The 60,948-nt window shown below is 43.4% G+C and overlaps 2 protein-coding genes across 2 annotated transcripts; one reads left to right on the top strand and one right to left on the bottom strand.

Moving 5' to 3' along the window:
• Positions 1-11,769: 11,769 nt before the first annotated feature.
• Positions 11,770-16,806, top strand: LOC134405675 (olfactory receptor 10A4-like). Its single transcript, XM_063136919.1, has 3 exons — positions 11,770-12,615; positions 15,713-15,757; positions 16,777-16,806. Exons 1-3 carry the CDS (start codon positions 11,770-11,772, stop codon positions 16,804-16,806), a joined length of 921 nt encoding a protein of 306 aa, XP_062992989.1.
• An 8,934-nt stretch (positions 16,807-25,740) lies between these two features.
• LOC134405674 (vomeronasal type-2 receptor 26-like) lies at positions 25,741-33,307 on the bottom strand. Its single transcript, XM_063136918.1, has 3 exons — positions 33,017-33,307; positions 26,795-26,921; positions 25,741-26,645 (listed from the first exon to the last, which is right to left on the bottom strand). Exons 1-3 carry the CDS (start codon positions 33,305-33,307, stop codon positions 25,741-25,743), a joined length of 1,323 nt encoding a protein of 440 aa, XP_062992988.1.
• Between the last annotated feature and the right edge of the window lie 27,641 nt (positions 33,308-60,948).

Here is a 60,948-nt window from a genome sequence, read left to right as displayed (position 1 = left end):
GACCTACCTGCTATCCCACAACAGAGGAGGGAAGATCTCGTGTTGTGTTTAATGTGAGATCCCTCCTCTGTTTACATGCGACACGCGACGACCTCAGAAGGAGAGGCGTCGCACCCGCCATTTTTTTCCTTAAAGGACCAGCAGCGCACAAACACTCATGCACAAAAGGTAAGTCGTTTTTAAATTTAAATTACTTCCCCTGCTCCCCCCACCCTACCCCCGATGGGCACAGCACTCCTGAGTAGTACTGCGCCCCGTGCAGGGCTCACGGCTCCATGCGAGGAATCGTGCAGTGCCAGGTCAATTTGCGGCAACTGGCCACACGTTCCGCGGTCTCGAGCTCAGCCCGGGACCGCAGAAAAACTGGGGCCAAAGGGGAGGGCTATATCCTGGGATCAGGGAGGGATCATCCCTCCCTGATCCCAGGATCCCCTGTGCATCGTGTGGACACACCGGGTCGATCCCGGGGTTCATCCTGGGATAAAGCTCTGTCTAGCTATGGCCTCTCTCTCTCTCTGGCCAGATCTACACCAAGCAGAATATGACACTTCGCAAATGGTTTGAAAAATGTATATGGAGTGTGTCCTGGGCCCCAACAGTTGTCATTACTGTTATAAACCATTTTAAAGCAATAGTGTAGATGCTGCCTCTCTCTCTTTCTCTCTCTCTCTCTCTCTTTCTCACACACACACATACACACACACTTCATGATTCCATGTTATCTTATGATCTAGGAGTGGTTGTGACAACTACCTGCCAAGGCTGAGCATTCTGGGAGTTCCATTTGTCTCCATCTCCTCTTGATTGATGCCTGGCTCTTGATAAATACATGGCATAGAGAGCATGGGCAACAACATAGACAGCATTGTAGATACCATAGCTCTGGCCAGACATTCCCATTTCAAAGATAAATCCAGGAAGTCTCCCCAACTTCTCCTCCAGGGTGCAGTTTTCCTTCCTTAGGATATAAAGTTTATATTGTGGGAGTGAACACCGAAATGCAGTGAACCAAAAATAGTGAATGAAATAAATGTTTGACTGATGTGGATTTATGCTCTCGAGAAAGTCCTGAAATCCAGGCACCACATTTGTATGGAGATTGAATGACAAGCTGCCATTGAAGGTTTTTGCGGTGAATTTGTTTTCACCTATTACAGCAGTGTAATCCCATTCAGTAGTAGTGATCCACACCCTTTGCATGGGCTTCTTTAAAAAAAATTCATTTGAGTACAAAATCATTTGTAAACCGTCCAGAGATTGGCGGTCTCCATGGACAAGTGTCACGTTGATTTCATTCAATGAGAGAGTCAAATGAATTCGTAACAGTTTTTTTCGAAGTATTTTTATTGGTAAAAGGGCTGACACTATTGGTATCATCTGTGTCCAAGCAATGCAGACATCATTCCGCAAGAGCCTTGGACTCAAGGTTCGAAGGAAGGTTTCTCCACTTTCATCATCGGAAACCATTACACCAATCCAGTTCCATCCAAAATGCTTGAGGAGCTGAACAATCCCAACATACTGAGGATCTTCATTCGGGACCATCCGATAGAAAGAAGGGAATGGAGTTTTGTCCCTTAACACTGGATCAAAAGAGCCATAGCTGAGCTAACAGGAAATATATGATTTTTCTTTAAAATCTGAGAAAAACTGGCTTTCTCAAGGTTTACATTTCTCATATGCACCATTCACAGCTTTGATTCGTCAACTGCCATCCTATCCCAACTTACATGAGAGTAAGCTTACTTATTACTATATAGAAGAACATAAGTGTTGTGCTGGATCAGAACAAGGTCCATTCTGGTCACACAGTGGCCAGACAGCTGCCCACAGGAAACCTGCAAGCAGGACATGAGTACAACAGCATTCTCCAACCCATGTTCCTCAGCAAGTGGCACACCCAGGCATATTGTCTCCAATACTGGAGATAGCATATAGCAATCAAGATTAGTACACATTGAGAGCCTACATATATAGGATAATACTCTAAGAGCTGGGGTTCTTTTTTCCAAGAATCAACATCAATTTTAAACACATACCTGTGGTATCTTGTATATATTAAAGACATTGGTCATCTGGATGGAGTTTGGAGAGGTAAGACCGCCAATAACAGCCATTATTTTATCTTCTCTGACACAGTTGTAATTGAGAGGATTCCCTTGTCTCATAAAGAGAAGATTCAGAGTGTTTTCACAGGCTTCCTTTGAATTAAATGCATTGTCATAAATCACGGGTCCTAGTGTGGTATTGGGTAACAATTCAGCATCCATGGTAATCTCATGAATAGCAAACAGAAAGGCAAGGACATGCTGGTAGTTTTTAAACAGTATGCTGCAATGAGATTGTTACACCATCTTAAATCTTGACATCAGAGATGCAACTGCATTACAACTTGCATTGTGATTTTCCAGTCTAAGTAAGTTGGATGTTGCCAGATATATTATAGAAAAACATTGCTCAACCTAAATATATGACAGTTGTCTCATAAGACAATAGAATCATAGAATCATAGAATAGCAGAGTTGGAAGGGGCCTACAAGGCCATCGAGTCCAACCCCCTGCTCAATGCAGGAATCCACCCTAAAGCATCCCTGACAGATGCTTGTCCAGCTGCCTCTTGAATGCCTCTAGTGTGGGAGAGCCCACAACCTCCCTAGGTAACTGATTCCACCGTCGCACTGCTCTAACAGTCAGGAAGTTTTTCCTGATGTCCAGCCGGAATCTGGCTTCCTTTAACTTGAGCCCGTTATTCCGTGTCCTGCACTCTGGGAGGATCGAGAAGAGATCCTGGCCCTCCTCTGTGTGACAACCTTTTAAGTATTTGAAGAGTGCTATCATGTCTCCCCTCAATCTTCTCTTCTCCAGGCTAAACAAGCCCAATATGAGTAGAAGACTCCATGGCCTCATGTACACCAAGCAGGATATTGCACTATGAAAGCAGCATGAAAGCAGTATATAAAAGGCAGGAGCCACACGACTGCTTTATAGCAGTATTGAAGTGCACTGACAACTGTTGGGGCCCATTCACATATACCATATACCACTTTCATACTGGTATATCCTGCTTGGTGTGGCTCCTGCCTTTTATATACTGCTTTCATAGTGCAATATCCTGCATGGTGTAGATAAGGCCTAAATAGTACAATAAATGTTGTCCTGTGGCTAAAGTGATGGATTTGGATATGGAAAACTCCAACCCAAATCCCTGTTCACCTGTGAAGCGAACTGAAGATGCAATTCTGTTCCCATTGATTTTGGGGTCAACTCTGTTGAACACGGTGGGACATACTTCTAAATAAGTGTGAAGATTGTGCCCTGTACCTATTCTTATGAGCGGTACTATCCCAATAACCCACCTTCTTGGGTTACTGTGAAGATATGGTGTCTTTGCTAGCACAGCAGAACACACACGGAATGAAAGGAAGGAAGGAAGGTCTGCAGGCATAGAATTATTGATGGTGGGTAGATTTCAATGCACCTCTTCCTGCTTCCTCTGTCCCATGGAACAATCCCACCACATCTTCTTTCCATCTTCTAGCCCTATTCAGGAAGTCTATAATGTAGAAACATGAGATGCTGGAACCCTCTATTCCCACCCCCTTGCTTATCATGTTCATAAAAACAATATATCAAATTGGTATAACTATGCTTATCGCAATAAAATCATATTATTAGTAGAAAATATTTTCTAAGAATAATATGATTTTATTGTAATAAGCATAGTTATACCAATTTGATATGTTGTTTTTATCAGTTTCCTTAAACTTAATTTGTTTTCAGGTTTGGTTTTGGTTTAAGACAACACTTTTTCACATTTCGGTTATCATGTTCATAACCCTCAACTCATGGAGGGTGATGGTATGAAAAGAGGGCTTCCTTTATCGATGGAGGCTGTCCATGCAATGGGAAACACTGTGTTCTCAAATGCATGGGTAACCTTCATGGATACAGGAGGCTCTCCTCTTCAGACAGGCACTCTCCACAAATAAGGGTTTTGGAAATGCACAACTTAATTTTAACCATGTTCGGAATGCCTGGATGTTCTATTTTAGAGGTGTACACAATTATGCATGGTGTGGAGAATGTGGGCAGGGAGACATTTTTCTCCCTTTCCCATAATACTAGAACCCATGAAGCTGATTGGGGGGAGGGAGATTCAGGACAGATAAAAGGAAGTACTTACTCACACAGCACATGGTTAAACTATAGAATTCACTACCACAAGATGTGGGGATGGCTACCCATTTGGATGGCTTTAAAAGCGTGTTGGATAAATTCCTGGAGAAAAAGGATATGAATGGCTACTAGCTGAAAATTCTGTTTGTATTTTGTGAAGTGACATGCTCGTGGGTGCTTAGATGGATAGGGATAAAATCAGCTTGGCGTCTTTGTGTTTGTAACAACTTGCACACAGGAAGCTTCCTTACACGAACTCAGAGTATTGGTCCATTGATCTCAATATTGGCCTCATCTACACCAAGCAGGATATTTCACTATGAAAATGGTATATAAGAGGTAGGAGCCACACCAGGCAGGATATAGCAGTATGAAAGTGGTATATGGTACATTTCAATGGGCCCAAACAGTAGTCAGTGCACTTCAGTACCGCTATAAAGCAGTTGTGTGGCTCCTGCCTTTCATAGCAGTTTCATAGCACAATATCCTGCTTGGTGTAGATGAGGCCTAAGTGTAATCAGAGGCATAAAGCCTGTATATTCTAGTTTTTTGGGAACATGCCTCTTGCTTGTGGTTCCCTGGCCAAGAGCTGGGTGAACATAGTGCTGGACTAGATGGACCCTTGGTCTGATTGATCATGGCTATTCTTATGTTCTTACCTTGTGCACATCATATTCTCTCCCATCTCCCTCCCTTCCAATAATCTGTGTCTATCACAACACCTTCCTGCCCATCTCTCCCTCTCCTGCCCCACCATGTCAAATGCACAGTTTGGAGACAGGACATGGTACACACGATGATGACAAGAAATGAAATTTCAGCCCGAGGACCCAATTCCATTTCAGAGAAACTCTTGGGGGCTGCATTGCAGAAGTGGGCAAGGCCAGAGGCAAGGGAGGCATCATCAAAATGCCAAGAAGACAAGCACATTTTAGCTCTTAGTGTCCGTTATTAAGCCTTTGGAGAGACATCTCAACCATTTAGAATTGGGAGAACACTGCACAAGCTCTTGGGAAACACCAAAAGATGAGTGATCTGGCAAAAAGAGGAAAAGGCAGGAGACGGGAGATGTCATCAGGGAAATGACTTACGCAAATTTTAGTGCAGAGGAATATGGGTGTTCCGTAAACTCCGGCACAGTGAAATTGGCAAGTTTAATAGATACAAATTCACCAATGATAATCTCATTGGAAGGAGGATATGAATGAGTCCCAACTGTTGTCGCCCAACTCAAAAGAAGGAGTTCAAACTTTTGCTGGAGGAATAATGAAGCAATAGCAGAAGCAAAGTCAGACAGAACGATGAAAAATCTAGGATCAAACCCCGAGCAGACCCTTTCACGATCACCAGTGCCCACCATCAGGAGTATCAGTTCTGGCAGAAGATGCAGGGAAACGTGGACTGGCAGAGCAGTGCCTGCCTCAGAATAACCTCCCAGGTTGGGATGGACAAGATGTTTGGATGGGAGTCTGTCTAGACTCAGCATAAAATATCATGCTTAAGATGCTGTTTTTGGTTATGTCATTTCACAGGGCCTGTGATCCCCCATGGGGTTGTGGAAAATACCACTCCTGATTACAGTAATTTTAATAATTCCAGGGCAGGTCATCTGTTTTCACAAAGTCCTCAAGTCTCAGAAGGAGCCAAGAAAATGTGTCCCTGAGATCCCACTCTAGGGCATCTGGGAAAATTACAACTTCCTAGGAAACGATGGGGCTAAATCTTCTGGAAGCCCCGAGATGGCTCCTCAGTGGTGCTTCATCAATTATATGATGAAGCAGACAACTTGAAACCATCACAGGGCTTTCCACCGAAAGCTTTTTAAAGTTGGGTCCTTAGCCCAACTTTTCAGGATGGAGCGAAGTGAACATTGCCCTTCTGCCATCTAACCTCACTCTATCCCCGATGCAGAGGGGTGAATGGGTGGGTGACAAGACCTGATTGTTCACCGTCCACCCAGGCAGAGGGCAGGGCTATATGTTTATGATATGGTGAACTCCTAACTCGTTACTGGCAAAGGTGGAAACAGTGTATACAGAATCATTGTTTAATACAATATTTATACGTTTTCTTTTGTTTATAATCTCTCAAGTTCATGACATGTTCTTGTACTTGTTTAATCACTGACAACAAAGGTCCGCATAGTTAAAGCAATGGTATTCCCCGTAGTAACCTATGGCTGCGAGAGCTGGACCATAAGGAAAGCTGAGCGAAGGAAGAGAGATGCTTTTGAACTGTGGTGTTGGAGGAAAATTCTGAGAGTGCCGTGGACTGCAAGAAGGTCAGACCAGTCCATACTCCAGAAAATAAAGCCAGACTGCTCACTTGAGGGAATGGTATTAAAGGCAAGACTGAAGTACTTTGGCCACATAATGAGAAGACGGGATACCCTGGAGAAGATGCTGATGCTAGGGAAAGTGGAAGGCAAAAGGAAGAGGGGCCGTCCAAGGGCAAGATGGATGGATGATATTCTGAAGGTGACAGACTTGACCTTGGGGGAGCTAGGGGTGACAATGGCAGACAGAAAGCTCTGGCGTGGGCTGGCCCATGAAGTCACGAAGAGTCGGAAGCGACTGAACGAATAAACAACAACAAATTCTCTAAACTTTAGTCCTTAGCTAGACCTAAGGTTTATCCCGGGATCGTCCTGGGGTCATCCCCATTCATGTAAATGACACACAGGATATCCTGGGAGCAGGCAGGGATGACCCCGGGACGATCCCGGGATAAACCTTAGGTCTAGCTAAGGCCTTATTCATGCATGTATATTATGGTTGTCAATTATGTGGTGATGTACACTTCTGTGGCTTAGAGATTGGAGGTTATGCTCCCACAGCTGTGAGATATTTGTATCTAAGCACATATGTCATTCGTGCATATTGTTCATTAAATGTTTGTTAAGTGTTTGCCAAATGTTTATTAAATGTTTATTAAATGTTTATTATATGATTGTTAACTTTTCTAGTTTAGATAAATTATATTGAGGCTTTTGGAATTTATGCAACACACTGGGCTTCCTAATCATACTGCACCTAACTTTAACAGCACCAGGATTAGCTGCCACCACCCTGAAGCAGCAAAGTTGCAGGAATATAGTTAGTTCTCCTGCTGAAATTCCCTTTTCTATTCAGCTGTTAAAGGTACAGGAGCCCTGTCCTCCTTTCCATATGGTCGCCTTACCATATGAAGATACACATTTTGGTCTATACAAGTGTAGAGATTTGCCAAAATCAGAGTCTATTTTTTTTTTCTTAAATTAGCTCTAGAGAAATATAGTCACAGCCTGGGGCCTTGCCTGGTTTTAGTTGATTTACCAAGTCAGTAACGGTAACCTCAGAGGTTGAAACAGGCATGAGGGAGGGGCAATCAGGTAGTGATCTAGTAGCATATTGCAGATGAAGAGTAGGTATCTCCTCAGCTGCATACAGGGCATGAAAATAAGCTTCCCAGGCCTTAACAGGAATATGACAGGCCTGGAGCCAAGCAAAATTGCTGTTAAGTGCCAAAAGGAGGCCGAATCCTTGGACCGAACTGCTTGGATAAACTGATCCCATGCTGCTGTTCGTATACTCTTCTTTTTTTGCCTTAAATAAAGTTTTATATTGCTTTCTTAAGAAGGACTAGATCATCCAGAGGCACTGCTGAAAGGTTTTTCTAATAGGTCCTAAATTTAGCAGTGAAGGCATTTTTGCCATGATGCATTCACGGTCAAATCAGCCCTCAGATCTAAACTGATTGATCCAAGACCAGTAGGTTGTAATAGTCTAGAATGCCATGGATCTGACCCACTGTAAGAATGAAGGAGCGAATTGACTGAAAGTGGTCTGCATTCAACAACACCGTGAGGGATCCTTCGTTTCCACTAAGCGACCATCCTTTCTAAATATAGTTTTATGTTATTCATTAATAATGCTGTTTCCCTACATGGCAACTGACCATTTTCCCTCTTGGCAACATTGATTTTCTTTTTTAACTACCTCCCCGTGGAATTTCCTCCTGGGAACAAAGTCATACAGAGCATACAGTGGATTCCCAGAAGGACCCATCAGATTTACAAGCAAGTTCTTTACAACACTTCATCTAATTTCTCCAGAGGTTAATCAAAGCTTTCTGTTCTCTTCACTAGGACAGTACTCAATTGATCACTTTGGAGGACCTCATCACTCAGAATTCAGTTTAGATCAATGGTCCTTAGGAAACAAGGAGTTCTAAAGGCAATCAACCTCAGAGGACTCCTACTTCATTAACTCTAGGTAGTATACTCCCACCAACACCAACACCTCCGTGCAACTAATTGTAGATGCTTCATTTTAAAATGACTCTTCTCTTTGAAATGATTAGTTATTGAAGCAGAATTCAACTTTAAGTAACAGTTATATCATAAGCCAGCTGTTGGTATGAATCGCCTGCATGTTCCATAGCCCATGGGCTATGTGAACCATCTGGGAAGGATTACTGATTGACTCTGATGTCACAGTGAGCCGGCTAGGGCAGGGGTGTCATGGCCTTTCTGGCTGCCACTGGCTGAGCTGCCCTGATGTCACAGAAGGATGCGGCAACCTTGCACAAGGCAGTTGAGTGCTAATGGTGGTGAGGCTGTAATAATACTAAAATAAGAATAATGAAGTCAATGAACAACTTTTGTTAAATAATACAATATGTGTGTTCCTACAAAACAATCTTTCCCATTCTAGTGTTCTCCAGATGTTTTGGCATAGAGCTCCCAGAATTCCTGACCACGGGCCATGCAGATTGGGTCTGATGGGAGTTAAAGTCCAAAATATCTGGATAGGGCTGTCAGAGGAATTTTGTTGGGGGGATGGAGGTCAATGAGCTTTCAGCGGCTCAGACCCTGAGACTCCATTATGTCTTCCACCTGCTTACCCAACTCAGTACATAACAAGTTAGATCAGCTGATGGAATTCCCATAGTGTGTGTGTGTGTGTGTAAAGTCTGCACGAATTTTGACAGTAAATTGCATACAATTGCACAAATTACAGCAAAGATTTGTGCAAATTGTGCAAATTGATGCATTTTTACAGCCAAAATTCACAGAAATCACAAAGATTTGCACAATTTCCAGCTATCAAATGTTGTGGGCAAGTGACAATACTGAGAAAACAGTGGAGAAAATGAGACCAGCCAAAATTTGAATAGAATGTTTCTAGCTCAGGAGAGGGGAAACATTTTAAACTGGAACTCTGTAAATAGATTTCACACAATTTGTTTTCGCTCAGGGCAGTGTCTTCCCCAGACATTTGTTTACCAAACCCCATTACAATTAATAATGGCTCTGTCATGTGGCTTTTGTAAGGGGAAAGAAACCATCCAATCTCTTAAGAATTTCTTATCCCTTAGACCTAAAGTGGTTTTTAACATGCCTTTTTTTATCCATCCTGATTAGTATAATGTAGGCAGCCAAGAAGGCAGATCAGGACGTTTTCAGAAGTTGGAATAAATGAAGTGGCATCTGCAGCAGAAGTATCTCCTTTGCTTGAACAGTCTAATGAACATTACAGAATTGTCAGTTTTTATTCAGTAGACATTTGGCATATTTCAGAAAATTATCAGAAAAGTAAGTTCTATATAACATAGTTTACATAAGGCTGTAGCTGGTTGGTTGGTTTCCTCCTTTAATAAAAGGGCAGATTGTTTTTCAGTGATTCTGACATAGATAATTGGGGAGGGGGTTGGCTCTTGTTTATGTTGTATAGGGCTTCTACATGTTTTAATTGTTTGGAGGGAAATCGTTGCAGGTGATGCCTGAAATGTCTACACATTCACAGAGGCTCACATTGGGCCAGTTCATGCAATGCACCCTAATCATTGTGAGTTATCTAATGCACAATGAGCCATGGAGCATGCCATCTGTGTGTGGCCACCGTTGTTAATATGCAGCCCTCAACTGGAGGTTGTAGCATATTGTCCAAACCCAGGCACCAGGGGTTATTCAAGGGTTAAACAATCCTTGCATAACCCTTCCACTAACAAAGTGGAATAAACTCAGTGTCTGAGTTTGGACAACATGCCACAACCCATCTGTGGTTGTAAATTCATAATGACAAACACAAGTACCAATGCAAACATGGGTCCTGGATGTGTTGGGTGAATGGAAAAGAATATTCTTCCAAAGAGGACAATGGCCTGATCATTGATGAGAAACTATGGAAACTCATTGCCAACTAGGCTGTTGTAGTCTAAACTCACCTTGGAATAGACTTTGAGATTCAACTAACCACAGGGGAATTGGTTCAAAGAGAGTTGTTCATTTGAAAGGGAGAGAAATAAAAGTGTGTTGGAACAAGCAATGCTGCTATAGTTTGGGTTCCTTCTTATTATTAACAGAATTCCTGGAACAACCTATAAAAACTATAAATGGCTGACAAAAGCAAAGTGAGCATGTACCCAGATCACAAGACTAAGGGTGGGAGACAATTTTGTTTGCTTTGAATTTTAATGACCTGTTCAGACAACATGCTAAGCCACTTTAGTTAAGCATTTTGGCTAAACATTATGGCTTAGTATGTCATGTGAACCATGACTTAGCATGTTGTGTGAACCATTCCTAACCATGGTGGCTACACAAGGATGGTTGAAACTTTCTCACTAACTATTTGCTGCAAAAGAGTTAGTGGCCTAACCATGGCTTAACGTGTTGTCTGAACAGGCCCAATATGAATTTACCTAATACACACTTTTTCAGCTAGTACATGAACCAGAGTGCAATTATCCTTCCATTTTGGACTTATCTAAAAACAAGCATGCAAAAATGTGTGCATTAGGGAACATTTTATACCCAAATGTGTACACTAGGGAAAATAGAGTACAAAATACATGTATTAGGACAAACTGTTTGCAAAAAAAAAAAAGTTATACGAGGTGGAAATGAGTACAAAATCCTTCCAAAAAATTTGTGCCTACAAAATTGCATTCAGATATTCATAGCTTTAAAAAAAAAAAAAAGTAAAACGATGCAGAAACAGGATGGAAAATGAAGTTGTGCATGAAAAAAATTGGAATATTATAGAAACAGATGGATTAATCCATCCCAACTCAGAACAAGCCACATTTAAATCAGGTGAGAAATTTTAATAAATGAGCCCAGACAATTGATCCCAGGTTGCCTGCATGATTCAGCAACCTGTTTAGTCATACAGAGCTGCAATCTCCATAGCGATTTCAAAGGAGTGAGACACCCTGAACTCAGAAAGATTTATTTCAGAGCAGACATGATAGGATTGGAATGTAAATCTTCAGATCTAAAAAAAAACAGCCTAAAACATAAATTAATAATAAGTAATCCAATTATTTCAATTGGATTTTGGTGACAACTCTGTTGATCACAGTGGGACATACTTCTGAAAAAGTGCATATTCTTATGTATGATGTTATCCCAATAACCCACCTTAATGGGTTATTGTGGAGATATGATGCCCCTTCTAGGACATTTGAATTATGTTGAATTGGCTGTAACTTCCTTTGTTTGAAGCTCCTGCTATGACTCCAGGAACCCATCCAGATGATACAGTGAAACAAGGCAACCAGTCCTGCTTGACTGGTATCACACTTTTAGGCTTCTCGGATTTCCAGAATATGCAGGCCCTTCTGTTTTGGCTGGTCCTAACATTCTACTTGGTGGCCTTGGCTGGCAACAGCATGATATTGATCCTAACCATTACCGATTTGACCCTTCACACACCAATGTACTTCTTCCTCCAGAACTTGTCCTTCTTGGAAATTGGCTACACGTCATCTGTCATCCCTAAGATGCTAGAGCATTTACTGTCAGAGAATCTCACCATGTCCTTTGTGGGCTGCGGCATTCAGATGTATTTCTTCATTGTCTGTGGCATCACAGAGTGTTGCCTTCTCTGTGTCATGGCGTACGATCGCTACATCGCCATATGTAAACCCCTGCGATATTCATGCATCATGAGCCCCGCAGAATGCATCCAGTTGGCTGCCATCTCATGGACCATTGGTATTTTGGTGGCTTTGGGGCAGTCTGTTTCAATATTTACTCTTCCTTTCTGCGGGCCTGGTAGAATCAGCCATTTCTTCTGCGACGTTTTACCAGTTTTGAGACTGGCCACTACAGACACCTTCAAGAATGAAGTGGCAGTTGCCACAGTAACCGTAGTTTTTGTCCTGGTGCCTTTTTTTCTCATCCTCCTGTCCTATGTCCTCATCATCTCCACCATCCTAAGGATGCCTGTGGCCAAGAACAGGCACAAAGCATTCTCCACCTGTTCCTCACATCTCATTGTTGTCTCACTGTTCTATGGAACCATCACTTTCATCTACATTAGACCTAAATCAACCTATTCCCTTGATAGTGACAGGATCCTTTCCCTCCTATACACAGTAGTGACACCAACATTTAACCCAATCATTTACAGTCTGAGGAATAAAGAAATAAGAACTGCTTTCAAGAAATCAGTTGGAAGGATACATTTTTTTCTTAGATAACAGTCTAGCTATATCAAACTAGCTTCATCCCTTTATTATAATACAGAATGATCCAGATTCACATGCTGTGCAGATACAGGCAAGTTTGAGCATTACTGATGTTTATAGGACAAAGTGCAGCTTGGAAGGTAGCAGTGGAAGAGGAGGCGTAACCAGACTATGGAGCCACCAAGAGCAGGGACTTTTTAGGCAGAAGAAACAGGGGAAGGAAGCATCACTTCCAAACCAAAAGAAAGAGCTAATTATTATTTTACTTAAATCATTTATCCTCTCTTTCCTGATAAAAGAGATCAAAGCAGCATGCATTAAAAACAGTAAAACAACGGACCAAGCAATACAAAGCCACAAAACTCACACCAGCCAACATACCATGACTTTAAAAAGAAGTCTTAGCTGACCTCCTAAACTCAAGCATTAAAGGTGCCATACAGATCTTCTTGGTGTGGGGTGGAGGTAGGGTTTCCGGAGGCAGCGGGACATGGTAGGAAGGGCTCTCACACCTATTGTCACCATATGAATACCTGGACAGACAAGTGGAAGAACGTAGGTGTCATACTTGACCTTGACATATCTCAGGATGGCTCATTGGATGAAGTGCCTGACATGGCAGAGCATATAAACCCTGGGGGATTCCTGACTCTAGCAAGACCCCTGGCATCTCTGGCATCAGTGGAGAAGAATGAGTGGCTACAAAGTTAAGGAAATAATGAAACAACAAACTTATAACAAAAACAATCTTTTATATATATAAAAAAGAATAAAATGTGGAACACTTTTTTAGAGGCATACACACAAAGATAATAAGCATACAGACAACAGTAATACAATAATAAAGCTGCTCCATAATGTCTGTGAGTGAAGACCAAATGCGTTTCGACTTGCTATCTTCTTCAGTGGCCTGATAGCTAAAATAAAAAAAGATAATATACACAAAGCAATAATAATAATAATGAGTGTTTCGGAGGTAACGATGGGATTGATAATTTTAGCAGTTTTGAAAGTACATACAGTCAAGGGGACATACCATAGCTCATTAAAAATTTAAGTTCAGGTACGTTTTTTTGGGGAAAGAAAATATACACAGGCTGATTCAGTTGATCGCAAATTCAGGAAATATATAAAGTTGTCACTCCCTATAGCGTGGTGAGTGGTGCCTTCTGGAATGAGATAAAGTTGTAGCTAATACATTTTTCTTAAAAAAACCCAAAAAGGCCCAGAAGGCGTCTCATTGTCACAAACAAGATCCTAGCATTCCTTCCTACTTTTTAAGGGGCTGTTTTATGACCAATTATTATTATTATTATTATTATTATTATTATTATTATTATTATTATTATGATTTTATATAGCACCATCAATGTACATGGTGCTGTACAGAGTAAAACAGTAAATAGCAAGACCCTGCCGCATAGGCTTACATTCTAATAAAATCATAATAAAACAATAAGGAGGGCAAGGGAATGCAAACAGGCACAGGGTAGGGTAAACAGGCACTGGGTAGGGTAAAACTAACAGTATAAAGTCAGAACAAAATCAAGTTTTAAAAGCTTTAGGAAAAAGAAAAGGTTTTAGCTGAGCTTTAAAAGCTGTGGTTGAACTTGTAGTTCTCAAATGTTCTGGAAGAGCGTTCCAGGCATAAGGGGCAGCAGAAGAAAATGGACGAAGCCGAGCAAGGGAAGGAGAGACCCGTGGGCAGGCGAGAAACATGGCATCAGAGGACGTGTTAGTTTTAGTGATTGCAATAAAGTTGCTTTGGTCTCTAAATGTGTGTCTGTGGTTTATTCCCGTGAACATCTGGCTTGTCCCAGTTGTGGGCAGGGCAGGGAGGTGGGTAACTGGGGAGTTCAGAACGTTTGGTCCAGGAGCCTACCTTGCAGGTTTGTCAGGTGAATCCTGACTTCCATGTAAATCAGGAGATCAGGTGAATCCTGACTTCCTAATACACCAATGCTGCTGCTGTGTTTCTGAGCTGCTCTGTTTATCCAGTTATTCTGACAATGTCGGCCAATAAGGTGCATAATCCAGAGCAGCCTTCACCAACATAGCACCCTCCAGATATGCTGGACTACAACTCCCAGAATCCCGCAGCCAGATATGGCTGGGGAATTATTGGAGCTTTCTTTGAGTATAAAAGCATTGGACATTTATCCTGAGTTGTAAAATCAAGTTCCATTCCATGACTGTAGGTGAAATTGCCATGGTTGCTTACATTGCTTTGTCCACACATGAACTTATTCTAAGGAAAATATAACCAAGACAAAGCCGTTTATTTTGCTTGCAGAAATAAACATTATAAATTAGATCGGTGTCTCCATATCCCATTATGTATAAATCCCATTATAAAGAACATAATCTGAAGATATTTGGGAGTTCTGTTATGCAACATTTTCTAGACTTTTTTTTCTTCAAATGAAATCATTTTCTCATTGGACATCAAATCTTAATATTGCATCCATTTTGTGAATGATTCACGGTGTTTCCAGATAATTAGCTGCTAATGCTACCAACCAAGAGACATTGTGCTGCTTTCCTTCTCTAACATATTTTATTCCCTAAATGATTTTCTGTGATAAAATTAAAAAATAAAATAAAAAAGATGGAAGGAATGGTGAAAAAACACTGGAAGGTTATAAATCATGTCTGGATCCCACCTTAAAATTCTGTGAATGAGGCAGGGTGATTGCAGAATAAAAACCCTTATCTGGAGGAATCCCAGGGCTCATCTACACCAAGCAGGATATTCCACTATAAAAGTGGTATGAAAGCAGTATATCAAAGGCAGGAGCCACACTACTGCTTTACAGTGGTATTAAAGTACACTGACAATTGTTGGGGCCCATTGACACATACCATATGCCACTTTCATACCACTTTCATAGTGTTATATCGTGCTTGGGGCAGATGTGTCATGGGCCCCAACAGTTGTCAGTCCACTTCAGTACCAGTATTAAGCAGTAGTGTAGATCCTGCATTGCACTTCAATACTGCTATAAAGCAGTAGTGTGGCTACTTCTTTTATATACCACTTTCATACCACTTTGATAGTGGAATATCCTGCTGGATGTAGATGAGCCCCCAGATATTTAATTACTCATCCCTGGTCATTGGAAAAGTGAACAGCACACACAACACTTCAATTCCCCTATTGATCTTAATATCCAGATTCACAGGTACATAGACAAACACTTTAACTCATGCTCACTACTGCCAACTTACGGGTATGTACACGTCCTTTAGATTATGTCCACACACCTCCTTCCACTTGTTTTTCTGTAGCAAAATATACCTGTTTTAATCTGACTTTTTTTTAATGGTGTGTGCAGGAAAAGTAGTGCCATAAAATCAGCTTCTGAATGGGCCATGTGGTCTTTGTTTACTTCCTCTTTCCCATCCAGGAAGAATGAGGAAGTGCAGAGAAGCGACGGTAAGGGAACGCGATTTTCCCCTTGTGATGATGCTCTCGGATTTGTCATTAAAAACAAATCCATACAATTTTGAGAAATTGCTTTACAAATAAAACAGAGGATTTAAACAAATTAGATCATGGGGAAATAAAGGAAAGACTAGGGTGACCATATGAAAAGGAGGACAGGGCTCCTGTATCTTTAACAGTTGTATAAAGCAGGGAATTTCAGCAGGTGTCATTTGTATGCATGCCACACCTGGTGAAATTCCCTCTTCATCACAATAGTTAAAGCTGCCAGAGCCCTGCCCTCTTTTGTATCTGGTCAAGAAGACCGGGCTCCTGCAGCTTTAACTGTTGTGATGAAGGGGGAATTTCACCAGGTGCTGCATGCCTACAAATGACACCTGCTGAAATCCCCTTTTCTATGCACCTGTTAAAGATACAGGAGCCTGGTCCTCCTTTTCATATGGTCACCCTAAGCTGGACAAATGGACAACTTTGAAATGATCATGATTTGGAAGAATCAGCCCAATCAAAATGAACACTCCCCCTGAAATAAATGTTATGTTGCAAACAATTTCAAGTTACACTTAAGAAAGCATTTTAAACAAATAGCAACATTATATATCAACTTAGGGAGCAATCATAGGCTCCCATGGAGAGCAGCAGAGAAGGCACTGAAAGTTGCATATTTGCTTTCTGTTCATGGAGGGTCCTCTCTGCAGGCTCAGAAGATCTCCTCTTCACATCTGTGAGAAGCTCTGTCACTATCACTGGCAGTAGAGGATTAAAAAAAAAAGGATGTTTGAGGGGTAGATCAGGGAGGCCTTGAATCAACTGGATCTAAAACCTCTTCATTCCCCCAGCACACCACCAGAAAGGATGAAAAGGCACACCCTAATCATGACAAAGGGACTCATCATTATAAAGATTAAAGATAGGCAGGTCAAATCAAATAATCACCTCCATGATTAATTGGAGAAAGTACATCTAATGTTATTCCAAGATACACATTTCTCTGTCTTCTTCATTATGCAGTTGGTGATGAGAATGATTTGTTAAAACCTTTTGTGGTATTTTTAAATGGTGTGAATTTTGAAACCATTAAACAAGGTCACTTGGGGACCAAACTGACCAGTTATTTATTAATCTAATCCAACATCTGGACCTAACGTGTAACAACAATTATTGTTCTTTGTGGAAACAATTGATGAACAATTGTTACATAAACAACAGGGGGTTGTGCGGGGGCGGGGGGAATGACTTTTGTTATTTCCGGATGATTACATACTTTGAAAACATACTTTGGAAAACTGGATATATACCACTAAGAAACACAGAACTTGGACATACTGTTGCAGACTAGAAAACCACATGGTTCAAAGAGGTTTTGCTTCACAGCAGTATGGTTGAGTCACTTAACCTCTTTTTTTTTTCACATGTAGCAGTTTCTGACTGATTAAATTAAAGAAGCTAAATGTTTCTTCAGTGTTTCTATTGCTAACAAAAAGTGGTCAGTGGATTGCATGCATTTTCAAACTTGAAATGTAGAATTCTGTCCTGAATGTGCACACCCAGTTTCATTGCTGTATTTCAAAGGTTTTAGACTAATAACTGTTAATTAAAAAAAAAAAACCAGAGAAGGTTGAGATGTTGGTTTTGGGTTTTATTGTAGTTTTAAACTCTAGTCAGATCTCCACCGAGTAGGTATAACACTTCAAAAACTCTGTATGGCGTGTGTCCTGGGTCCAAACAGCTGTCACTACTGTTATAAACCATTTTAAAACAGTAGTGTAGATCCTGCCTTTGTTTTTTTAAAAAAATGTGTTGCATATTATGGTTTCAATTATTGCAAACCGCCCAGAGGGTTTCATCTATTGGACGATACAGCCATATAATATTAAATGAAAAAAAATTAAAAACATGTTAAAGTATAGTTCTGTAGGCAAAGAACTTAAGGACTTTCTTCAAGGCATTCTTTACTTCCCTGTTTCTCAGACTGTAGATGAGGGGGTTTAGCAGTGGAGTCAGGACTATGTAGAAGAGAGAGAAAACCTTGTTCACATCTTGCAAAGCCGCTGTTCTTGGTAAGAGATAGACAATCATTATGGTGCCATAGAAAATGGACACCACTGTGAGGTGAGAGGAGCAGGTCAAGAAGGCCTTTTGCCTCCCGACAGTAGATGGGATTCTCAGTATGGCCAATATGATAAAAATATAGGATGCCAGAGTTAAAACAAAGGGTGGCAGAGAGCAGAGGCCTGCCAAAAGGGTCGTTATCTGCTCCATCGTGTGGGTGTCACTGCATGACAACTTCAGCAATGGCCTGTAGTCACAAAAGAAGTGGTCGATTTTATTGGGACCACAGAAGGTCAGTTGCTGCATCAAATAGATTGTTACATTGATCACCAGCAAGCTGCTTATCCAGGACCCAGCTGCCAGCTGCAAGCAAACCTTGCTATCCATAAGAGTGGCATAGAGCAATGGCTTGCATATTGCTACATACCTATCATAAGACATGGCTGCCAGGAGATAACACTCAGCTACAGCCAGGAAACCAAAAAAAGAGTATTGTGCCATACAGCCTGCAACAGAAATGATTGCCCCATGGTGGAAGAGGCCAGCAAGCATCTTGGGTACAATGCTGGAACTGTAGCAGATCTCCAAGCAGGACAAATTCCCCAGGAAGAAGTACATGGGAGTATGAAGGCTATGATCTGACACCAACAGCACAATGATGAGCATGTTCCCAACCATGGTCACAATGTAGATGACTAGGAAGAGCAGAAAGAGGAGAAAATCCAGATCTCCCAGGTCCCCGAATCCCAGCAGGAGGAATTCAGTGACAGCTGTATAGTTTTCCAGGTCTCCATTTGTGAGATGCATGCCAATGGCTTGGACCTACAAAGATCACAGAAATATGTCAATGTGTTGTCTCTCTATCTCAGAATGATTGACTCTGAATGGGGGCTTTGCTAGACCTACCTTGGAATCCGTGCAGGAGGAGGGGTGAGCCCATGCTACAAGTAGTGCGGGCCCTCACCCCTGTCTACACATAAGACGCGACAGGCTGCAGGAAGGACCCATCATGTCTGCCATATTATTATTATTTTAATTTTAAAGGGCCAAGTGCGCAGGAGTACACCAACGATAAAGGTAAGGGTTGTGTTTTTTTAAAGGGTTCCTCACTCCCGCCTGGCTCCAATGTCCCCCCGCTCTGGCTCCGACGTCCCCCCTCTCCCCATGGCTCTGTTTCCCCCATCTCCTCCTGGCTCCATTTCCCCCACCCACCCACGATCTCTGATTCCCCCCCACCTGCGATCTCCGATTCCCCCCCAACTGTGATCTCCGATTCCCCCCATCCCCCCCTTGCTCCGTTTCCCCCCCATCCCTCCTGGCTCCGATTCCCCCCATCTCCCCACCCTGCCCTGATGGCCACATTGCTCCTGCAGAGTACTGTGCACCATCCACCACTTCTCCCAGCTACTCGCGAGTAAATGCGGTAACCTGGAAAAGGAGGGAACTGGTCTACATGCCCGTGGTCTCAGGCTCAGCCCGAGACCTTGGGAAATACTGGGCCACAAGTGGTGCTGGTTACCCTGAGGCCAGGGAGGTTTGACCCCTGCCTGAGCCCAGGATCCCCTGTGCGTCATCTGGATGCACAGGGATGAGCCCGGGCCTCGCACCAGGCTAACCCCTCATCTAGCAAAGGCCTGGGAGTGGATCTCCAAGGTTCCAAGCAGAGGCCATTCCCAGCCCTGAGTGTTGCTAGGTCTGGGCCTATGGGACCCCAGCCATGAATCTACTTCCAAGGGGCCCAGATCTATTCCAGAAAGGCCCACGCATGCATTGCTGCAAGGGGAAGGTTATTTTCTCAGCTTAATTGTTATGCAGGAGGCAATTTTTATGAGGAAGGAAGGGTCAACACTCCTCTTCCCACATGCCACCATGCACCATCACCACCCCAACCCAAATATTTCCCTGCAAGACAATAAAGATGCTTTAAAAACATCTTTTTCCATTGGTTCAGGTGATCTGAGTCAGGATGCAAATGAATTGAAGAATTAATTTTATTTGAGATGGTTTGAAATGGGAAAGTAAGCTGCTGGCTTTGCTTCCTGTGAAACGCTATTGAATGTGGGCCTTCTTCATGCAAAGCATAGATCATACATGGACTTTGCGTGCAAAACCACTACCCCTCCATGGGCACCTTTGATGATTTCAGGTTGGATCCAGAATCTGCCTTCTGCAAGGGGATAGCCTCTTCTTGTGTCAGGTCCCTCTTGCCAGTTTTGGGGGGATCCCTCCATTCAGCAGGGTCTCCAGCCTCACTATGTAGCATTTTAGGGGGGAAGGAGGAGCTCTTCTGGGAATGGGTTGAGAGGAAGTCCAGTTACTCCAACACAGTCTCAACATACATCTGGATCCAACCCTATGAGGCAGCAGGATGCACGAAATCTGTTTCTCCCCCCCCCCCTTACTGTGCAATGGGACTTATTCTTAGGTAATTGCATACCAGACTCAGATGTTGTAACCTTTCATCATATGGGAGTTGATCATCTTAGTTGGCCTTTTCTGCATTTTTTTTCTAATTCTACAATATCCCTTTTTTTAGGTGCAGTGATTAGAACCGTACACATTCCAACAGTTCACTTCCCCTTATAACTACCAGTACAACAAGACATTACGCCAAATACTCAAAGTAAATTCAAATGTACTTGACTGGCACAAAATGCAGAATTTAACTTTATTAATAGGGTGACCACCTGTCAGGATTTGCCCAGATTTTTCCAGGTTATTGTTCTATACTTCGTATTAGGGGAGGATCTTCTGTAATTTCCTATAATGTCTAGGAATGACACACTTTCCTCTTTATTAGATTGTAAGCCTATGCGGCAGGGTCTTGCAATTTACTGTTTTACTCTGTACAGCACCATGTACACTGATGGTGCTATATAAATAAATAATAATAATAATAATAATAAGGCCACAGTTAGTGTGGCAGGGGGTAATGACTTCTGGAAAGTGTGTCATTCCCGCCACACACACACTGCTCCAATCAGGGCCTTAAAGGGGAAAGTGTGTCATTCCCGGACATTATAGAAAAGGTCCCAGTTGGAGCAATGGGGCAGGGGGGAAGGAATGACATGCTTTCCCCTCCTCTGTTCCAATCGGGGCCTTTATGGCCCTGATTGGAGCAGAGGACCGGAAAGTGTGCTTTCCAGGGCCTCCAGAAAGAATGTCATTCCCCCACTACAAGTTAATGTGAGGTGCCATTAGCATGGCAGGGGGAATGACATGTTTCCAAAGGTCAAAGAACATGTGCTTTCTACACACACACACACACACACACACACACACACACACACCGGGTGTCCTCTTTTTTGGTTTCCAAAATATGGTCACCCTAGTGTAGAATAACCTTGGAATATGCCCAGATCAGAAAACAAGACTGAAAGCAAAAGGCTTCACAGGTTGATCTCCATGCTGCAAGACAAGATCACCCAAGCATCGGCTTGCACAGTCTAGTGTGTTGTAGATCACAATTTGCTCATTTTACCAGCATAATCTTTCACCATAGATTCCAATCAACCACTTTGTTTTCTTCTTTCTTTCTTCACCCTCCCCCCCATCCTTCCTTCCTTCCTCTTTTTAAACAAAATCTAAAGACTGAGACCAGATCTACACCTTGTGCCAAATCATTAGGAATGTGGAATTAAAAAGCAGGCAATCATACAATGAAAGCCGTACATGGAACGTGTCTTCTGCCCCAACAGTTATCAGTGCACTTCAATAATGATATAAAGCAGTAGTGTAGATCTAGTCTAAGTCCTTCCCAATATTGAGTCCCAACTACTTCATCATCTCCTTGAACCAACTTTTTTTTTTCTGGCCATACAATATCCCATGTATCATATAAATTTGGTGTTTACTTAGCAATATGAATATATGAAGCCTTCACTATGGATTGTGGCTTCCATATGGATTGGATATGGAAGTGAAGAGAAAACTAACCCACCAAGTGTCCCCACAAATAAATGTTATTCTTCCATACCTTTGCCTGATGTACTTTAGCTCATACCTCAGGCTCGTCAGCATCACGCTACACTAGCTCTGAAACAAGAAATGCAAAGACCTTTCCGCTGCTGCTACTGCTGCTCAGATTCAAGGTGGGGGGAACAATCAGGAGGAACAGCGTCAGCAGTCACAAGCAAGAGCTCCCTTAGACTCTAAGGCTTTAAAGGCTTAAGGAGATGATCCCTTGTGATTCATTATTATTATTCCTTTCCACCTGGGATATGAAAGGACTGAGGACAGTTCTGTAATGGCTTTCTATCATCCAAGCTCTCCATAAATACTTTGTAGGAAATTCTTAGCAGCAATTTTGGTTTCCGGGGTCATTCACAGCAAAGCTGGCTCCAGAGAGTGGCATGGATGGGCATTTGCCGGGGGCCCAACATCAGCAGAGGGCCCATTGGCCTAGCAGACTTCTCATTTCCACTGTACATGGAGCATTCAAGAAGATCAAATGCAGTTTAAGAGAGTTCTCTGTTTGCCTGTATAAACTCTTTCAGGCTAGGGGGGCCCATTGAGGGTGATGGTGGGTCTGAACCCCCTCTGCCGCCACCCCCCAAAAAATATCTTGGGACCAGCATTGATTCAGAAGTTGCCTGAACCTCAGACGATCTACCAACAACCCATTTGTATACTGACAATCTATCAGGGCTCAGCCACGAACAGCAAACAGGTGAGCCAGAATCCTGGAGCTGTGGGGCAAGCCAAAAGTCTGGACCAAAGGCAAGTCAGAACAAATAAGGAGGCAGGACTGAGGAGCCAACCATAAGTCAAGACTGAAGAACAAGCAAGGAGACAAGAACATGCTTAAGCTAAAGAAAACTTTGTTACTCAAGCAAGGGTTCACAGGAACAGGAAGCCCTTTTATAGCCATTTGCTCTCCAGGAGGATTCAATGGCCAGCTTGGGAAGGTGGAGTCGATCCAAGGTCTAACAAATGTTCACTGAGAAGTTGCTTCTTGCAGTTCAGTGGCTCAATACATTAGGCAGCTGACCACAGATCCCAGCAGCTTCGTACACAACCCCACAACCTAAGACCTTTTCTTCCATTGTGGTCTATAGCTCTTAACAGCTGTCCCCAACCTGCTATCCTCCAGATGTGTTGCATTACAAATTTGATGATGCTGATAGCTGTTATCCAACACATCTTGTGGTGGTCTGGGGAACCAGTTTGGGGTGGGGGAATTCATGGCCTGCCACCACTTGAAAAAACTTCAAAGTAACCAGCTTACAGCATAATTATTCTACTCTTTGTATGAGTGAGGGTGTGTAAAGATGTACCCCTGAACAGTAGTGGCTTCAGGCTTTTAGACTATGTAGTTAGTTGTGATCCTAGCCCACCAACATCTGCCTTCCTTTCCATAAAGATACATGCATATCCCGTGGATCAAATCCTGATTGCTGCTTCCCATTGACCCCTTCATTCTTCAGAAAGGGAAGAACTTTTGCTATTTATTGCTATTGCTATTATCATTACCGTCACCATTAGTACCTGGCATGATTAGCTGATCAAAATTCACAGTTCTTCCATATTTTGTTATTTTTTAAAAAAGAAACTTTTTTAAAAAAAGTTTTCAATGGGGGAATGACTTGACTTTGTGACTTATTCAAGGGCAGACTGATCTACACCAATGCTTTCTAGCGATATTGAAGTGCACTGATAAATGTTGGGGAACGTTACAAATTCCCAATATTGTTTTCATAGGCCTTATCTACACCAATCAGGATATTGCACTATGAAAGTGGTATGAAAGTGGTATATAAAAGGCAGTAGCCACACCATTGCTTTATAGCGGTGTTGAAGCACACTGTTGGGGCCCATTGACACATACCAGATACCACTTTCATACCGCTATATGCTGCTTGGTGTGGCTCCTGCCTTTTAGATACCACTTTCATACCACTTTCATAGTGCAATATCCTGCATGGTGTAGATGAGCCCATAGAGTTATTTCCTGCTTTTTATTTCACATTATCCAAAATACCGCAAGAAATGTCACTGTGTGTCCTGTGAGGTATAAATATGAAAGGGGGACATAATGTTACTATGATGGAATCGTAATAATGTGACATAAGGTGTAGATTTGGCCTGAGTAGCACTCTACAAAGCCCGGTTCTAAAAAAACAGGGAGGTAACACAGGCCCTTTCTACACCTAAGGGTTATTCCAGGAAAATGGAGGGATCGTCCCTGCCTCTCCTGGGATCCACTGTGTGGTATTTGGATGCACAGGAATGATCCTAGGATGATCCCAGGATATAGGGCTGGTGTAGACGTGCCCTAAGTAATCAAAACAAAGGATAGCCAATATAATTTGTACAAATCTACCTTCACTGAATATCAGAAAAACATGTGTCACATACACCCCTCCAAGCCTCATCTGGGCAAGAAGATTGCCCATGTGTCTGAACAGGAATAAATGAATGAATTTTCACAGCACAGATGAAATCTATCTCTGTGCACACAGTCTAAGGTAGCCATTTGAACCATTTAAACAATTCCTTCGATAATAGCAGTATTTCCTAAACATATTATATCCAAGACACAATTCTGAATTAATATTGGAGATATCCTTCCAATGTACACCCACAAAGTTTACTTTATGTAACAATGATGGAATCCTAGAGTTGGAAGGGAAATCAAAGGTCATCTGCCTGATGATGCAATTAATCTACTGCACCATCATCCCTGATGGGTATCTGTCCTGCCTCTCCTTAAGCACCTCTAACGAAGAAGAGTTCGCCGCCTTCCCAAGCACTCTGCTTCACTGTAGAACAAATTTCATCAAAATCCCCTTTCTTATAATTTGAATCTATACATTTGGAGAAACATTTGATTTATGATCTATATGAATCAAATCAGACATTTGAAGATAGCTATTACATTGCCTTTAAATTGCTTCCTCTGTAGGTTAAACATACCAAATTCCTTCAAGCATTCCTTACAGGATTTGGCACTTCAAGACCTTCTTTGTCACCCTTCTCTGGGCATTTCTGTCACTATCCCCATCCTTAAATGTCAGAGTCCAGAACTGTATGTTTCTTCATAAATCACTGTCCTGTTTCTGCCTTCTCTGGGGACAAGTAGTACTTTGGTGCCTCTGCCTTGGATGGAATTGAATAATCTAATCCAAGCTCCGTGCAGTAGAGGCTGAGTAGGGGCTCATCTACACCAAGCAGGATATTCCGCCATGAAAGTGGTCTGAAAGCAGTATATAAAAGGCAGGAACCACACAACTGCTTTATAATGGTATTGAAGTGCACTGACAACTGTTGGGGCCCATGACACATGCCATATACTGCTTTCTTACCACTTTCATAGTGTTATATCCTGCTTGGTGTAGATGTGTCATGGGCCCCAACAGTTGTCAGTGCTCTACAGTACAGCTATAAAGCAGTAGTGTGGCTCCTGCCTTTTTATATACAGCTGTCTTAATGGAATAACCTGCTTAATGGAATAACCTTCCCCTACGAGGAAGGAAGCCCAGATCATTGCAACTGTTCCCTTCTTCAATCCTTGGTATCTCCAGTTAAGAAAAGGATAAAATTGCACCTTATGGGAAAGATCTCTGCCTGAGGCCCTTGATGCCAATTTGACATCACTTCCGTTCTCAGTTCTAACCATTCTTTTTCCTTACTAACTGGTCTCTGGTGTTTAGCTCAGGCCTCAGCATAATCATGTAAAACTTAGGGAGAAAGATAAAACCCAACAAGCCAGAGCCAGAGGCCAAGATGGAGAAGACCTCCACAGCCACCATGTATTTCCCTTTGGTGCTCAGGTAGGTGGGCACAAAGGACACCCAAACACTGCAGAAGACCAACATGCTGAAAGTGATCAGCTTGGCTTCATTGAAAGTATCAGGCAATTTCCTGGCAAAGAAAGCAACAATGAAGCTGATGGTGGCCAAAAAGCCCATGTAGCCCAGGACAAGGTAGAACATAAAGGCAGAGCCTTCATTACATTGGACTAGGATTGCATCAACTTCGGTGTGCATGTCAAACTCTGAGAATGGAGGACAAGTTGACAGCCACACAGCACAGATGACAATTTGAATGAGAGAGAGAGAAAATATCACTGATATAGCAAGTTTCTTTCCAACCCATTTCCTCATCCTGTTTCCAGGCTTCGTAGCCATGAAAGCCAAAACCACAGTGATGGTTTTCGCTAACACAGAAGCCACAGCGATGGAGAAGACGATGCCAAACACTGCTTGCCTCAGAAGGCAGGTCACTTTCCCAGGCCACCCAATGAACAAGAAGGAGCAGAGGAAGCAGAGCAGCAGAGAGGAGAGCAAGGTACACGTGATGCTCCAGTTGTTGGCTTTGACGATGGGAGTGTTCCAGTGCAAACCAAAGCTCCCAATCACAATAACTGTGATCATTGAAAGGAAAAGAGTTAAGGATGCCAGAACTACTCCCAAGGGCTCCTCATAAGATAGGTAGGTTATTTCTTTGGAGATACATTGGTCCTTGTTCTTATTTGGATACTGATCTTCTGGGCACATCTCACATTGGTCTGAATCTGGAAGTACAAAAAAACCCCTCTCACTATTTACAGAATACACCAATACTTTAACCTCCAGCTGATTAAGAAAACAAAATATATTACACAGATTCTTCTTTTTTAGCTCAACATCCATGATAATTAAATAACCATAAAAATTTACTTACCCATCTGGATTGAAATCCTCCCTTCGGGGCACTCAAAACAATCATAGCAACACATTTGCTTCCCCTGCTGGACGAACATGCTCTGTCCAGGGTGGCAGCTCTCAACACAGGTGGAAATGGGCAGCACCTAAAGGTAACCAAAGGGAAGGACATTTGAGATGGAAATGGCTGTAACTACAGGGTCATCCAGCCCAACAGTCCTGCTTACACACCAGAGGCCCATTTGAGTGAAGGGGTCTTTGCCTGCCGGCAGACCAAAGGCAGAAAAGGAGTGGACCTAATCCTTTGGCAGGGAGTTCCACACCCAATGTACAGCCAGCAAGAAGGCCCTCATTCTCATTGCCACCAAACATGCCTCTAAAGGTGGTGGTCTCAAAAGAAAGGCCTCTCCAGAAGATCTTAAGAACTGGGCAGGCTCATATATAAGAAGGAGATCTTTCGGATAGCTTTGTCCTAAGCCTTATAAGTCTTTATATGTCATAATCAGCTCTTCAAATTCTGCCTAGAAATGGACCAGTAGCCAGTGAAGGGAGTCATGTGCTCCCTGTAACCAACCTCAGTCAACAATCTGGCCACAGTACTCTGGACTAGCAAAGGTTTCTGAGCAATGTTGGAAGGCAGCACAACGTAGAGCATGTTATATTGCTCCAAGTGGAATGTAACTAAGGCATGGTTGAGCATGAGCAGATGTCTCTGGGAAAGAGTGCAGTTGTCACACTATCCTCAGCTATGCAAATGCATGCCTGGCCACCAACGAAATCTAAGCATCCAGGTTCAAGGGCTGTGTCTAGAAGTACACCCAAACTGCAAGTCTTCAAGGGGAGTGTAACTCCATCCACCACAAGTTGAATCCCAATTCCTGTTATCCCTTTTGACTAAGCAGGTGTGCCTCTGTCTCACCTGGGGCTTATCTACACTAAGCAAGATATTCCACTACGAAAGTGGTATAAAAGTGGTATATAAAAGGCAGGAGCCACACTACTGCTTTATACTGGTATTGAAGTCCATTGCAGGATCTACATTACTATTTTATAGTGGTACTGAAGTGCACTGCCAACGGTTGGGGCCCATGACACAACTACACTAAGCAGGATATAACACAATGAAAGTGATATATGGTATGTGTCAATGGGCCCCAGCAGTTGTCAGCGCACTTCAATACCACTATAAAGCATTAGTGTAGATCCATCAATGGACTTCAATACTACTATAAAGCAGTAGTGTGGCTCCTGCCTTTTTATACCGCTTTCATACCACTTTCATAGTGGAATATCCTGCTTTGTGTAGATGAGCCCCTGGATTAAGCTTCCAATCCAATACTGATATCAGACACTAATTAAGAACTATAATAACTTCCTTGGATTTGCATGGAAAGAAGGGACAGAGTTAGGGATCATCAGCATACTGGTGGCACTGAACCCCCAAACTCTGGACAATCACTCTCAGCGGTATATGTTAAATAGCATTGGAGATAAGGTGGAACGGACACCTCAGGCCCATAACCATAGTGTCAATGAGGAATCCCCCAGCACTACCTTCTGAGATCACCCCCACCAAGAACAACAGCCACCATATCATATAATGAAATGGAGCATATAGGTTGATGTGCAAGAAAGCAGATTAAAATATTACGGATGGAAATTCAAAAACCAGGAAAACTCAATGATTAAAAATCTGCCAGGTTAAAAACACAGTTAAGGCCACTTCATGTTGGCTTATCCTACACAAAGGCAGGAAAGAGGAAGTTAAAGCTCATGTCTTAACTAATGTGTCCCTTGATCCATTATTACGTTGTGATGATACTGAGGAGGATGAAAATGAAATAATGATTCCCACCTGATTGAACTTCTGATTCCACACAATGGCACTTCCATTAATGGTGAACCCATCCTCTAGAGTTGCTTCAGGGTCCACCCATCCTACTCGGACTCTCTGAAACGATCCATTGGGGAAGGTGACCAAGTTCATGAGATCATATCCTCCTGCCAGGTCCCCATTGTGATCAAAGAATATTTCTTCCCCAGCACTATTATTGAAGCAAACGTTTCTAAGAAAAGAGTGAAGCTGGATTGGAAGACAAAGAAGTGTACAATAGATTGTTCATTTGTTTATTTATTCATTCATTCATTACACTTATATATCGCCCCCATAGCTAGAGCTCTCTAAAAACTGCTCTTTATTGTTACACAAATCAGGGTGGTCATAAGTCGAAATGGCTCATTTATTATTATTTATTATTTATTTTATTTTATTTATTACATTTTTATACCACCCAATAGCCGAAGCTCATGCCATGTGGGGGAGGGGGGATTTGCCCAGTTTTGACATTTACGATGCTTCAAGACAAAGCAGTGTCTTTGATCGGGTAGGGCTATGAACCCCCTACCTGAACCGCTTCGGATCCCTAACAGGACCTTCCGGATTGAGCCCGAACCAGTTCAGGTTTAACTGGACCTCCCCCAATCCACTCTGGAACTGGATCCAGAGCGAGGTCCGGAGAGATATTCAGCAACCATTTTGCCATCCCCTTTCCCCACTTACTTGCCTCTGCGGCGGGCGGCGGAGACAGGGAAGGGGAGAAGGGGGGACAAAATGGGGGCCAAATAAGCCCCCCTCTCCCCTTACCTGGCTCCGCCATCCACCACCGCATGAACTGCAGTGACAGCAGACGGCAGAGCCAGGTAAGCCCCCTTCCCCCCTCCCCCACTTACCTGGCTCCGTCGCCGCTTCGGTCCTGGAGGCTGCTTCAACTGTGGCCCAGGCCTAAGGCTGCAGCCCATTTCTGTCCTAAGGCCTGGGCCACAGTGGAAGCCGCCGCCAGGACCGTGGCAGACACAGGTAAGCCCCCCTCCCCAATTACCTGGCTCTGCCACCATCACCACATGGACTGCGGCAGCAGCGGACAGGGGAGCTGGACTGTTCCAAACCACTTCGGGCCGATCCAGACCTCCCCTGATCCACTCTGGAACTGGGCTTCAGAGGTAAGGATCAGCCCACTCCGCTTTAGATCCGGGGATCCCACACACCCCTAATTATTAGTGATTGGTGTCCTTGGAGGACCCATCTAGTCCCAGCTGCCCATGGGAAATCCAGAAGCAGGACATGAGTGCAACAGCCCACTTCCACCCATGTTCCCCAGCAACTGGTGTACATAGGCATGATGGGCTCATCTACACCAAGCAGGATATTCCATTATGAATGTAGTATGAAAGCAGTATATAAAAGGCAGGAGCCACACTACTGCTTTATAGTGGGACTGAAGTGCATTGACAACTGTTGGGGCCCATGACACATCTACACCAAGTAGGATATAATGCTATGAAAGTGGTATGAAAGCAGTATATGGCATAGCAGAATATTATGCTTGGTGTAGGTGAGCTTCTTGTCTCTGATATTGGAGGAAGTATATAGTCATCATGAGTAGCAGCCATTATTAGCCTCATCGTCCTTGAATTTGTCCAATCCCCTTTTCAAGCCATCCGTGGCATCCACTACCTCTTGTGGAAGTGAATTCCATAGTTTAATGTTGGCCTCATCTACACTATGCAGGATATTGCACCATGAAAGTGGTATATAAAGTGGAGGTCATGATTCAGTAGTGATGTCCTCATACTTAGATGGCTTTAGAAAGGGGTTAAGGTGAATTTGTACGTGGGATGTTAAGCCGTTACTGTTCCAAGGCGAGATCTTCCTTTTCAGTAGAGCTTTGGAAGTTGGGTCTGCTAAGATGCATTTTTCTCTCCAGTAGTTCATTTATTTATAACTTTGCTTTGCTTCTATTATTTATTTTAATGCTTCCATGTGAGGCACCAGGTCAAGACTTTTCTCTTCTCCCAGGCATTTAACAGCTTTTAATAGCATATGCTGAATTTTGTAACTGACCCCAGAATAGGGGGGGATCCGCACGTCACTCCCAGAATGATTCTATACGGTCCCAGTGCACCCCGAAAACTATAGTGTGACTTCCCTGTAAAAGAAACGACGAAGAGCCGTCCATGTCGCCGCTGCCACCGCCACCAAGGAGAGCTCTCCACCGGCGAGGAGAGCTCAGCAAAAGAAGGAGGGGTGGAGAGCTTCTTCGGCTTTTCACCCCGCCTTCTTTTGCCGAGCTCTCCTCGCCAGCGGAGAGCTCTCCTCAGTGGCGGCGGCATCGGCGACATGGACAGCTCTTTGTTGTTTCTTTTACAGGGAAGTCACACTATAGTTTTCGGGGTGCACTGGGACCGCATAGAATCGCTCTGGGAGCAACGTGCGGATCCCCCCTAGTTGTTTTACATGGATATTGTCTGTATTTAATGCTTTTTGTTGTTTTAAATTTTGTATATTTGTTTTTAATGTTCACTGTTTTTAACTTTTGTAAACCGCACAGACAGCTTTTGCTATGGGGTGGTATATAAATTTTAATAATAATAATAATGATAATGCTAATGATAATAATGTCATCTTATGATCGATCTGTAGCTGTGACTACCTGCCAGGGCTGAACTTGCTGGAGGTCCCAACTGTCCCCATGTCCTCTTGATTTCTGATTGGCTCTCTCTGAATTCATGGCGTGGAGACTGTGTGCGACAGCATAGACAGCATTGTAGATATTGTAACTCTGGCCAGACATTCCCAATTCAAACACAGATCCGGGCAGGCTTCCCAACCTCTCCTTCCCAGAGCAGATCTCATTACTCGATGCATAGATGTGATATAGTGGGAGTGAACAGGCAAATGATATTTTCCAGAATTCCTTGGTGAAAGGAATATTTGACTGATATGGATTTATGCTGTTGAGAAAATCCAGAAATCCTGGCACTACATTTGTATGGAGACTGAATAATAAGGTGCCATTGAAGGATTTTGCGGGGAATTTGGTCCTACCCGTTACAGCAGTGTTATCCCATTCAGCTGTCGTGATCCACACCCTCTGTATAGGATTCTTATACAACATTTCGTTAACATACAAAATAAACTTTAAACCCTCTAGAGACTGAAAGTCTCCATACACAAGAATCACATTCATTTCATTCATAGAGAGAATGGATTCAATTGGTCTCACTTTTGCTTCAAATATTTCAAATGGTAGTAATATTGTCACAATTGGCATCATCAGTGTCCAGGCAAGGCAAATCTTACTCTGCATGAGCCTTGGTCTCAGGGTTTGAAGGAAGGTTTTGCCACTGTCATCCTCTGAGACCATGAGGCCGATCCAGTTCCATCCAAAATGTTTGAGGAGCCGAACAATCCCAACATACTGAGGATCTTCATTTGGGACCATCCGGTAGAAAGAAGGGAACTGAGTTTTGTCTCTCAACACTGGATCAAAGGCACCATAGCTGAGCTAATGGAAATATATGATTGTTTTTAATCTGCGAAAAAGTTTCCTCTCTTCTCAAACGTCACCTGATTATATATTAATGTCAGCCAAGATAGCGTCATGGTCCCATGGTCCCTTATAACAGTTGCTGTGTTTTCTAACAGATCATCTTGAACATCCCTCTGAATTTACCTGGTATCATCAGTATTTTGGTTATATAACCCACACACCACTCACAGCTTAGTTTCTTAAGATGCAATCCTATAACAACTTACATTCTCAGTAGCTATATCTAGGATTACAGCTTGTTGTGAATGCTTGCTTCCAGGAATCTTCATGACTTCCAAAATGGACATGCAGCCAATTAATAGCCCAGAGGACTGACAGAGACTTTTGCTCTTAGCAGTTCTGAAGTGGGACACAAATAGATGCACAAGCACCCTATTTATTTATTTATTTATTTATTTATTTATTTATTTCATTTATATCCCTCCTTTTTCCTTTTTAAGAAACCCAAGGGAGCATACACAATTCTTCTCCTCCTTTCCATTTTTATCCTCACAACCACAACCCTGTGATGAAGATTGGCCTGAGAGTCTGTGACTGGCCCTAAGTCACCCAGTGAGCTTTCATGGCCGAGTGGGGACTAGAACCCAGATCCCGGGACACCCAGTCCAACACTCTAGTCACTACACCACACTGGCTCACTGTAGTTGCCTCTGTACAATTCTAATTCATATATAAGATTGTGTTCTAAGTGCTGCAGATTCTTGTTTCCAGGGATCACCATTTCAAAATGGCAGTGCTGTCAACTAAGAGTTTGGTGGGCTTGGCAGAAACCAATAGCCTTGCCAATGTTGATGTTGGACACAAATAAGAACACTCTTGGTGGTTGCCTCTGTCAAATTCTAAGCACATACCTGTGGTAACTTGTATGTATGAAAGACATTGGCCATCTGGATGGAGGTTTGAGAGACAAGACCACCAATAACAGCCATTAATTTATCTTTCCTGGCACAGTTGTAATTGGGGGGATCCTGATCTTTCTTAAAGAGAAGATTCATAATGTTCTTAATCGTTTGCCATGAGTTAAACGCATTCTCATAAATCTCGTATCCCAGCGTGGTGTTGGGTAACATTTCAGGGTCCTTGTTGATCTCATCAATGGCAAAAACAAAGGCCAGGACATGCTGGTAGTTCTTAGGGATCATGCTGCAATGAGATCGTCATATCATCTTAAATCTTGACATCAGACATCAAACTGAATTACAGCTTGCATTGTGATTTCCCTGTCTAACTTAGTTGCATGTTGGCACACCAGCCAGTGCTGTACCAAAACCTGCCCCATTTTGGGGGGATTCTTTTTTTTATTTCCCTGCAGAAGAGGCGTTTTTTTCTGCCTCTTTTGGGAGGACGGAGAGAATTTCAGAGACTAGGTTGCTACATACCTTGTTGGAGTTTAGGAGGTGTTTGGAAGATCTTCCTTCTATTTATTGATTTATTTTATTTGAAAAATGGCCCCAGCAGGAGATTCTTCTCTAGACCAGGAGCACCTCTTGAACTCCCAAGAGACTACATCACCTCGCCCTATCCAATAGACATTCGCGAAGAATTCCCAAATTGCAGAAAATCCTTTGCGAAGAACAAACGTGACTTCTGGAGCTCTAGAAAAGCACGTATCTATCTTTCTCTTTGTTGTTCCAAGGAAGAACAATAATTTTCTAAAACTCTAAATGCCCTGATTTCTCATGCTTTGCAAAGAATCTTCCGCAGGCCCAGAGCCTTTCTGGAATGCCTGTTCAGCCCAGTACTAACACAAACATTAGAAAACATTTGCCCAAACTATGGATATGAAGATTGTCTCTGAAGGCAACATGACTAGAGGTCTGTAAGTAGCTCGGCAGAGGAGATGCAATGCTGTGCAGTGGCTAAAGTGTTGGAGTGGGATGTGGGAAACCCCAAACCAAGTCCTTGTTCACCTGTGAACCTCCCTCAGGCTGCAAACCTGTTCCCACTTAACGAGTGCTGAACCCCTTTGAACACAGTGGGACTTACTTTTGTGTAAACATGAATTGATACCCCTGTAATAAGTTGCGAGCCCTTTTCCTGACTCACCTTACTATGCTGATCAGAAGATATGATGTCCCTCTGAGCTTTGCAGAACACAAAACAAAGAACTCTTGGCTACAGGCATTAGAGCCACCAGAATTTCAGTCTAGGTCTTGCTACTGCATGCATCACGTGAGAGAATGCATTTCTCCCACTCCATCTTCTCTCCAGCCTCTGTCTCGGGGCTTGTCTATATGGCTTGTTTACCCTGACCTAAATGCTCATATTCACGTTTCAGGACACAGGACACAGCCGTCCATTTGCCGTAGCGCCAGGTTTAAAATGTGATCATGCGCACATTTGCATTTGCGATTTACCGTGACTTTTGGATCACGTCTGAGTTTGCACCACATTATGGTTATATGTCTTTGGGGGAGTTAATTTGCATTTTGACACGTGGGTGGAGTTTTGAGGGTAGGACAACGTGATTGGCCGATATCCCAATTTCCCACCTATCGGCTGCCTTGATCCTTCGTACCGTTTTTAGTTTGACTTCTATGATTTTGTGGAGCTCTGCAGAGAAAGCTTATTAAAACATAGAGGGGGGAACGAGTATCCTCTTCTGCTGCCTCATTGCTTCCCCCCCCCACTCCCAGTTTGTCTGTTACATGAATCCACAGAGCTCTGCATATAAAATGTATAGCTTCCATCATATCATTGTATATGCGATAATGCGCATGTGCTCATTTATAACTGCACTATAAAAAGTCAGGAAATTAAACGCTGTTGCTGCTGCAGTGTGACGCTTTACCTAGATTCGAATCAATGAAAATTTAGGTTTATATTTAATGAGGATCAATCCCATTGTCATATATGTAGTGGAATTGCTCTGTTTGGCTTAGCAATTCCCCGGCCAGAGAAGGGGGAACTGACACAACCAGCCCACTGCCGCTTGTTAACCCTTTACAGTCTAGGTTCTCAAGGAAACCACACCACAATCCAGAAATAGGGACTAAACGCTTTTATTCTTGTCACTACACACTTTCATAAGGGTCCACACGTTAAGGTTAACACTTAAGAGGTTTGGGGGAAGAACATGGACAAAGGAATGACACACATAGGACAGCAGGGACTAATATCTCACCCTTCCCTTTCACATGCTCAAGCCTAACGGAATTCGCACTCACTCCCCACTTAACCACCCCCACCCGCCGTAACTCCGGCAAGGTCCCTTGCCCAAAATTGTACCCAAATCTATTCTAAAACAAAAGAAAACACTTAACTCTGCGACTCAACCTTTGTTGCTCACCCCAACTTGGCTTTACGCCACTCGAGCTAAACTCCTTCCCTCAGCGGCCGTGTGGGGCCTCCGCCATCCAGCCAGTCTGGACTGGATGCTCTGACTCACCACACACACGCTGGACTCCTAACACGCACAGGAAAGAGACTGTACCCTTAGGTGCCTAAGCCTTTTATCCCTTTCTGGGACCCCTTTGTCACCAGACCCACCCTGACCAATAGAAACCCCATAGCAACCCACATCTCTCCCGAAGGGAGAGGGAGTGCTCCCAGACATTGCACAGCTGCACCTTGTTACTCTCCCTGGCACCAGCCCAGGGAGGCATTATCAGATGCCAGGCACTTCTCACCCAGCATGGCCTTGGCATTTCGCTTGCTACTCCCTTTTCAGACACAAAGAAACCCCTCTCCCTCTCCCTGGAATGAAACAAAAAATGTTCTCTTAAAGGAACCATGGGCTCAACCCATGACAGTATAGACGGGGTCTTGGGCACATCACCTTCTCTGCTCTCTTTTTTCCTCCCAGCTCTCTCTCTCTCTCTCTCTCTCTTGCCACCTTCCTGCTTGTCTCTCCCTCTGCTTCTCAACCTTGATACATGCATGGTTTATGGGCAGATCGAACGATGCAAGATGAAGATCTGGAATGCTGGAAAATGATTCCGAATGTACAGCACCAAGGTTTAAAGAAGAATAAAAGAGAGGGGGTGCTGGTGCTTAAAAGTAGTAATTTATTTTGACAAGCTCAGCAACCTTATTCAGCATAGGGTGGATCTTCTTTTTTAAACAAAAAACAAAGAAGAATTACTTACTGAGAAGATATAGCAAAGTAACTTTTCATTTCCATAAATTCTAGCAATTTGAAATTTGCCAGCAAAATTGATACAAATTCCCCAATGATAATCTCCTTGGAAGGACTATATGAAGTGGTGCGAAGTTTTCTCTTACTATAGCTTTTGGAGGCGTTTAAACTCTTGCTGGGAGAATTATGCAGCAAAAGGAGAGACAAAATCAGGAACAGTGCAGACAAATCTGGGGCCGAGCCCCAAGGAGTCCCTCTCATGATCACCTACGGTCACCATCAACAGTTTCAGTACATGCAGGAGAGACTTAAAAACTTGACAGAGATGTGCGTCAAAAATAATATCCCAGATTGGGCTGGAACAAGTTATTTGAACAGCAATCTTGACAGACTCAGCACAGAATATCACAGTTCAAATGTACTAATTTTGGTATGTAATTTGCACAGGGCTCGTAATACCCATGAGGTAATACCCACTGCTGCTTACACTGATTGTAATAATTACAGGGCAACTCACCTGTTTTCCCAAGTCCTCAAATCTCAGAACAAACAAAGAAAACACGTCTCTTTGATCCCATTCTAAGCCATAGCCTGCTTTTCCTTGGAAAAGTATAATGCTCTAGAGAACTATGTTGAGATAAAGTTGAGAACTATGTTGAGAACTATGTTGACGAATTGGTCTAACTTTCTGAATAGATTAGGATTAGGATGAGTGGGAAGAAACAGGGTGGTAGATGTCCATTCAACAATACAGCTGGAAAAAGTGCAGAAAAGGGCAACTAAAATGATGAAGGGGCTGGAGCATCTCCCCTACGACAGAAGGTTGCATCAACTGGGATTGCTTAGCTTGGAAAAAAGGAAGCTAAGGGGAGACATGATAGAGGTGTACAAAATTATGCAGAATGTGAACAGGGAGACATTTTAGAACCCGGGGCCATCCCTTGAAACTGATTGGTGAGAGATCCAAGACAAATAAAAGGAAGGACTTCTTCACACAGTGCATAGTTAAATTACGGAACTCACTGCCAAAAGATGTAATGATGGTCACCAATCTGGATGGCTTCAAAAGGGGGTTGGATAAATTCCTGGAGGCAAAAGCTATCAATGGCTGCTAGCCCTGATGGTTGTGTGCTATCTCCAGTATTCAAGGCAATAGGCCTGTGTGCACTGGTTGCTGGGGAACATGGGTGGGAGGGTGCTGTTGCACCATGTCCTGCTTGTTCATCCCTGTCCGATGGCTGGTTGGTCACTGTGTGAACAGAGTGCTGGACTAGATGGACCCTTGGTCTGATCCAGCATGGCATTTCTTATGTTCTTATGTTCTTATCCTGGTCAAGTACATTGGAAATTGATTTCCATGGCCTTCAGACCATTAATGCTTCTATTCCACTACTGTCTACTGGAGGTCTAGAAAACTCTCTCCCTGCCATGCAAACTCAATTCTTTTTTTAAAAAAACTGGATCTTTAATATCCATTTGTGGTGACCTGCATTAACTTCGAGGAAGCAGGTAGATAATTTTCTTTCAAGATATTGGCCAACTGTTCCTAAAAATTGCACGAATACACCAGGGCCTCACGCTGCCATTCACAGAAATACACAAGGGCCTCACGCTGCCATTCACAGACTTCCCTCATAGGGGGAGGGAACCCGCTATAATGGTTGCAAAGCACAGGAAGGTGATGATGTCATGTAAAGTACCTGCAAAATACCATGAGTGAAGGATCATGAGCACACAATGAATGTGTTGTGTAGAAAGCCTTAGTGTATAAAAGGGGGTGCAAGAGAGAAAGAAAACTAAGTGGCAGAGAGAAGCAGAGAGAAAGTTTGGCCCCACCCACTTTTAGCTCAGGCCTTGCTCACAAATTGAGTTTGGTCATCCCCACTGTTAATATGCGTTCCCCCAACCAATTACCCTAGTGGGGAATGCACACTTCTACAAAAAAAAAATTGACTCCTCATCCTTGAATGAATGGGTTGACTTGGGGAGCAATCCTATTAGATCTGCCCTGGGTACTTGTAAGGCTCTGAACTTGGAGGCTTATGTGTAGCCAATGCAGAGTGGGAGCCACACATCCATTTTAGCTTAACCTAGAAGTTCTTTATTGTGTCTTAGCAAATTGCCATTATACACAAACACAGAATAAAACATGGAATAAAACAATATACAATTCAAGCTCATAAGCCTTAACCCCACACCTTCTTCAAGGAGGAAGAATGTGCAAGTCAAAATTCACATTCTCCCAAAGCAGACAAACCATGTTGGCATGATGGAGACTATGGCCTCATCTACAGCCTTAGCTAGACCTAAGAATTATCCCAGGCAAATGGAGGGGCCATCCACGCCTGCTCCCAGGATCCCCTGTGTGTCATTTGGATGCACAGGGATGATCCCGGGACGATCCTGGGATATAGGCCTGGTCTAGCCGTGGCCTACATCAAGCAGGATATAGCACTATGAAAACAGTATGAAAGTGGTACATCAAAGGCAGGAGCCACACCAAAGAGGATATAGTGGTATGAAAAAGGTATATGGTATGTGTCAATGGGCCCCAACAGTTGTCAGTACACTTCAATACCGCTATAAAGCAGTAGTGTGGCTCCTGGCTTTTATATATCGCTTTCATAATGGAACAACCTGCTTGGTGTTGATGAGCCCTAGGAGGAGGGAAGCCCAGATCATTGCAAGTGTTCCCTTCTTCAATCCTTGGTATCTCCAGTTAAGAAAAGTATAAAATTGCACCTTATGGGAAAGATCTCTGCCTGAGGCCCTTGATGCCAATTTGACATCACTTCCGTTCTCAGTTCTAACCATTCTTTTTCCTTACTAACTGGTCTCTGGTGTTTAGCTCAGGCCTCAGCATAATCATGTAAAACTTAGGGAGAAAGATAAAACCCAACAAGCCAGAGCCAGAGGCCAAGATGGAGAAGACCTCCACAGCCACCATGTATTTCCCCTTGGTGCTCAGGTAGGTGGGTACAAAGGACACCCAAACACTGCAGAAGACCAACATGCTGAAAGTGATCAGCTTGGCTTCATTGAAAGTATCAGGCAACTTCCTGGCAAAGAAAGCAACAATGAAGCTGATGATGGCCAAAAAACCCATGTAGCCCAGGACAAGGTAAAACAGAAAAGCAGAACCTTCGTTACATTGGACGAGGATAGCATCAACTTCGGTGTGCATGTCAAACTCTGAGAATGGAGGAGAAGTTGACAGCCACACAGCACAGATGCCAATTTGAATGAGAGAGAGAGAAAATATTAATGACATAGCAAGTTTCTTTCCAACCCATTTCCTCATCCTGTTTCCAGGCTTCGTAGCCATGAAAGCCAAAACCACAGTGATGGTTTTCGCTAACACAGAAGCCACAGCGATGGAGAAGACGATGCCAAACACTGCTTGCCTCAGAAGGCAGGTCACTTTCCCAGGCCACCCAATGAACAAGAAGGAGCAGAGGAAGCAGAGCAGCAGAGAGGAGAGCAAGGTACACGTGATGCTCCAGTTGTTGGCTTTGACGATGGGAGTGTTCCAGTGCAAACCAAAGCTCCCAATCACAATAACTGTGATCATTGAAAGGAAAAGAGTTAAAGATGCCAGAACTACTCCCAAGGGCTCCTCATAAGATAGGTAGCTTGTTGCTTTGGGAATACATTGGTCCTTGTTCTTATTTGGATACTGATCTTCTGGGCACATCTCACATTGGTCTGAATCTGGAAGTACAAAGCAAACTCTTACTACTTTCAGAATACACCAATACTTTAATCTCCAGCTGATTTAGAAAACAAAATATATTATACCGATTCTTTTTTTTAACTCAACATCCATGATAATTAAATAACGATTAAAAAAATTTACTCACCCTTCTGGATCGAAATCCTCCCTTGGGGACACTCAAGACAATCATAGCAACATACTTGCTTCCCCTGCTGGACAAACATGTTCTGTCCAGGGTGGCAGCTCTCAACACAGGTAGAATTGGGCAGCATCTAAACATAACGACAAGGAAGGACATTTGGGATGGAAATGGCTGTAATTACAGGGTCATCCAGCCCAACAGACCTGCTTACACACCAGAGGCCCATTTGAGTGAAGGGGTCTTTGCCTGCCGGCAGACCAAAAGCAAAGGGGGAGTGGACCTAATCCTTTGGCAGGGAGTTCCACAGCCAATGTACAGCCATGAAGAAGGCCCTCATTCTCAATGCCACCAAAAACATGCCTCTAAAGGTGGTGGTCTCAAACGAAGGGCCTCTCCAGAAGGTCTTAAGAACTAGGCAGGCTGATATAGAAGAAGGAGATCTTTCTGATAGCCTTATCCTAAGCTTTATAAATCATAATCAGCTCTTTGAATTCTGCCCAGAAACAGAACAGTAGCCAGTGAAGCGAGTCACATGCTCCCTGTAACCATCCCTAGTCAACAATCTGGCCACAGTATTCTGGACTAGCAAATGTTTCTGAGCAGTTTTGGAAGGTAGCACCATGTAGAGCATGTTATATTGCTCCCAATGGGATGTAACTAAGGCATGGGTGGGCATGAGCAGATGTCTCTAGGAAAGAGTGCAGTTGTCACACTATCCTCAGCTATGCAAATGCATGCCTGACCACCAAGGAAACCTAAGCATCCAGGTTCAAGGGCTGTGTCTAGAAGGACACCCAAACTGCAAGTCTTCAAGGGGGGTGTAACTCCACCCAGCACTCCTATTCCCTGTTATCCCTTTTGACTAAGGGCGTTACTAGACGAGGCCTTAGTGCGCCTTCTGACCCGGTTTCCCTGCTGTGCATCCAGATGACGCACAGGGGAATCTGGCAGCAGGCCGCGCTGAGGCCTCCTCCAACGCGCCATAAGCGAATGCACTTATGGCGCACCTTTTCCCCAGCTCTGGCCTCAGGCCGGAGCTGGGGAACGTCTAGGGACTTCCGTGGCTTTTTGCGGCTCCTCGCTTACTCATACGAGCGCTGTGCCCATCGACCCGGGGGGGGGAAGAGAGGGGAGGGCGAAGGATTGCAGGGTGGGTGGCAGGGGGGGAGGGGGGTGCGATCGCGCCACCCACCGCCCGAGCAAGCAGCCGAGCGGCGCTTGCCCGGGCAATGCTGCCCCATGCCAGGCATTGCCCAGGCAAGCGCCACTCGCCTGCTTGCTCGGGCGGCGCGTGGCGCGATCGCACCCACCCTGCCCCCTTGCCACCCACCCTGCCATCTTTCGCCCCCCCATACAAACCCCCCCCCCAAAAAAACACTCACCATCTCTGGAATCTTCGGGCCACACCCGGCCCCTTTAAGAAAAAAAATGGCGGACGCCGCAGGGACGCGACGTCCCTGCGCGTGCGATGTGTGGAAGCCTGGGGGAGGCGCACTAACAGTAGCGCACCTTGGCCCTGCCTCCCTGCCGGCGTAAGCCGGCAGATCTAGCAAGGCCCTAAGCAGGTGTGCCTCTGTCTCACCTGGGGCTCATCTACACTAAGCAGAATATTCCACTATGAAAGTGGTATATAAAACGGCAGGAGCCACACTAGTGCTTTATAGTGGTATTGAAGTCCATTGCAGGATCTACACTACTGTTTTATAGTGGTATTGAAGTGCACTGACATGGAAGTGCCCCCTAGAGGCAGAAATGCATCTTCCTCCTGCATTTGAGAGTTGTAGTTTCAGTTTGCAATGTAGGACTTGCTTGTCCTTGGTGCACAGACATTGTAATAGTCTCATACTGTACAGTTTTTAGAAATCATTTGGAGAAGTAAATATCTGAACACCTTGTCTTAAACATTTTATTTATCATGCTAAAATAAAACATCCCATAATTCTTCATTTTTTTCAATTTTTTCAATTTTTCAGGAGGGAAAAAGGCTTTGGGGGGAAATGGAAAAAAACTGATTTTTCCCCGAATTTTTCTGGTTTTTTTCTGGGCCTTCACATCTCTAGGTATAACACTATGAAAGTTCTATGAAAGCGATATATGGTGTGTGTCAATGGGCCCCAACAGTTGTCAGTGCACTTCAGTACCACTATAAAGCAGGTGTAGATCCTGCAATGGACTTCAATACCACTCTAAAGCAGTAGTGTGGCTCCTGCCTTTTTATACCACTTTCATACCACTTTCATAGTGGAATATCGTGCTTGGTATAGATGAGCCCCTGGATTAAGCTTCCAGTCCAATACTGATATCAGACACTAATTAAGAACTATAATAACTTCCTTGGATTTGCATGGAAAGAAGAGACAGAGTTAGGGATCATCAGCACCCCAAAACTCTGGACAATCACTCTCAGTGGTATATGTTAAATAGCATTGGAGATAAGGTGGAACGGACACCTCAGGCCCATAACCATAGTGTCAATGAGGAATCCCCCAGCACTACCTTCTGAGATCACCTCCACCAAGTAGAACAACAGCCACCATATCATATAATGAAATGGAGCATATAGGTTGATGTGCAAGAAAGTAGGTTAAAATATTATGGATAGAAATTTGCTTTTCAAACACCAGGAAAACGCAATGATTAAAAATCTGCAAGGTTAAAAACACAGTTAAGGCTATTTCCTGTTGGCTTATCCTACACAAAGCCAGGAAAGAGGAAGCTAAAGCTCATGTCTTAACTAATGTGTCCCATGATCCATTATTAAGTTGTGATGATACTGAGAAGGATGAAAATGAAATAATGATTCCCACCTGATTAAACTTCTGATTCCACACAATGGCACTTCCATTAATGGTGAACCCATCCTCTAGAGTTGCTTCAGGGTCCACCCATCCTACTCGGACTCTCTGAAATGATCCATTGGGGAAGGTGACCAAGTTCATGAGATCATATCCTCCTGCCAGGTCCCCATTGTGATCAAAGAATATTTCTTCCCCAGCACTATTATTGAAGTCGACGCTTCTCAAAAAAGAGTGAAGCTGCATTGGAAGACAAAGATTTGTACAATATGTTGTTCATTTATTTAAAAACTGCTCTTTATTGTTACACATACCAAGGTGGTTATAAGTCAAAATGGGTCATGCCATTTGGGGGAGGGGGGATTTGCCCGGTTTTGACATTTAGGATGCTTCAGGACAAAGCAGTGTCTTTGATTATTGGAAGACCCATCTAGTCCCAGCTGCCCATGGGAAATCCAGAAGCAGGACATGAGTGCAACAGCCCACTTCCACCCATGTTGCCCAGCAACTTCAATCTCATAGGGGGGAACCGGAGATGGGGGGAATTGCGGCCGGGGGGGAATCACGGCCAGGGGGGAATCGGAGCCAGCGGGAGCGGGGAACCCTTTTTTTAAAAAAAAGACTTTAAAAATAAAAAATGGTGTACGTGACGTGTCCTTCCTGCAGCCTATTGGTCTGACGTGGAGACTATGTTGACAGCCCACGCTACTTGTATAAGGGGCTGGTCTCTCCTCCCACATGGATTATCAGGTAGATCTAGTAAGGCCCTTGGTGGCCAAGTTCACATGACATGAACAACCCCTGATCAGGAGTTGCATATTCACAAGGGCTCCTGGCACTGTTTGTCATAAGTTAATCATCCCATGGTGAGACCACTGCTTTGTGTAAATATGTCAATGGCTTCATAGAATCACAGAATAGTAGAGTTGGAAGGGGCCTATAAGGCCATCGAGTCCAACCTCCTGCTCAATGCAGGAATCCACCCTAAAGCATCCCTGCTAGATGGTTGTCCAGCTACCTCTTGAATGCCTCTAGTGTGGGAGAGCCCACCACCTCCCTAGGTAACTAGTTCAGTGTCCGTGAAAGTTGGTTTTCCCCAAGCACCTCACTTTTTTTATAAATGAAGACTTCTATATCATATGTGATAAGCATCAAATCCAACTCCCTATCATGTTCTGTCTCTGTCTCTACTAATATACCCCCCCATGGTCCTCGATGCCCATCGCCGCTCGCCAGGCCCAGGCCCCGTCCCCAATGCCCATCCCCGTTCTTCTCCCCCCCCCCCCTCCTGCCGGGTCTGGTCTTTCCCCCGGCCCCCATCTCTCCCCCCCCCCCCGGTGATTCCCCCCCCTCAGCCCAATGGCGGGGCTGCAGAAAAGCCGGGCCATAAGCGAATCCGCTTATCCCAGGTCAAGCGAGGACTTAGCCTGGCCTGACCCCGGGATCCCCTGTGCGTCATCTGGATGCACAGGAAATAGACCAGGCCTCACACCGGGCTAAGACCTCATCTAGCAATGGCCCAAGAAAAATATGAATAAGGGGGTTGTGAAGGAGGGAGACGTCAGATTTTATCCAATTTTAATTGAATGGAAGTAGAGGTGGAAGTGGAGGCAGGGATAGAGGATTCCCCCTGTTGAAATACTGAAACTGAAAATCACTCAATAAAACGGTTTGGCATTATATTTGGAAAAACTATGGGCTCAACCACACCAAGCAGGATATTCTACTATGAAAGCAGTATGAAAGCGGAATATAAAAGGCAGGAACCACACTACTGCTTCATAGCGGTATTGAAGTGTGCTGCAGGACCTACACTACCGCTTATAGTGGTACTGAAGTTCACTGACAACAGTTGGGGGCCCATGACACATCATCTGCTCCAAGCAGGATATAACACAGTGGAAGTGGTATGAAAGCGGTATCTGGTATGTGTCAATGGGCCCCAACAGTTGTCAGTGCCCTTCAATACCGCTATAAAGCAGTAGTGTGGCTCCTGCCTTTTATATGTGACTTTCATACACTTCCAAAGTGGAATATCCTGTTTGGTGTAGATGAGCTCTAAGTGCAGGCCATGATTCAGTAGTGATGTCCTCATATTTAGAAGGCTTTAGAAAGGGGTTAAGGTGAATTTCAGTAGAGCTTTGGAAGTTGGGTCGGCTAAATTCTTTTTCTCCCTGGTGGTTCATTTATTTATAACTTTGCTTTCCTTCTATTATTTATTTTATTCTATTATTATTTATTCATGCACTGGTTATTTCACGGTTGGACTACTGCAACCTTCTTCTCTCTGGCCTTCCTTCTTCTCACATCAGTCCGTTGGTTTCTGTTCACCACTCTGCCGCAAAGATCATCTTCTTAGCTCGCCGCTCCGACCATGTTACTCCGCTTCTGAAATCTCTTCATTGGCTTCCAATTCACTTCAGAATCCAATATAAACTTCTCCTGTTAACCTTCAAAGCTTTTCACGGTCTAGCTCCTTCCTATCTCTCCTCTCTCATCTCACACTATTGCCCCGCTCGTGCTCTTCGCTCCTCTGATGCCATGTTTCTCGCCTGCCCAAGGGCCTCTACTTCCCTTGCTCGGCTTCGTCCATTTTCGTCTGCTGCCCCTTACGCCTGGAACGCTCTTCCAGAACATTTGAGATATACAAGTTCAACCGCAGCTTTTAAAGCTCAACTAAAAACTTTTCTTTTTCCTAAAGCTTTTAAAACTTGATGTTGTGCAGACTTCTACTGTTACTTTCTACTGTTAGTTTTTCCCTACCCTGTGCCTGCTTACCCTACCCTGTACCTGTTTGCATTCTCTTCCCCTCCTTATTGTTTTACTATGATTTTATTAGATTGTAAGCCTATGCGGCAGGGTCTTGCTATTTACTGTTTTACTCTGTACAGCACCATGTACATTGATGGTGCTATATAAATAAATAAATAATAATAATAATAATAATAATAATAATAATAATAATAATATTTTAATACTTCCATGTCAGGCGCCAGGTCAAGACTTTTCTCTTCTCCCAGGCATTTAACAGCATTTAATAGCAGATGCTGAGTTTTCTAACTGACATCAGAATAGTTGTTTTAAAGGGATATTGTCTGTATTTTATGCTTTTTATGGTTTAAAACTTTGTATATAAGTTTTTAACGTTCACTGTATTTAACATTTGTAAACTGCCCAGAGAGCTTTGGCTATGGTGTGGTATATAAATGTAATAAATTATAATAATAATAATAATGCTAATGATAATAATGTCATCTTATGATCGGTCTGTAGCTGTGACTACCTGCCAGGGCTGAACTTGCTTGAGGTCCCAACTGTCCCCATGTCCTCTTGATTTCTGATTGGCTCTCGCTGAATTCATGGCGTGGAGAGTGTGGGCGATGGCATAGACAGCATTGTAGATATTGTAACTCTGGCCAGACATTCCCAATTCAAACACAGATCCGGGCAGGCTTCCCAACTTCTCCTTCCCAGAGCAGATCTCATTACTCGATGCATAGATGTGATATAGTGGGAGTGAACAGGCAAATGCTATTTTCCAGAATTCCTTGGTGAGAGGAATATTTGACTGATATGGATTTATGCTCTTGAGAAAATCTAGAAATCCTGGCACAACTTTTGTATGGAGACTGAATAATAAGGTGCCATTAAAGGTTTTTGCCGGGAATTTGGTCCTACCCGTTACAGCAGTGTTATCCCATTCAGCTGTCGTGATCCAAACCTTCTGTATAGGATTCTTATACAAAATTTCGTTAACATTCAAAATAAACTTTAAACCCTCCAGAGACTGAACGTCTCCATACACAAGAATCACATTCATTTCAATCAGAGGGAGAATGGATTCAATTGGTCTCACTTTTGCTTTAAGTATTTCAAATGGTAGTAATGTTGTCACAATTGGCATCATCAGAGTCCAGGCAAGGCAGATCTTACTCTGCAAGAGCCTTGGTCTCAGGGTCCGAAGGAAGGTTTCTCCACTCTCATCATCTGAAGCAAGGATGCCGATCCAGTTCCATCCAAAATGTTTGAGGAGCCGAACAATCCCAACATACTGAGGAACTTCATTCGGGACCATCCGGTAAAAAGAAGGGAACCGAGTTTTGTCTCTCAATACTGGATCAAAGGCACCATAGCTGAGCTAATGGAAATATATGATTGTTTTTAATCTGAGAAAAACATTCCTCTCTTCTCAAACATCACCTGATTCTATATTAATGTCAGCCAAGATAGCATCATGATCCCATGGAACAGAACGGTTGCTGTGTTTTCTAACAGATCATCTTGAACATCCCTCTGAATTTACCTGGTATCATCAGTATTTTGATTATATAACCCACACGCCACTCACAGCTTAGTTTCTTAAGATGCAATCCTATACCAATTTACATTCTCAGTAGCTATATCTAGGATTACAGCCTGTTGTGAATGCTTGCTTCCAGGAATCTTCATGAATTCCAAAATGGACATGCAGCCAATTAATAGCCCAGAGGACTGGCAGAGACTTTTGCTCTTAGCAATTCTGATGTGGGACAAAAATAGATGCACAAGCACCCTATTTATTTATTTATTTATTTCATTTATAGCCCACCTTTTTTCCTTCTTAAGGAACCCGAGGCAGCGTACACAATTCTTCTCCTCCTTTCCAGTTTTATCCTCACAACCACAACACTGTGGGGAAGGTTGGGCTGAGAGTCTGTGACTGGTCCAAAGTCACCCAGTGAGCTTTCATGGCCGAGTGGAGACTAGAACCCAGATCCCGGGACACCCAGTCCAACACTCTAGCCATTACACCACACTGGCTCACTGTAGTTGCCTCTGTCCAGTTCTAATTCATATATAAGATTGTACTCTAAGTGCTGCAGATTCTTGTTTCACCATTTCAAAATGGCAGTGCTGTCAACTAAGAGTTCTGTGGGCTTGGCAGAAACTGATAGCCTTGCCAATGTTGATGTTGGACACAAATAAGAACACTCTTGGTGGTTGCCTCTGTCAAATTCTAAGCACATACCTGTGGTAACTTGTATGTATGAAAGACATTGGCCATCTGGATGGAGGTTTGAGAGACAAGACCACCAATTACAGCCATTAATTTATCTTCCCTGACACAGCTGTAATTGGGGGGATCCTGATCTTTCATATAGAGAAGATTCATAATGTTCTCAAACATTTTCCGTGAATTAAACGCATTCTCATAAATCTTGTATCCCAGCGTGGTGTTGGGTAACAATTCAGGGTCCTTGTTGATCTCATCAATGGCAAAAACAAAGGCCAGGATATGCTGGTAGTTCTTAGGGATCATGCTGCAATGAGATCGTCATATCATCTTAAATCTTGACATCAGACATCAAACTGAATTACAGTTTCATTGTGATTTGCCCATCTAAGTTAGTTGCATGTTGGCACACCAGCCAGTGCTGTACCAAAACCTGCCCCCTACTTTGGGTATTTTTTTTATTTCCCTACAGAAGAGGCTTTTTTTTTCTGCCTCTTTTGCAAGGACGGAGAGAATTTCAGAGACTGGGTTGCTACATACCTTGTTTAAGTTTGGGAGGTGATTGGAAGTTCTTCCTTCTATTTATTGATTTGTTTTATTTGAAAAATAACCCCAGCAGGAGATTCTTCTCTAGACCAGGAGCACCTCTTGAACTCCCAAGAGACTACATAGAAGCATAGAAGCATAGAATAGCAGAGTTGGAAGGGGCCCACAAGGCCATCGAGTCCAACCCCCTGCTCAATGCAGGAATCCACCCTAAAGCAGCCCTGACAGATGCTTGTCCAGCTGCCTCTTGAAGGCCTCTAGTGTGGGAGAGCCCACAACCTCCCTAGGTAACTGGTTCCATTGTCGCACTGCTCTAACAGTCAGGAAGTTTTTCCTGATGTCCAGCTGGAATCTGGCTTCCTTTAACTTGAGCCCGTTATTCTGTGTCCTGCACTCTGGGAGGATCAAGAAGAGATCCTGGCCCTCCTCTGTGTGACAACCTTTCAAGTATTTGAAGAGTGCTATCATGTCTCCCCTCAATCTTCTCTTCTCCAGGCTAAACATGCCCAGTTTTTTCAGTCTCTTGTCATAGGGCTTTGTTTCCAGACCCCTGATCATCCTGGTTGCCCTCCTCTGAACACGCTCCAGCTTGTCTGCATCCTTCTTGAATTGTGGAGCCCAGAACTGGACGCAATACTCTAGATGAGGCCTAACCAGGGCCGAATAGAGAGGAACCAGTACCTCAAGTGATTTGGAAGCTATACTTCTATTAATGCAGCCCAAAATAGCATTTGCCTTTCTTGCAGCCATATTGCACTGTTGGCTCATATTCAGCTTGCAATCTACAACAATTCCAAGATTCTTCTCATTTGTAGTATTGCTGAGCCAAGTATCCCCCATCTTGTAACTGTGCCTTCGGTTTCTATTTCCTAAATGTAGAACTTGGCATTTATCCCTATTAAATTCCATCCTGTTGTTTTCAGCCCAGCACTCCAGCCTATCAAGATCACTTTGAAGTTTGTTTCTGTCTTCCAGAGTATTAGCTATCCCACCCAATTTTGTGTCATCTGCAAATTTGATAAGCGTTCCCTGCACCTCCTTGTCCAAATCATTAATAAAAATGTTGAAGAGCACTGGGCCCAGGACTGAGCCCTGCGGTACTCCACTTGTTGCCTCTCCCCAGTTTGAGAAGATTCCATTGATAAGTACTCTTTGAGTCCAATTCTGTAGCCAACTGTGAATCCACCTAATAGTTGTTCCATCTAGCCCACTTTTAGCTAGTTTGTTAATCAGAATGTCATGTGGTATTTTGTCAAAAGCTTTGCTGAAGTCAAGATACATGACATCCACAGCATTCCCACGGTCCACAAGGGAGGTTACCTTATCAAAAAATGAGATCATTTTTTTCTGACAGGACTTGTTCTTGACAAATCCATGTTGGATTCTAGTGATCACCACATTGATTTCAAGGTGTTTACAGATTGACTTCTTTATAATCTGCTCCAGAATTTTACCAGGGATGGATGTCAGATTGACTGGTCTGTAGTTCCCAGGTTCCTCCTTTTTGCCCTTTTTGAAGATAGGGACAACGTTAGCCCTCCTCCAGTCGTCCGGCACCTCACCCGTCTTCCATGATTTTGCAAAGATAATAGACAAAGGTTCTGAGAGTTGTTCCACTAGCTCCTTCATTACTCTAGGATCATCACCTCGCCCTATCCAATAGGCATTCGCGAAGAATTGCCAGGTTGCGGAAGATCCCTTGCGAAGAACAAAAGTGACTTCTGGAGCTCTAGAAAAGCACTTATCTATCTTGCTCTTTGTTGTTGCAAGGAAGAACAATAATTTTCTAAAACTCTAAATGCCCCGATTTCTCATGCATTGCAAAGAATCTTCCCCAGGCCCAGAGCCTTTCCGGAATGCCTATTCAGCCCAGCACTAATACAAACATTAGAAAACATTTGCCCAAACTACGGATATGAAGATTGTCTCCAAAGGCAACATGACTTGAGGTCTGTAAGTAGCTCAGCAGAAGAGATACAATGCTGTGCAATGGCTAAAGTGTTGGATTGGGATGTGGGAAACCCCAAATCAAGTCCTTGTTCACCTGTTAAGCTCCCTCAGGCTGCAATTCTGTTCCCACTTAACGAGTGCTAAACCCCAGTGAACACAGTGGGACTTACTTTTGCGTAAACTTGAAAAGATATCCTTGTAGTTATTTTTGTGTATGTTGCGATCCCTTTTCCTAACCCACCTTACTATGCTGTTCAGAAGATATGATGTCCCTCTGAGCTTCGCATTACAAGCAGAACATGAAACAAAGAACTATTGGCTACAGGCATTAGAGCCACCAGAATTTCAGTCTAGGTCTTGCTACTGCATGCATCGCATGAGAGAATGCATTTCTCCAAACCCAATCTTCTCTCCAGCCTCTGTCTTGGGGCTTGTCTCTGCGGCTTGATCACTCTGACCAAAATGCACATATTCACATTTCAGGACACATGACGCAGCTGTCCATTCGCCGTAGCAATGGGCTTTAAACATGATAATGCGCATATTCGCATTTGCGATTTACTGCGACTTTAGATTCACGTCGGAGCTTGCGCCGCATTATGGTTATATGTCTTTGGGGGAGTTAATTCACTTCTTTCTCTCCTCCCACCTTTCCTTCTTTCTTTCTGTATCTTAAATCTACAGAAACACAACACTGCACTTGCAAACAAAGAAAGGTATTGCTTTTTTTAAAAAAGTCAACAGTGCACTATGGATGAGCACTTATGCACCCTTCTGACAAGGATGAATATCCTACCCCTGCACCCAAGCCAACTCCAAACATCATTTTCATTAACTGTGACCTAGGCCTTAGCTAGACCTAAGGTTTATCCCAGGGTCGTCCCAGGGCCGTTCCTGCCTCCTCCCGGGATCCCCTATCATTTACATGAACAGGGATGACCCTGGGATGATCCCAGAATAAACCTTAGGTCTAGCTAAGGCCTTAGAGAGCTTTTGATAAGGACCAGCTCTAATCTTCTTATCCTACTGATGGTTCTATTTCTACTACCTGGAATGCTGGGAAATGATTCCGAATGTACAGCACCAAGGTTTAAAGAAGAATAAAAGAGAGGGAGGTACTGGTAATTAAAAGTAGTAATTTATTTTGACAAGCTCAGCAACCTTATTCAGCATAAGGTGGCTCTTCTTTTTTAAACGAAAAACAAAGAAGAATTACTTACTGAGCAGTTCTAACAAGGGAACGTGTTGGTTCCATAAATTCTAGCAATTTGAAATTTGCCAGTAAAATTGATACAAATTCACCAATGATAATGTCCTTTGAAGGACTATATGAAGTGGTGCGAAGTTCTCTCTTCCTACAGCCTACGAAGGAGTTTAAACTCTTGCTGGAAGAATTATGCAGCAAAAGGAGAGGCAGAATCAGGAACAGTGCAGACAAATCTGGGGCCGAGCCCCAAGGAGTCCCTCTCATGATCACCTACAGTCACCATCAACAGTTTCAGTACATGCAGGAGAGACTTAAAAACGTGACAGAGATGCGCGTCAAAAATAATATCCCAGATTGGGCTGGAACAAGTTAATTGGACAGGGATCTTGACAGACTCAGCACAGAATATCACAGTTCAAATGTACTGATTTTGGTATGTAATTTGCACAGGGCTGGTAATACCCACGGGGCTTTTGAAAATACCACTGCTGATTACACTGATTGTAATAATTACTGGGCAACTCACCTGTTTCCCAAGTCCTCAAATCTCAGAACAAACAAAGAAAACACGTCTCTGTGATCCCATTCTAAGCCATAGCCTGCTTTTTCTTGGAAAAGTATAATGCTCTAGAGAACTATGTTGAGATGAAGCAACCTCTTCGAGAATTGGTCTAACTTTCTGAATAGATTAGGATTGGCATAGGATGAGTGGGAAGAAACAGGATGGTAGACGTCCATTCAACAATCCTATCTTGGTCAAGTACACTGGAAACTGCTTTCCGTGGCCTTCAGACCATTAATGTTTCTATTCCACTACTGCCCACGGGGCTTTTGAAAATACCACTGCTGATTACATTGATTGTAATAATTCCAGGGCAACTCACCTGTTTTCCCAAGTCCTCAAACCTCTGAACAAACCCTCTGTGATCCCTTTCCAAGCCATAGCCTGCTTTTTCTTGGGAAAGTATAATGCTCTAGAGAACTATGCTGATCTGAAGCAACCTTTTGGAGAATTGGGCCATAGCTAGACCTAAGGTTTATCCCTGGATCCTCCATGGGTCAAACATGTTCATCTAGGTGACACACAGGGGAGCCAGTGCTCAGGCAGGGGCAAACCTTGGATGATCCCAGGATAAACCTTAGGTCTAGCTGTGGCCTTGCTCTCACTTTCTGAATACATTAGGATTGGCATAGGATCTGTTACATGATATGCTCTCACTAGATCCGTGTACAAACTTGCACACGTTCTAACAAGATTTACACCCACTTATAAGGAATCTTTTGACATTGGCAATGTAAGCATCTGTGGCTAAGTAAGGCAATTCTTACTCCAGAAATCTACACCACTGAAGAGGATAACGCCACAATGATTACATTTATTGAGTTTGAAACAAATACAAATGCACAGGCTAGTTTTGGGGAAATTAGCTGAGCAAGTGGAAGCTTAGGAGTAGTTTCAAGACTGAAAAATAAACTTTCTGAGACTTAACAGCATACACGCAAAACAGGGGAAAGAGCAGAGGGAATCCTTAAAGGCAATATACCTTTCCTTGGACTGCAGCCCTTTCCTGTAGACATGAACTGGGGAGTGTTGCAACTCCTGGTCTTAGGTGAAGAGGAAAAGAATACAGGGAGGCAAAGCACTCCCCAATGGCAGCTTGCGCCTGCAAGCTGGATTGGGTAGCATGCTTTGTGCTTCTGGTCAAAGAGAGAGAGAGCCAGCCCTCCTTTCTCTAAAACCTTTAGGGTTTTTGTATGTGATCTAAAGAAAAGCAGAGACATCATTGCTCATAAACACTGGAAGGGATGCTACTTGCTATGGGAGAGACATAACAAAAGAGGGTGATTGGGGGTGTTGGCTATACTTGCTGAAACATTCTCTTGACAAAAAATGATTTTACACAATAATGACTGCTTTAAAGACATGTGTTCAGGTTGGGTTCAGCAACAGGGTTGCATTAGTGTGTGCATGACCAGTTATCACTCCTGCCATCCAGCATGCATATTATGCTTCATTTTACCCCCACCTTTGTCTCAGGGGAATGCATTTGAAGCAGTCTATCAGAAAATGATTACTTGATCTATCTTTGTGTGAATGTTCTCAGTCTCATTTCTGCTGTAGGTGGGGTTTGGGCTGCTTCAGTCGAGTCAGTACTGCTCACGGAAGCTACTTCGTAACAGATGAGTGGGAAGAAACAGGATGCTAGATGTCCATTCAACGATCCTACCTTGGTCAAGTACATTGGAAACTGCTTCCCATAGCCTTCACACCATTAATGCTTCTATTCCACTACTGCCTACTGGGGGTCTAGCAAGGTCTTTCCCTGCCATGTAATTTCAAAACTTTTTTTAAAACTGGTTCTTTAATATCCATTTGTAGTGACCATGCGTTAACTTCGAGGAAGCAGATAGATAATTTTCTTTCAAGATGCCAGTGACAGAATGTAGCACTATGAAAGCAGTATGAAAGTGGTACATCAAAGGCAGGAGCCACACCAAGGAGGATATAGTGGTATGAAAGAGGAATACGGTATGTGTCAATGGGCCCCAACAGTTGTCAGTGCTCTTTAACACCACTATAAAGCAGTAGTGTGGCTCCTGCCTTTTATATACAGCTTCCATAATGGAACAACCTGCTTGGTGTTGATGAGCCTTAGGAGGAAGGAAGCCCAGATCATTGCAAGTGTTCCCTTCTTCAATCCTTGGTATCTCCAGTTAAGAAAAGGATAAAATTGGACATTATGGAAAAGATCTCTGCCTGAGGCCCTTGATGCCAATTTGACATCACTTCCATTCTCAATTCCAACCATTCTTTTTCCTTACTAACTGGTCTCTGGTGTTTAGCTCAGGCCTCAGCATAATCATGTAAAACTTAGGGAGAAAGATAAAACCCAACAAGCCAGAGCCAGAGGCCAAGATGGAGAAGACCTCCACAGCCACCATGTATTTCCCCTTGGTGCTCAGGTAGGTGGGTACAAAGGACACCCAAACACTGCAGAAGACCAACATGCTGAAAGTGATCAGCTTGGCTTCATTGAAAGTATCAGGCAACTTCCTGGCAAAGAAAGCAACAATGAAGCTGATGGTGGCCAAAAAACCCATGTAGCCCAGGACAAGGTAGAACATAAAGGCAGAGCCTTCATTACATTGGACGAGGATTGCATCAACTTCGGTGTGCATGTCAAACTCTGAGAATGGAGGAGAAGTTGACAGCCACACAGCACAGATGACAATTTGAATGAGAGAGAGAGAAAATATCACTGATATAGCAAGTTTCTTTCCAACCCATTTCCTCATCCTGTTTCCGGGCTTCGTAGCCATGAAAGCCAAAACCACAGTGATGGTTTTTGCTAACACAGAAGCCACAGCGATGGAGAAGACGATGCCAAACACTGCTTGCCTCAGAAGGCAGGTCACTTTCCCAGGCCACCCAATGAACAAGAAGGAGCAGAGGAAGCAGAGCAGCAGAGAGGAGAGCAAGGTACACGTGATGCTCCAGTTGTTGGCTTTGACGACGGGAGTGTTCCAGTGCAAACCAAAGCTCCCAATCACAATAACTGTGATCATTGAAAGGAAAAGAGTTAAGGATGCCAGAACTACTCCCAAGGGCTCCTCATAAGATAGGTAGATTGTTGCTTTGGGGATACATTGGTCCTTGTTCTTATTTGGATACTGATCTTCTGGGCACATCTCACATTGGTCTGAATCTGGAAGTACAAAGCAAACTCACACTATTTTCGGAATACACGAATACTTTAACCTCCAGCTGATCTAGAAAACAAAATATATTACACAGATTCTTTTTTTACCTCAAAATCCATGATAATTAAATAACTGTAAAAAAATTACTTACCCATCTGAATTGAAATCCTCCCTTGGGGACACTGAAGACAATCATAGCAACATACTTGCTTCCCCTGCTGGACAAACATACTCTGTCCAGGGTGGCAGCTCTCAACACAGGTAGAATTGGGCAGCATCTAAACGTAACGACAAGGAAGGACATTTGGGATGGAAATGGCTGTAATTAAAGGGCCGTCCAGCCCAACAGAACTGCTTACACACCGGAGTCCCATTTGAGTAAAGGGGTCTTTGCCTGCCGGCAGACCAAAACCAGAAAAGGAGTGGACCTAATCCTTTAGCAGGGAGTTCCACAGCCAATGAGAAGGCCCTCATTCTCCTTGCCACCAAACATGTCTCTAAAGGTGGTGTTCTCAAAAGAAAGGCCTCTCCAGAAGATCTTAAGACGTAGGCAGGCTCATATAGAAGAAGGAGATCTTTCGGATAGCCTTGTCTTAAGCCTTATAAATCTTTATATGTCATAATCAGTTCTTCGATTTGTGCCCAGTAACGGACCAGTAGCTAATGAAGGGAGTTGCGTGCTCCATGTAACCATTTCCAGCCAACAATCTGGCCAGAGTACTCCGGACTAGCAAAAGTTTCTGAGCAGGTTTGGAAGGTGGCATCACATAGAGCGTGTTATATTGCTCCAAGTGGAATGTAATTTAGGCATAGTTGAGCATGAGCAGATGTCTCTGGAAAAGAGTGCAGTTGTCACACTATCCTGAGCTATGCAAATGCATGCCTGGCCACCAACGAAATCTAAGCATCCAGGTTCAAGGGCTGTGTCTAGAAGTACACCCAAACTGCAAGTCTTCAAGGGGAGTGTAACTCCATCCACCACAAGTTGAATCCTGATTCCCTGTTATCCCTTTTGACTAAGCAGGAGTGCCTCTGTCTCACCTGGGCTCATCTATGCTAAGCAGGATATTCCACTATGAAAGTGGCATATAAAGGGCAGGAGCCGCACTACTGCTTTATAGTGGTATTGAAGAAGTCCACTGCAGGATCTACACTACTGTTTTATAGTGGTACTGAAGTGCACTGACAACAGTTGGCGCCCATGACACATCTATACCAAATCGGATATTACACTATGAATGTGCTTTGAAAGCGATATACGGTATGTGTCAGTGGGCCCCAACAGCTGTCAATGCACTTCAACATCACTATAAAGCAGTAGTTTGGCTCCTGCCTTTTATATACCACTTTCATACCATTTTCATAGTGGAATATCCTGCATGGTGTAGATGAGCTCCTCTATTAAGTTTCCAGTCCAATACTGATATCAGGCACTAATTAAGAACTACAATAACTTCCTTGGATTTGCATGGAAAGAAGACAAAGTGGGAATCTACACTGGTGTTATTATAACGTTTTGAATGGGTTACTGTGACGCATAGCGTCACGTGCCCCGGGTCTCCAACCTTGTAAATCAGTCATACTTACAGTTTCTGTTTCTTAGTTGCAGCGTGGCTGCAGATTCGTGTGCCTGCTTATACCGGCAATTCTCCTGTCCCTTTCTCAGAGCTGGTGGGTTTGCTCCGCCCACTTCCTGTTCTCCTTCCTTCGCCCCGTTTGCTATCTTATCTGCTACAGCAGATAAATCACACCAGCCTTATATTGTGCAATCATTCACAATTGTATGCAAGACTCAGAAGTTTTCCACCTTAGAATCTGCTTTTATTGTGAAGTACTCCCATGTATCCTCCCTTAAAATTTGAATCAAATTGGGTCATTGGTTGATTTTTTATGATTTAAAAAAAAAACATTTCCTCCCTCTTTGCAAAGGAGCTGTAGCTCCCTGCAGGAAAATTAACAAGGTTCCAAAGTCCAAAACTCATGACCAGCGGGGCTTAAATGCAGCTGCTGCTAAAAGTTTTGAATTTGGTCTCCCATCCAGATCCTGAACAGACCTGACCCAGCTTGGCTTCAGCAAAGTGCCTGGCTCCTATGAGCTCAGGCAATTCCCTGGGACTTGTGTTAAGGTGTTTTGGGAGGGAGGGAGTTTGTGTGTGCTTATGACTTGCCCTGTTTTGCTGGCTAGAAATGAGGCAGGCAGTGGGCGGAGCAAAGACAGCAACGAAGGGATTGAACCATGTGCCCTTCAGTAACGATAAAGCTACAGAGAATCCATACAGAGAACCACGTTAGAAAGGGACACTAGCAACGTTATAAGACTAGTGTAGAAGAGCCCAAAGAGTTAGGGATCATCAGCACCCCAAAACTCTGGACAATCACTCTCAGTGGTATATGTTAAATAGCATTGGAGATAAGGTGGAACGGACACCTCAGGCCCATAACCATAGTGCCAATGAGGAATCCCCCAGCACTACCTCCAGAGATCACCCCCACCAAGAAGAACAACAGCCACCATATCATATAATGAAATGGACCATATAGGTTGATGTGCAAGAAAGTAGGTTAAAATATTATGGATAGAAATTTGCTTTCCAAACATCAGGAAAACTCAATGATTAAAAATCTGCAAGGTTAAAAACACAGTTAAGGCTATTTCCTGTTGGGTTATCCTACACAAAGCCAGGAAAGAAGAAACTAAAGCTCATGTCTTAACTAATGTGTCCCATGATCCATTATTACGTTGTGACGATACTGAGGAGGATGAAAATAAAACAATGATTCTCACCTGATTAAACTTCTGATTCCACACAATGGCACTTCCATTAATGGTGAACCCATCCTCTAGAGTCGCTTCAGGGTCCACCCATCCTACTCGGACTCTCTGAAATGATCCATTGGGGAAGGTGACCAAGTTCATGAGATCATATCCTCCTGCCAGGTCCCCATTGTGATCAAAGAATATTTCTTCCCCAGCACTATTATTGAAGTGGACGTTCCTCAAAAAAGAGTGAAGCTGGATTGGAAGACAAAGATATGTACAATATATGGTTCATTTATTTAAAAACTGCTCTTTATTGTTACACATACCAAGGCGGTTATAAGTCAAAATGGGTCATGCCATTTGGGGGAGGGGGGATTTGCCCAGTTTTGACATTTAGGATGCTCCAGGACGAAGCAGTGCCTTTGATTGTTAGTGACTGGTGTCCTTGGAGGACCCATCTAGTCCCAGCTGCCCATGGGAAATCCAGAAGCAGGACATGAGTGCAACAGCCCACTTCCACCCATGTTGCCCAGCAACTGATATACATAGGCATGAGATTGCAAGGGGAACCGGAGATAGGGGGAATCTTGGCCGGGGGGGAATCAGAGCCAGGGGGGAGCGGGAAAACCTTTTTAAAAAATGTTAAAAATAAAAAATGGTGGACGCAATTGGTCCTTACTGCAGCCCATTGCATCTGACGTGGAGACTGGGTCAACAGTCCACGCTACTTGTATCACAGGCTGGCCCCTCCTATTACATAGATTATCAGGTAGATCTAGCAAGGCCCTCGGTGGCCACGTTCACATGACATGGAAAAACTATGGGCTCAACCACACCAAGCAGGATATTCTACTATGAAAGCAGTATGAAAGCGGTATATATAAGGCAGGAACCACACTACTGCTTCATAGCGGTATTGAAGTGTGCTGCAGGACCTACACTACCGCTTATAGTGGTACCGAAGTTCACTGACAACTGTTGGGGGCCCATGACACATCATCTGCTCCAAGCAGGATATAATACAATGGAAGTGGTATGAAAGCGGTATCTGGTATGTGTCAATGGGCCCCAACAGTTGTCAGTGCACTTCAATAGCGCTATAAAGCAGTAGTGTGGCTCCTGCCTTTTATATGTGACTTTCATACCACTTCCAAAGTGGAATATCCTGTCTGGTGTAGATGAGCTCTAAGTGCAGGCCATGATTCAGTAGTGATGTCCTCATATTTAGAAGGCTTTAGAAAGGGGTTAAGGTGAATTCGTACGTGAGATGCCCATTGATGTTAAGCCCTCTGTTACTGTTCCAGGGAGAGATCTTTCTTTTCAGAAGAGCTTTGGAAGTTGGGTCTACTAAGATTCTTTTTCTCCCTGGTGGTTCATTTATTTATAACTTTGCTTTCCTTCTATTATTTATTTTAATGCTTCCATGTCAGGCGCCAGGTCAAGACTTTTCTCTTCTCCCAGGCATTTAACAGCATTTAATAGCAGATGCTGAGTTTTCTAACTGACATCAGAATAGTTGTTTTAAAGGGATATTGTTTGTATTTTATGCTTTTTATGGTTTAAAACTTTGTATATACGTTTTTAACGTTCACTGTATTTAACATTTGTAAACTGCCCAGAGAGCTTTGGCTATGGGGTGGTATATAAATGTAATAAATAATAATAATAATAATAATAATAATAATGATGATGATAATAATGTCATCTTATGATCGGTCTGTAGCTGTGACTACCTGCCAGGGCTGAACTTGCTGGAGGTCCCAACTGTCCCCATGTCCTCTTGATTTCTGATTGGCTCTCGCTGAATTCATGGCGTGGAGAGTGTATGCAATGGCATAGACAGCATTGTAGATATTGTAACTCTGGCCAGACATTCCAGGTTCAAACACAGATCCGGGCAGGCTTCCCAACTTCTCCTTCCCAGAGCAGATCTCATTACTCGATGCATAAATTTGATATAGTGGGAGTGAACAGGCAAATGCTATTTTCCAGAATTCCTTGGTGAGAGGAATATTTGACTGATATGGATTTATGCTCTTGAGAAAATCCAGAAATCCTGGCACTGCATTTGTATGGAGACTGAATAATAAGGTGCCATTAAAGGATTTTGTGGTGAATTGGGTCCTACCCGTTACAGCAGTGTTATCCCATTCAGCTGTCGTGATCCACACCCTCTGTATAGGATTCTTATAAAACGTTTCATTAGCAAACAAAATAAACTTTAAACCCTCCAGAGACTGAACGTCTCCATACACAAGAATCACATTCATTTCACTCAGAGAGAGAATGGATTTAACTGGTCTCACTTTTGCTTCAAATATTTGAAATGGTAGTAATGTTGTCACAATTGGCATCATCAGAGTCCAGGCAAGGCAGATCTTACTCTGCAAGAGCCTTGGTCTCAGGGTCCGAAGGAAGGTTTCTCCACTCTCATCATCTGAAGCAAGAAGGCCGATCCAGTTCCATCCAAAATATTTGAGGAGCCGAACAATCCCAACATACTGAGGAACTTCATTCGGGACCATCCGGTAAAAAGAAGGGAACCGAGTTTTGTCTCTCAACACTGGATCAAAGGCACCATAGCTGAGCTAATGGAAATATATGATTGTTTTTAATCTGAGAAAAACATTCCTCTCTTCTCAAACATCACCTGATTCTATATTAATGTCAGCCAAGATAGCATCATGATCCCATGGAACAGAACAGTTGCTGTGTTTTCTAACAGATCATCTTGAACATCCCTCTGAATTTACCTGGTATCATCAGTATTTTGATTATATAACCCACACGCCACTCACAGCTTAGTTTCTTAAGATGCAATCCTATACCAATTTACATTCTCAGTAGCTATATCTAGGATTACAGCCTGTTGTGAATGCTTGCTTCCAGGAATC

This window comes from Elgaria multicarinata, chromosome 11, assembly GCF_023053635.1.
Source record: "Elgaria multicarinata webbii isolate HBS135686 ecotype San Diego chromosome 11, rElgMul1.1.pri, whole genome shotgun sequence".
Lineage (NCBI taxonomy): Eukaryota > Metazoa > Chordata > Lepidosauria > Squamata > Anguidae > Elgaria > Elgaria multicarinata.
This window is presented reverse-complemented; position numbering and strand designations above follow the sequence as displayed.

Bases quoted from the DNA above. Each gene is read 5' to 3' on its own strand.
- LOC134405675 (XM_063136919.1), top strand. From the start codon at position 11,770: ATGCAGGCCCTTCTGTTTTGGCTGGTCCTAACATTCTACTTGGTGGCC. The intron at 12,616-15,712 runs GTTGGAAGGATA...TGCTGGATGTAG, and splicing joins GAACTGCTTTCAAGAAATCA to ATGAGCCCCCAGATATTTAA. The intron at 15,758-16,776 runs GTGAACAGCACA...TCCTCTCTGCAG, and splicing joins CATCCCTGGTCATTGGAAAA to GCTCAGAAGATCTCCTCTTC.
- LOC134405674 (XM_063136918.1), bottom strand. From the start codon at position 33,307: ATGATCCCTAAGAACTACCAGCATGTCCTGGCCTTTGTTTTTGCCATT. The intron at 26,922-33,016 runs GTATGTGCTTAG...GGTTACCTTTAG, and splicing joins ATACATACAAGTTACCACAG to GTGCTGCCCATTTCCACCTG. The intron at 26,646-26,794 runs GTAAGTAAATTT...TTGTACTTCCAG, and splicing joins GAGGATTTCAATCCAGATGG to ATTCAGACCAATGTGAGATG.